Here is a 72,089-nt window from a genome sequence, read left to right as displayed (position 1 = left end):
TTATTCTGAATCGGCACTGGTCGCGTATTACTGACCTGAGAGTCAGAAATGGCATAAGCATTGTGAACGCAGGGCCGATAAAAGATTGGATCTAATAGATATCAGCGTTGAATGACTCTTGGAGCATTAATGTTGGACCGACCCTAAGGTTGATGAAACTTATAAGCGCTTGTCTAGTCTATGACAAGTTACTCAAAGTCAGGGCCTAAGGCCTAGGTGACTGCTTGTCACATGGCTAGGGAGCGGAATCCCATGGTTATGACTCTATGGTCATGCGATAGGTTATATTGGTGACCAGTTCATCGAGCACCTATCTTGATAAGCTAGTGAAATGATCACTTATTTGTAAAGCCCCGGTGACCCTATCGTCACATGGCTGATGGGAACGGAACCCACTTTAGTGACTTTTCAATTGTCACTCATCTATTTTGGACTGAAAGTCCTGAATGATTTTTATGATCATTGTTGATATTATATTCATGCCATATTGTGTTTTCTTGCTGGGCTTTGGCTCATGGGTGCTATGTGGTGCAGGTAAAGGGAAAGAAAAGCTCACCCAGCCTAGAGTGGAAAGCTTAGGTGGTGATGTGTACATATGCGGCCACTTGACCACCACGGCCAAGGAGTTCTAAGAGGAACTAGGGGGTTTACCCTATTTTTGCCGCTTAGGCCGGCGGGTTGTAAATTTGAAACAGTAATGACCATTTTGAGTTGTAAATAACTTGTAAATGATTTTATGGGCCCATGAACAGTTTTATGTATTTAATAAAATATATCATTTCCTTTTTATTGGTTTTCCACCTTAGCCTGTTAATAATACCTAGAAGCACGTTTTAATTAAAGAACTCGGGTAGGGAGTTAAATTTCTGGTTCACCGTAACTGTTCTGGGGTAATCAGGGCATTACAACTTTGTATCAGAGCCAGGTTAGGGTTCCTGTAGACTGGCTGGGCATGTACACACATCACTGAAGTCAAGCTCAACTCATGGTTTGGTACCTATTTATGTAGTTATATGTATAACTGCTTAAATATAGTATAAATGCTTTACCTATATGCATGAGACACCATGTTAAACCTGTGCCCTGAATATTATTGTGAATTATTATGTGATACATGTTGAATGCTAAATGCCATAATCATGTATCCAATTGTATATTTGTATGACTGTGGAATATGATAACAATCCGTTTGTTCTTGGACCGTAAGGCGGCAAGAGGTTTAGTTATTACTACCTAACTGGCTGTATTGACTATTGCTTCAGCAAGGTATCAGTGATAAGAATGAATCCAGGGTAGATAGATTGTTAGCTGGCCAGAGTGATCAAGGACAGAATAATAACAGTCAGGGTCAAGAGAATGACCAAGGACAGATTTCACAGCCAGCTCCTGCAAACTGGCAGCAGTTATTTAATGATCTGCAGGCTACAGTGTTGAGACTGGGAGAAGAGCTTCGTCTCCTGAGACAACAGCAAGCACCTGCAGTGGCTAGTGTATTAGAGGCAACTCCTGTGTTGGTGGTAGCAGCTGCCTGAGGTTGGAAATAAATGGGAACCTGTCTATGAAAGGTTCAGGAAGCAACAACCTCCAGTTTTTTAGGGCAGTGCAGATCCTGCCAAGGCAGAGCAGTGGATGAGTATGATTACCACCATCTTGGGTTTCATGAGGGTGACTGGTAATGAAAGGGTGGCTTGTGCCACTTATATGTTTCGGGAGGATGCTCGAACTTGGTGAGAGGTTATTACCCAGACTAGAAATGTTAACACCCTGAGTTGGGAAGAGTTTCAGACTTTGTTCAACAAGAAATACTACAATGATGCCATCAGGGCGGCAAAGGCCAAGGAATTTATTAGGCTACTTCAGGGAAGTTTGTCAGTCACTGAGTATGCCTTAAAGTTTGATCATTTGGCGAAATTTTCCATGGAACTGGTGCCCACTGATGGGACCAAAAAAGAGAGATTTCTTCAGGGGCTATAGCCCAGATTAGCCCGTGATGTACGTATTACCACTGTGGCTGGGGTTACTACCTATGCACAGGTGGTTGAGAAGGCACTCACAGCTGAGAGTGCAGAGAACAAGATCTGGTGAGACAGTGCAGCCAGAAAGGAGTTCAAGCGGACAGGTCCTCCATTTGTGGATTCTGGTAGGAGTATAGGCCCAGTGAGCAGAAGAGGAAGGTTCCTAACACCTTCCCAGTTCCAAGTCCTAATAGGCGGCCCTGTGGTATTTCAATGGGTCATCCAGGTGGTAATGAAGCCTGGAAGTCTTATCCTGAATGCCCTAGATACAAGAGGCATCATTTGGGAGAATTTAGGGTAAGGGCCTGCTTCTCATGTGGAGCAGTGGGTCATCTTAAAAAGGATTTCCCTAAGGCCAGAAAGGAAGAACCCAAAAAAGCAGACTGCTCGGCCCCATCTCGAGTGTTCGCATTGACACAAGCAGAAGCTGAGGCTTCTCCCTCAGTAGTTACAGGTCAGCTTCTTAGTGCTGGAACCCTTTATAATGTATTGATTGATTCTGGTGCTACACATTCTTTTGTTGTTAGTAGTATTATTGATAGACTGTGTAGACCCTGTGATTTTTATGTTGTGGGGTTTGGAACTTTGTTACCCACTGGAGAGTTAGTGGTATCCAGGAGATGGGTCAGATCTTTGCCAGTGACAGTGGAGGGTAGATAGTTGTCAGTGGATTTGATAGAGTTGGTTATGACCGACTTCGATATGATATTGGGTATGGAATGGTTGGCAAAGTATGGGGCAACCATTGATTGCAGAAGGAAGATGATCACCTTTGAGCCTGAAGGTGAGGATCCTTTTGTGTTTTTTGGTATTGTGCATGGACCTCACATACCTATGATTTCTGTATTTAGGGCTAGGGATCTATTGCAAGGAGGTTGTATTGGATTCTTAGCCAGTGTGGTTGATACCACTCAGGTCATGCCAGTGAGGCCAGAAGAGACCAGACTTGTTTGTGAATTCCTGGATGTGTTTCCAGAAGATTTGCCAAGGTTGCCACCACACAGAGAAATTGAGTTCGTTATAGAACTGGCACCGGGGACGGAGCCAGTGTCCAGAGCACCTTACAGAATGGCCCCAGCTGAGTTGAAAGTACAGTTGCAGGAACTGTTGGATTTGGGTTTTATCAAACCTAGTTTCTCACCTTGGGGTGCTCCAGTTCTGTTTGTAAAGAAGAAGGATGGTTCTCTGAGGATGTGTATTGATTACTGAGAACTGAAGAAGCTGACAATTAAGAACAAGTATCCTTTGCCAAGGATAGATGATTTTTTTGATCAGTTGCAAGGTAAGAAGGTATTCTCAAAGATCGACCTTCGTTCTGGTTATCATCAGTTGAGGGTCAAGGAAGGAGACATACTGAAGAATGCTTCTCGTACCAGGTATGGGCATTATGAGCTCTTAGTCATGTATTTTGGATTGACTAATGCCCCTACTGCTTTTATGGATATGATGAACAGAGTGTTCAAGGATTATCTGGACCAGTTTGTGATCATCTTCATCGATGATATTCTGGTATATTCTCAATCTGAGTCAGAGCATGAACAACATCTGAGGTTGGTTCTACAGAGACTGAGGGAACACAGACTGTTTGCAAAGTTCAAGAAATGTGAGTTCTGGTTATCTCGGGTATCCTTTCTTGGGCACATTGTCAGTAAGGAGGGGATTAAGTTAGATCCAGCGAAGATTGAAGTGGTCAGAGATTGGCCAAGGCCAAAGAATGCTTCTGAGGTTAGAAGTTTCCTTGGATTGGCTGGTTATTATAGGCGTTTCGTGGAAGGGTTCTCAAAGATTGCCACTGCATTGACTGAGCTGACGCGCAAAAGTCAGAAATTTGTGTGGTCAGATAAGTGTGAGAGCAGCTTCTAGGAACTGAAGCAGAAATTGATTACAGCTCCGATTCTGAGCCTTCCAGCGGATTAGGAGAAGTTTGTGATTTATTGTGATGCTTCTCATCAGGGTTTGGGCTATGTTCTGATGCAGTCAGAGAAAGTAATTGCTTATGCCTCTCGTCAGTTGAAGGAGTATGAAAAGAGATATCCCACTCATGATCTAGAGTTGGCAGCTATGGTCTTTACTCTAAAAATATGGAGGCATTATCTCTATGGAGAGAAGTGTGAGATCTATACAGACCACAAGAGCCTGAAATACTTCTTCACTCAGAAAGATTTGAATATGATACAACGGCGTTGGCTAGAGTTAGTAAAAGATTATGACTGTGAGATTTTGTATCATCCAGGAGAAGCCAACGTGGTAGCTGATGCTTTAAGCCAGAAGGGTCTGGGACATATTTATGGTATGAGGCTGATAGCCAGGGAGTTAGCAAATGATATGACCAGAGCTGGTATAGAGTTGTTGGTGGGCCAGTTGGCTAATATTTCGCTACAGTCTACGTTGTTAGAGAGAATTAAGGAGGGTCAGTTGAGTGATCCACAGCTGATCAAGATCAGAGAGGATGTTTTGGCTGGAGCATCCAAAGATTATACAGTGTCTGAGTTAGGCTTGTTGAGATACAAGGAGCGGATGTGTGTTTCGTTGACATTGCTTTGAGGCGAGAGATTTTGGATGAATCTCATACTACACCTTACTCTTTGCATCCAAGCACCATGAAGATGTATCAAGATGTGAGATCGTTGTATTGGTGGCCAGGGATGAAGAGAGATGTAGTAGAGTATGTGGGTAAGTGCTTGACATGTCAGTAGGTCAAGGCTGAGCATCAGAGGCCGGCAGGGTTATTGCAGCCTCTGGATATCCCAGAGTGGAAGTGGGAGGACATCACGATGGATTTCGTGGTGGGCTTTCCCAAGACTTTTGGTCAGCATGATTCTATTTGGGTGATAGTGGATCGCTACACCAAGTCAGCTCACTTCTTGCCAGTGAGGACTACATTTATAGTTGATCAGTATGCAGATCTCTATATAAGAGAGATCGTGCGCCTCCATGGAGCGCCTAGGTCGATCGTGTCAGATCGTGACCCCACTTTTACTTTCAAGTTCTGGGGGAGTTTATAGAAGGCCATGGGAACACAATTGAAGTTCAGTACTGCTTATCATCCTCAGACAGATGGGCAATCTGAGAGGACGATCCAGATATTGGAAGACATGTTGCAGGAATGTGTGCTGGACTTTGGTGGATCTTGGAGTAAGTATCTACCTTTGATAGAGTTTTCCTACAACAACAGTTATCAGTCTACCATTGGAGTTGCACCCTATGAGATGCTGTATGGTAGGAAGTGCATATCTCCCATTCATTGGGATGAGATAGGTGAAATGAGATACTTGGGTCCTAAGGCAGTTTAGAGGACTAGTGAGGCCATTGAGAAGATTAGAGCTCGGATGCTTGCTTCTCAGAGTAGGCAAAAAAGTTATGCAGATCCCAAGCGTAGAAACGTGGAGTTCCAAGTGGGAGACTATGTCTTCCTTAGAGTCTCGTCATGGAAAGGGGTGAGAAGGCTTGGGAAGAAGGGCAAGTTGAGCCCTAGATTTGTAGGTCCATTGAGATCCTGGAGAAGGTTGGTCAAGTGGCTTACAGATTGGCTCTGCCTCTGGCGTTGTCAGCCGTGCATAACGTGTTTCACGTTTCTACTCTTCGGATGTATGTATCTGATGTGAATCATATTTTGAGTTATGAAGATCTGGAGCTTGAGGCATATCTCTCCTTTGAGGAGCAGCCAGTCCAGATTCTTGACAGAAAAGATAAGGTCCTCAGGAATAAGACAATACCTTTGGTTAAGGTATTGTGAAGGAACAGCAAGGTCGAGGAAGCGACCTGGGAGCTGGAGTCAAATATGTAGAGTCAGTATCCCGAGTTGTTCAGGTAAATTTCGAGGACGAAATTTCTGTAAGAAGGGGATAGTTGTAATGCCCCAAAATCCCTAATGCGGTTTAATGGCTAGATTAGTAGGCCGGGAGAGCCGTAATTGTTTAATTATGCCATTACATGATTATATGCATGTTTATGTGAATTATATTATAATATGATGTTAAATGCATGCATGTGGGTCCACATTTCATTTTAGGGGTGTTTTGGTAAATTGGCCCATTGAGGGCGTAATTGTATATTTGTATGCATGTCGATGACCTATGGTTGAGACCACATTATAATGTGGATTTGTTCGAGCTATTCGGCATGAGACGATCTTTGAATATTAATTAGCGGTTTATTCATAACAAGTTTAAGTTCGGGGCTCGGGGTGAGTCTCGGGGTGATTTTAATGATTAGAGTGTTACCGGGAATTAAAGGGTAACGGGATATGAATTATTGGTGTATGAGAATATCGAGAATAGCGGGAATTGGAGAGCGTTAATTATGATTAACGAAATAGGTGGAAATGTCAATTTTGCCCTTGGGAGCCTTTAGAAGTCCTTATTTGACCTAGGGGTATTTTGGTCTTTTCACCCCTAGGATAGTATTAAGCCATTGAAGGCTGTAGAAGGAAGAGAAAACAGAGCATCTTAAGAGCCTTCTCCCATACCTGTTTTTCTTCATTTTCTCTTTGGATTTTTTAGCCTAACTTGAGGATTCAAGCTTAGGAAGTAAGTCTTGAGATTTCTAGGTTGGATGATTGGTTCTGTTGGGACTTTTTTGCTAGGGTTCTTGTGGTTGTGATGCTTAGGGCATGTGGGGATGGGTTTTGGGTTCATTTGGCACCAAAAATGAGGTTTGGAAGCATTGGAATCGAGTTGGAATTGAAGGAGTCGAAGGAAGAGGTTTCAGGGGAGGTTCTGGTTGGGTGTAGCGCTATAGCGCCCACCAGGGGGCTCTATAGCGCTACCCAGTGCTTTGTTGGTCGGTTTGGGGTTCTGAGAATAGCGCTGGGGCGCTAGTGAGCAGTGTTGTAGTGCTACTCTATTCCTTCATAATCCCGTTTTGAGTGTTTTTAAGGGTTTTTGGCTCGGGGTTTCAATCCGTAAGGCCTGGGATCGAATCTACTCACCGTGTGGGTACGTTTCGAGGTCCCGAGAGTGGGGTTAGGTCAAGACCCTTTCATTGTTGATTTTCATTAATGGAGGTTATAATTGTTTATGATTAGGTAACCGCTAAGGAATCAAAAGGTCGATCGTTCTCAGGAGTCGTTCTTGTTCTATTTCTCGCTCGAACCAGAGGTAAGAAAACTGCACCATGTGTATATGACATGCGTGGTTGTTGTTGAGGCATGTTGGTTACTAAATGTGGACATTGATTGCATATTAAATGCTAGCAGAGTTTGTTTACTTGTGTAAGGCACTGATTATTCTGAATCGGCACTGGTCGCGTATTACTGACCTGGAGTCAGAAACGGCATAAGCATTGTGAACGCAGGGCCGATAAAAGATTGGATCTAATCTATATCAGCGTTGAATGACTCTAGGAGCATTAATGCTGGACTAACCCTAAGGTCAATGAAACTTATAAGCGCTTGTCTAGTCTATGACTAGTTACTCAGAGCCAGGGCCTAAGGCCTAGGTGACTTCTTGTCACATGGCTAGGGAGCAGAATCCCACGGTTATGACTGTATGGTCATGCGATAGGTTATTGTGACCAGTTCATCGAGCACCTATCTTGATAAGCTAGTGAAAGGATCACTTATTTTTAAAGCCCCAGTGACCCTATCGTCACATGGCTGATGGGAACGGAACTCACTTTAGTGACTTTTCAATTGTCACTCATCTGTTTTGGACTGAAAGTCCTGAATGATTATTATGATCATTGTTGATATTATATTCATTCCATATTGTGTTTTCTTGTTGGGCTTTGGCTCATGGGAGCTATGTGGTGTAGGAAAAGGGAAAGAAAAGCTCACCCAACCTTGAGTGGAGAGCTTAGGTGGTGTTGTGTACATATGCGGCCACTTGACCACCACGGCCTAAGAGTTCTCAGAGGAACTAGGGGGTTTACCCTATTTTTGCCGCATAGGTCGGCGGGTTGTAAATTTGAAACAGTAATGACCATTTTGAGTTGTAAATAACTTGTAAATGATTTTATGGGCCCATGAATAGTTTTATGTATTTAATAAAATATATCATTTCCTTTTGATTGGTTTTCCACCTTAGCCTGTTAATAATACCTAGAAGCACATTTTAACCAAAGAACTCGGGTAGCGAGTTAAATTTCCGGTTCACCATTCATCGTAACTATTTTGGGGTAACCAGGGTGTTACACTGGGGTTGAGAACAAATGGAAACTACTGTATGAGAGATTCTAGAAACATTACCCTCCACCTTTTGTGGGAGACCTAGATCCATATTGTCCCCGTCTGATCTCGATAACACAGAGGTGTGATTTTGGTATTAAAAATAATAAATTATTAATTTTAATCTCACAAATTAATATTATTTGTAAAATAATATTTAAAATATTATTTATGAAATAATATTTAATGACAAATAAAATTATATTGATAATTTTGTGAAATTAATTTTTTATTGAAAATTAATTTAATCATATTTTATTTTGTGGTATAGTTGTATACTACATAAAATAATATGATAAAAGCCCAACAAATAGCATTTTATAGAGATAAAATACCACAGGGCCCATTGTCCTATAGTTGGCGCCAACCACGTCCATATGGAATGTGGCCCACGCATAGGCCCAATGAGATTAGGACTATGTCTTCATGTGATTGTTATATTAATAGAACATAACATCACGAGAAAAAGACATCAGATGTAATTTCACAATATATTTACCAAGAGAGAGAAATAGAGAACTTTGTTCTCTCTGAATTGTGAGAAGAACGCTCTCTTATGTGTTGAGATTCAAAAGTGTGTTCTTGTGTATCCTACCAAATAGGATAGACATTTACCTGTCTTATTCTCTTTGTGTGAGCCATAGTATGGAAGATGGCGGGTTAGGAGGCTAAGACGTTGTTTGATCTACACATGTTCTACATCTAGAAAATGTATTTGTAATTTTCATTTTATTTAGATTCATGTCGCATGAGAAAGGTCTCATTCTAGTTATGGTTCCTGAAGTGATTCGTTCTTATGATTTAATAATTGTTATTATCGCAAATAAAAGTTATCACATGCTTACATTACACTGTCAATCACATGATCAAAAACCAACATTATTTCTTTTCTAGTTCTATCTCGAGTTAGCGATAGTCATCTAAGTCTTCTTCTTGAAAAATTTCTAGTGCTTCAGTTTCTTCAACACTTGGATCTTCACTTGAAATTTTATCTTGAGTTATTGCCACCTCAGAATGAGTTGTATCTTTGTGTGAAACCTATTGACCTGCATCATCACAAGAAGTACAATCTTCATCTTTTTTTAAAGGAAAATATAATTCATTAAACATGATATATCTACTAGTAATTTTCTTAAGTGCCTCAATAGATAGCCACCTAAATCCTTTAACACTTGTTGGATAGCCTAGAAAAACACATTTAATGGACCTTTCACCAATTTTATCATCAACATGGTGTGCATATGCAGCACACCCAAAAACTCTTAAGTGGAACAGAGAAGGTGAAAGCCACTCGCCCAGAAGAAGTGATCCTTGTAGACCCGAGAGTGATTCTCATTGCCACTCGGGGCCTTATAACTTCTCCCTGGGATCGTTTGCTTCATCAGGGTATTGTACCCATCCTGCTCCCCCTTCTTCGGACAATAACAAAAGTTGTAGACATATAGTAGCTCAGTTGGGGAAGTGGCAGGCCATTTCTGTCTCTTATACAAAACATAAAGCCCAACCAACACCCGATATCCATTCGGGGACAACTTGAAGGGGGATATGCCGAAGAACTTGAGGAATTCGACATAGTACTAGTGCAATGGCAGGGTCGCACCAGCATGGAGATGAAAGGCACTCCAGGGCTCAAGCCCATGGATTCTCTCATGTGCCCTCTCGTCCTCCCGAGACAGGTGCACCAACATCTCACGAGTGTCCACTCTGTAATGGGTGAGAATCTTCTCCAGAGCACCTCGGTGTCAAAGCTTGCTAGGATGGCCTCCACCTCGAATCTTATAGCAGTGTAAGGTTTATCCATTGGCATCAAAACCTCATTGGTTGCTTCCTTTGAGATGCCAACTTGAAGGGGTCTTGTTTCTACTAGGGAGAGATCCTCTCGAACAATGAGGGCTTGATTGATGCTAGCCACTCGCTTCCCTTTCTCGGGGTGTCACTCAGCTTCTCGAGCCATCTGTAGAATTTTGGCGTCGAAGGCGTAGAACCCTTGTGTGTGTAGTTGGTGGAGCTCCTCAAACATCTGAAACAACAAACCAAGCAGTTAGCGCCTTCCCCCAAAGAAAGATGGGTCAAAATGAGGATTTGTAAGACAACTGCTCGTGGAGAAGAGAGAAGAAATTCTAAGAAATCATGGTGTCCTCAGGGCCAAAGAATCGGCATCGGAGAACACCACCAGAAATTATGAACACTGCCAGAATTTGGGAATTTTCCAGATTCATTTCGAATGTCCAGAAAGGTATAAGTTGCCTAAGGTGTGCAGTAAGCTATTTTGACCACTTATAATACCAAAATGTGCCTAAAAAGACCCTATAGAAGGTCAAAACAACCTCTCAAAGACCACAAAAATCTTGTTCCTAAACATGCATCTAAATTCTCAAATTAACTCGACACAAACACAAAACCAGTAAATAATTAGTCGAGATGTAGTGCCGGTAGGTGCTGAAACGAGTTCGAACGCTGAAGAATTACTTGTCGTTCGCCCAAAAATAAGACGATTCTCGCCAACCATCCAGAATTGCAAAGGAAGATTAGGAACGGGCGAAGGACTAGGAAGCTTGGGAGAAGAGAGAATTTTGGAGGTTTTGAATTTCGAATGGTTAAAGTGCATACTAAGAGGCGGTTCTCGAGCTTTTATACTCACAGAACTTAGGGTGGAAGCAATCTCCCCCCGACCGTCAGATGACCTATGACATAGGTACTCAAGAAAAATCCAATGGTCAGAATTTAAAAGGTACGAATCATGATCATTAGCTTCGGAAAAGGACGCCTTGGGCATAGGGGGAGAGGATGCTTGGGGTACAGATTGGACGTTTTGGGCCGTGGAGTTGACCCCTCATTAATTGCATGGATTGATGAGCCCAGCAATAGGGAGTCAACACGTGGCGTGACTTTCCAGAGTGACGTCAAGGGAAGCCCAAACGTCTCCCCCTGAAGACCTTTTTGATTTACTCCTCAACCTAAGTCTCCATTGTCCGAGGGCGAGAGAAGACTTGGGGGGCAAATGTTGTCCGTATTTTCACCACATGACACGTGGAAATTAGGAGTAAGTAACGACAAGTCATGAAGTTCTCAGAGTGTTAACTCTTTGAGGAAATCTAGTTTGGCCAAGGCGAGGATGTCTCAAGGTGAGGCCACGTCCTGAGCTAATCTCAAAGTCGTGGATGTCTCCAAGTGAGGCCATGCCCTGAGGTTTGCCCTCGAGGTGAGGATGTCTCAAGGTGAGGCCACATCCTGAGCCAATCTCCAAGTCATGAATGTCTCCAAGTGAGGCCATGCCCTGAGGCCTGTCCTTGAGGTGAGGATATCTTCAAGTGAGGCCACATCCCAAGAGGCTCTCTTCACTCAACTATCTCTCAAGTCCAGGATTCTGGTCCTCAAACCTGGGGTAGATGCCAGGTGTCAATCACTGCAGGTATGGGCCACCAGAGAATCATCTGACAACTTTTGGTGAGCCTCGATTAGTGGCGTTGAGTTCATACCCTCGACAATCGACATTTCCCACAATGCCACCAGACACGGGCAAACATGTGTCGTACCTTAACAGTCAGAGATATGTTCCCTATAAAGTTGGTACGTGACTTTCTGCAATGGGCCTCGTGCAATTCTCCTATTTAGTGCAACCCTTTTTGTATTAATTCATCAATAATACCCCAAGATGGGGAAATTTTTATTAATGGTAGATAATTAACATTAATGATCCCAACCTCTATAAATAGGGTTGGGGTATCTCCATGTAAAGGGATCAGATTTTTAGAGAAAGAAACTCTGTAACTTAGTGCAATATATACGTTGCCTAAGAACCAAAATTGAAGCTTGCTAAAACAAGCTTCAAGCTCACTAAATACCAGAGACTCGTGGACTAGGGCTCTTTTATAGCCTAAACCACGTAAAACCCTTGTGTTCTTTTATATTATTTTCTTTATACTCTCATATTAAGTTGATAGCGAAAAAGACAGTCAACAACCTTCATCATCAAGTGTTCCCAATGATATTAAATTCCTCTTCAAATCTAGAATATACCTCACTTTGTTAAGGACGTTGACAATACCATCTGAGCCCTTAATGGCTATAGAACCAATTCCAATGACCTTGCATTGTTTGTCATTTCCCATTATTACTTTACCTCCATGAGCTTCTTGAAAATCCATAAACCATTCTTTTACAGAACACATGTGGTATGTACAACCACTATCTTAGATCCATTCAACAATATTTCTATTTGGTGTCACAGCCAAAAGATCTCCATCAAAGTTGTAGTAATTATCCCCAGTAGTTTCCTCATCTTGAGATGTCTTATTTTCATCTTCAATTTTCTTTTTCTATAATTCCCAGCAATGTCTTATTAAATTTCCAACTTTCCCAAAATGATGACATTTTCAAGTCTCTTTTGGTCTTGAATTTGATCTGTGATTGAATCATGAATGGCTCATGTAGCATCCCAAAAACTCCTAATAAGATTTAGACCCACTTTGATTAGTGTGCCGAGAAGGAACATGGGGTAATTATGTGAATTTTATTATTATATAATTAAGTATGCATGATTAGGTGTATTAAATGTGTATATAAACCCACTTTTGTTAAAAATGGGCATTTTCATAATTTTGACCCGTTGTGGGTATAATTGTAATTTTTATGTGCTATATGCTTTGATACCAAATTATTATGTGGATATATATGTGATATTCGGCATGAGTGAGTCCTTTCGAGCCATTTTAGCAGAAAAGTCACAACGAGGAAAAATGCCCGACTCGGGTCGAGCCTAGGGGTATTTTGGCATTATTGGTGAAATAAAATAAATTGGTGGAATTAGTATGTTTGATGAATTGGTTGGTTAATTTGGAGATTAATGTTGTAATTGGATTTTTAGGAAAATGACTAAAATGCCTTTGGGGTTAATTTTGAGGTTAAGTATATGTGTGGGAAAAATGGTCTTTTGGCTAGGAAATTGGACAAAATCTGATAAGTCATGATCCCTTGAGCACCTACACGTTTTTCTTCTCTATCTCTCCTTCTTCTTTAGTTTACCAAAGGCATACTCACTCAATGAGTAAGTTAGAGGCCATAGAGGCCAACTCTTGAGGGATTTGAGGATTTTAGAGGAAATTGGACTTCAAGGGGGAACCTAGTAGTTGCTAAAGCCAACACCACTCTAGGAATTTTGAAAACTCAGAGCAAGGTATGTAACTCTTGTTGTTTTCTACTTTGTTTTTTAGTGTTCTTGATGATTTAGGGAGTTTGATTGTATTTTCAAATTTTTAGGGTAATTAGTTGTTTGGGTGATAGATTGAGTTTAGAAACAAGATTAAGGTTGTTTTAAAGTTGTGAGTTGTTGCTAAATTTGTAAGATTCATAATGATTTTTCAGATTTTTGAGGAGAAAGTTTGAGTTTAAGACTCAAAGATTCAAGTTGTGAATTTTAAGTGTGTTTGATGTTTTGATGGACTCTTGATGTTGTCCATAGTTAGTACTAACTGTATTGAGGTTAATCTTGGTGAAAACTGTTGGAAATATGATTTGAGATCGAGATTTTGGGTCTGAAAGTCATGGGTTTACGATTAGGGAAAGAACACTTTGTTTCCGGGTTCGTTTTGGGTTTCCAGGGACCTAGTGCGACCGCACTAAGGTGTAGCGCGACCTCGCTAGTGTCCCAGAATCAATGAAATTTCAAATTAAATTTGGGGTTTTTCAGCACAACAATGCCAGTGCCCCAAAAACCCCAATACAGTGCATTTTCCCAAAATAACCCTGGTCGTGGCAGCCAGGTAGGCCGAACATGTACCCATCACTCCACGCTCTCCGTACTCATGGTTGGTCGGCCTTTCCCTTGCCCTTACCCTTACCTGCACCATAGAGAACCCGTGAGCCGAAGCCAAGCAAGAAAACTCAACACAAAGCATATAACATATATATAACAATCCATAATATATAACAAATAGCCAACAGGCTAAACATATAGCAGCCAGCGCAGTCCCAGGCGCTTTACCAGGCCATGGGTTCGCGGTCTTCACCGAGAGGGTGGCTCCAGCACCCCAGGAGGGTCTCGCCCTAATGGCATGCACTCAACGTGCTGAACACCGAACCCGGCCCCTTGCCATACTCGGCCCCTACCGTTCTCGGCCTTCGCCATTCCCGGCCTTCCCCGTTCACTCACAAACATGCATCACATAGCATAATATCAACAAATATTTAAACACATACTGAACATAAACATTAAGGCCATGCCCTGCAATACAAACAATAGGGATACGCCCCGAAATACAAACAATAGGGCCACGCCCTGCTCTATGGCTACAACAGTTTCCTTACCTGTGTCCCGAGCTATCTGAGCACCTCAATCTCGAGCATAGTCCTCTAACCCGAGCCTCATTGAAAACCTAGTCACAACATATTCATAATAACCATCCATCAAGTTCTAATCCAATAAGTAACTTTGGAATATTAATCTAGCCTATGGGACCTTGGATTCTACCAAACCGAGTAGTAGGATCCTTCCCGAGCCTTAACATTTGAGTTCTCAAGCTAAAAACCCACAAACAACCATTATTTGCATTTGAACCATGGCCGGCCTTAAGGGCCAAGGCGCGCTCAAGTCAGAAGAAAAATGCCTCTCTGCTGAGGGACACAGGCTGCGGCACGCTACACCATGTGTCGCAGCGCGCCTAGGCAAACAGAGGCTTTCCAGCCTCTTCGAACGCAAGGTCAGCGGCGCTTAAAGAACAGGGTCGCAGCCCGAGCCCCCAAACCCAGAAAACCAACATTCTTCCTGCATTTTTCCTCGAGCCTAAACCCCAGTTTCATACCCCAAACACCAATTAAACTTAGAATCAGGCCTAGACTTCCCTTCCACACAACTTAGACTTCATAACAATCTCATAAACAATCTATATACTCATAAAACACCCAACACGAGTCTTAAAATCCATTATCATGCAAGTCTAAGGTTCTAACTGTTAGAGAATATATTTTATTTCAATGGAAATGGTAAGAAATATTACAACTCTATGCAAAAAATACAATGGACAAGATGATTGATTAAAAAGAGTGTTACAACTCTATAACTAAAAATACAAACAAACAAAGAAAATGAAGAAGAAGAAGGAGAAGAAGAGAATGGTGAAACATACAACTCTAAACAAAAGATTACAAGTAAAAAAAAAGGTGTTTGAAACAAAAGAAAAGAAGATTACAACTCTAAACAAAAGTTACAAGTAAATAGAAAATGAAAATAAGAAGAAAAGAAATAGAGAAAAAATGTAAGAACAAAACAATAGTAAACTCTCACTTACACATCCTAAGTGAAGAGGGTTGGGGATCACCAACTTGAACAAGGTTTAAAACCTTTGTCCAAAAGCTTATTTCCCCCTAACTCAAGCACTAAGGGATCTCTCACAGATTTTTTGGAAATGCTTTCTGGAATAATCAAGCCTCAAGGTGTATTTTCCAGCCAAGTGATTTGTGGATGGAAAATGGTGTCTTACAAGTGAGCATTAGGCTCTTATTTATAGAGTTTGAGATACCCCTTTGAATTTCAAATTCCACCAACCCCCATGTATGTTACCAATGTTTAATTGGATTTTTATGGAATTAAAATGGAGATTTGGGAGTTATTTGGGATGTTAGAACCGTTCAATTTGGAAAAAACTGAAAAACCAAATATGTTGTCAGCCTCACTGGCCGCAGCTAGGATCATCAGTGGCCACGGCCACTGGCTTCTGTCCCCCAGGCCGCGGCCAGGGAAAGACAGTGGCCGCGGCCACAACCTAGTTTCAGCACAAAAATTGTCATTTTCCAAATCGTTCCAAAACGTCCCAATCCTTTCCCACATGATTTTGTAACCTCCAAACACCTATTGGGAGTTAAAAACATGTCTTCAGCAGCCATATTTCATTATGGCTTTATGAAATCTAATCTCAAATGTGTAACATATAATATACACATTATTGGGTAATATTTGGGAGTTACAAATTTGTAACTGATTTTGTAACTCCAAAATATGTCACATTTGGGCACACACATGTGTCCAATTTTATGACTCTCAATAATATGTTACAAGGTGTGACAAATCACATTTGTGTGAAAAATCACATTTTGTCACATTTTTAATCTAATATTATATTAAATGAAATAATATAACATTCCTCCACTAGATTAAATAATCATTTTTTGTAACACTTATTTAATCAATCAAACATTCTATTAAAATATAATATTCCCCCACTTGATTAAATAATCACTCTCTCTAGAAACCTTTGCATTGGTGCATAAAGTAAAATGTTTTTTTACTTGAATTTTACCTTAGTGTAATTATCACAAAGTTTGTTGAAATTTGGGTTGCCGATGCATTGAACCACTATCCCTTGATAACAAAGCGGTGATAACACACACACCTTTGCTATGTTCACTTGAGACCTCAATGTCTCGCTTTTGCACCATTAATAGCCATGTGCACATTCCATTCATAGACTTTTCTTGAGAGTGACTCTCAATTCTCATGAGGGGCGGCACCACCCTTAGGTCTATATAGGTAGAACTCTTACACTATTTTGTTACCCTAAAATACTTGTCTTCTCAAGACTGAGTTCTATTAAAAAAACCTTTTAGTTTTAACCCTCATTTTGGTAACACACAAGTACTCATATCTCAGATGGGACAAAATTTGAGTACTACTACTATTCACTTGTTTGACTTGTTATTACCTATTGAACCTCATACTAGTTTGGTGACTAGTATTAAGATAGGTTACCATCAACCGTAAATCTTTTTAGGGAGTCTAAGTCCCTTCCCTTGGGATGTAGAAATGATTCCATTTGAATCATTTCTTTTCTCATGTATGCATACTTTAAACACTCTCTTTATTTTATTCAAACTTTGTTGCTAGCCATAGTTTGAGTAAAATAGTTACCTCTTTAAAATAATGATTTTGACCATAGTCAACACCCCCACTATTTTATAGTTTAATATCCATGATAAACATTTGAATATTAATTCTAGAAACCTATTTTGTTTCTAAAATTCTCATTTATGTTTTAAATTGATTCCTTCTTGAATCAAAATATTACAAAACAACAACTTTAGACACCAAGCATGTCTAGATTTGTTCATTCTATACACATATAGCCAATGTGATTTAGAATGTGGAATTCCAAATCATCTATTTGATAGGATGACCAAATTAATCAATTGATTAACAACAAAATAAATTGATTAACTTTGGAGCATCACCCCCACATTTCTCACATGGTGATAATAAAATATCACTTTAAAATAGAAATCTCTTCATTTCTATTAAGTCATATATCCTCCAAGATAAATCTATGTTTCTCAAAGTTCATCATGAGTCATCTATGCCACATGATAAACTCTCAAGATAAAACCTCAATGTTTATCTTGATTTATTTACTTGCTAAAGCAAGACACACTTCTTTCAAAGCAATTTTTACTTAGTTTCTTTCTTTTATGTATTTCACAAAATAAAAATGTGAACACAAATGTAATGTGAGAATTTCTCAAACAAATAATCACATTATGAAATAATAGGTCTACACACTTACCTATTATTTTAACAAGTTCATTTTGAAACTTTGTTAATGTCTCACACAAATGTCTCATAGCAAAATAATGAATTATCATAGAATAATACTTTTATTTTATTGATAGCTTTCAAGAGTACAAGCTTTATTACAAAATAACAATTTTCCAACAAGGCACATGAACATGGTAATCATGCTAGGCTCTCTTCTTCCTTTTCTATAGCATTTACCTCATTCTCATGTGGGTCCTTTCGGTACCTACATACTCTAGCATAATGCCTGGGTTTTCCACAAAAAAAAAAACAATGACCTCTCACGTCTTTGAATTGTCCATGATCTTTCTTTGGACCTAAAGGGTTCCTACTGCCCTTTTTTTTTTTGCCCTTGGAATGCTTGTGTGAAACCGCATTGGCCTTGGAAGTCTCATCTTTAGACTCATTCACACCCTTGTCTCTTATTCTCGATTCCTCTTCAATTCTAATGTGTTTTTGGATCTCTTCCAAAGTGTAATCCTCATTCTTATGGAGGATTCTTTTCCTATAGCTCCTCCAAGTTGGTGGTAATTTTACAACTATTGCACCAACTTGAAAGGCCTCAGGAAGCTCAATCTTGAGAACTTTCAACTTGTTTACAGTCACTTGTAACTCATGAATTTGAGGTAAAAGAGTTTTCCCATCAATGAAAGAAAATTCAAAATATTGAGAAATTAAGAACTTTCTTGTACCTTCTTCCTCAGCCTTGTACTTACTCTCCAAGGCATCCCAAATCTCCTTCGCGGATTTGGTATTGGTATAGAGGTCATATAGCCTATCGAATAAGGCATTAAGGATATGACCCTTACAAAGAAGGTTGTCCTCTTCTCTCTTTCTTCTTTTCTTCACCTCCTCGGAAGTGTCTTTGTCAGATGGCTCGGCTAGAGGTGCCAAGGATGTAGGCTATATTGAGTGTTGTCAAAAGGAATTTCACCTTGTCTTGCCACCTAGTGAAATTGGATCCATCAAACCTATCCAACCTCACTAGGTCTTGGTTCATGATCTTGATGGTCTCACCTTCCATTGAAAAAGGAAATTAAGCTTTTGATTGTTAGAGAATATATTTTATTTCAATGGAAATGGTAAGAAATATTACAACTCTATGCAAAAAATACAATGGACAAGATGATTGATTAAAAAGAGTGTTACAACTCTATAACTGAAAATACAAACAAACAAAGAAAAGGAAGAAGAAGAGAATGGTGAAACATACAACTCTAAACAAAAGATTACAAGTAAAGGAAAGGTGTTTGAAACAAAAGAAAAGAAGATTACAACTCTAAACAAAAGTTACAAGTAAATAGAAAATGAAAATAAGAAGAAAAGCAATAGAGAAAAAATGTAAGAACAAAACAATAGTAAACTCTCACTTACACAACCTAAGTGAAGAGGGTTGGGGATCACCAACTTGAACAAGGTTTAAAACCTTTGTCCAAAAGCTTATTTCCCCCTAACTCAAGAACTAAGGGATCTCTCACAGATTTTTTGGAAATACTTTATGGAATAATCAAGCCTCAAGGTGTATTTTCCAGCCAAGTGCTTTGTGGATGGAAAATGGTGTGTCTTACAAGTGATCATTAGGCTCTTATTTATAGAGTTTGAGATACCCCTTTGAATTTCAAATTCCACCAACCCCCGTGGATGTTACCAATGTTTAATTGGATGTTTATGGAATTAAAATAGAGATTTGGGAGTTATTTGGGATGTTAGAACCGTTCAATTTGGAAAAAACTGAAAAACCAAATAGGCTGTCAGCCTCACTTACCGCGGCCAGGATCATCAGTGGCCACGGCCACTGGATTCTGTCCCCCAAGCTGCGGCCAGGGAAAGACAGTGGCTGCGGCCACAACCTAGTTTCAGCACAAAAATTGTCATTTTCCAAATCGTTCCAAAACGTCCCAAATCATTTCCCACATGATTTTGTAACCTCCAAACACCTATTGGGAGTTAAAAGCATGTCTCCAACAGCCATATTTCATTATGGCTTTATGAAATCTAATCTCAAATGTGTAACATGTAATATACACATTATTGGATAATATTTTGGAGTTACAAATTTGTAACTGATTTTGTAACTCCAAAATATTTCACATTTGGGCACACACATGTGTCCAATTTTGTGACTCTCAATAATATGTTACAAGGTGTGACAAATCACATTTTGTCACATTATTTAATCTAATATTATATTATATGAAATAATATAACACTAACATAATTCAACAGCAAGATCAAGTTAAGGAGCTTACCTTTGCACTTAATTCAGTCCCTGAATCACTTCCAGCGCTACAAACTTCCAGTTCCTCTCTTCCTTAGCCTAAAATCCCCAGGGTTTCTTCAAGCCTTCAACACCACAAGAGAGAGAGAGAGAGAGAGAGAGAGAGAATCTTGGAGCTGAGTTCCTTCTGTTTTGTTCCCCCCCCCCCCCCCCCTTTAAGTCTATCTAAATCCCCAAATGCCACCAAGGGCAATTTCGTCATTTACCATATCCCACTAATTCCTCGAGTGTTCCTATAAATCCTCGTTTAATCCCAACATGTCCAAATCATTGATAAATTACTACCTAGTATTTCCCAAACACATATAACATTCCCAAAATACCCCTAGGCTCCTCCCGAGCCGGATATTTGACCCTGTTGTGACTATCTAACTAAACTGCTCCCTAAGACCGTCTCGGATTGTGCATCACAAATATATCACAACTCACTCGTGGTATTAATCACACTTTACGCAAATATTACATTTAGGCCTTCAACAGGCTAAAATTACAAATATGCCCCTAATAGCCAAATGGGGCCCGCATGCATATTTAATTCACCTAAACATGCATTTCTAATCACATAATTATCGAATTCATATATTAACGTAATTAAATCAATTATTTCCCTCCAGGAACGCTAATCAAGGCCCTAAGCCTTATTAGCAAATTTGGGACGCTACAACTATCCCCTTCTTATAGAAATTTTGTCCTCGAAATTACTTGATTAACTCGGGATATTGATCCCGCACATCTGTCTCAAGTTCCCAAGTCGCCTATTCCACTTTGTTGTTTCTCCTCAGCACTTTCATGAAGGCGATGGTCTTTCTCTGAAAGACTTTATCCTTTCTATCGAGAATCTGAACCGGCTTCTCTTCATACGATAAATCCTGATCCAACTCCAAGTTCTCATAAATCAGTACATGCGTAGAATCTGATACATACTTCCAGAGGATGGATACATGAAACACATTGTGAACCCCTGATAGAGTTGGAGGCATCGCCAATCTATAAGCTACCTCTCCAACCTGTTCCAAAATCTCAAAGGGACCAACAAACCTAGGGCTTAGCTTGCCTCGTACACCAAACTGTTTCACCCCTCTCGAAGGAGAAACTCTGAGAAACACATGGTCACCGACTTGAAACTCTACGCTCCTGCATCTCAAGTCTGATTTACTCTTCTGGCGACTCTCGGAGGCAAGCATTCGAGTTCTAATCTTCTCAATCGCCTCATTGGTCCTCTAAACAACCTCAGGACCTAGATATCTCATTTCACTCGTCTCATCCCAATGGATAGGTGATCTGCACTTCCTCCCATATAACATCTCATACGGAGCCACTCCGATAGTCGACTGATAATTGTTATTGTATGAAAACTCAATCAAAGGGAGATACTTGCTCCAAGATCCCCCAAAATCCAGCACACAGGCTCGTAACATATCCTTCAGTATCTGAATCGTCCTCTTAGGTTGTCCATCTGTCTGAGGATGATAAGCGATACTAAACTGCAACTGTGTGCCCATAGCCTTCTACAGGCTCTCCCAAAACTTGGAGGTGAAGGTGGGGTCCCTGTCGGATACTATCGACCTCGGAGCCCTATGTAGTCGTACAATTTCCTTCACATACAATTTAGCATACTGCTCAACAGTATAAGTTGTCCTAACCGGCAAAAAGTGGGCTGACTTGGTGTACCTGTCCACAATCATCCTCACTGAATCATGTTATCCCACGGTCTTCGGTAATCCAACCACGAAGTCCATGGTGATATCTTCCTATTTCCACTTTGGAATCCCTAGAGGCTGCAACAACCCTGCTGGCCTCTGATGTTCAGCCTTTACCTGCTGACAAGTCAAACACTTGGCCACATAATCTACCACATCTCTCTTCATTCTAGGCCACCAATACAAAGTTCTCAAATCTTGGTACATCTTAATCATACTCGGATGTAAAGAATAGGGAGTGGTATGAGACTCGTCTAAAATCTCTCACCGGATACCAGAATCCATCGGAACACAAATCTGACCTTTGTACTTCAGTAATCCCATCTCCAAAATAGAAAAGTCTTTAGCCGCTCTGACTAAGACACCCTCTTTTTACTCTCTCAACTGGGGACCCTCCCCTTGTGCCTCCTTGATCCTCTCAAGGAGCGTAGACTAAAGAGTGATGTTGGCTAACTGACTAACCACCAACTCTATACCCGCTCTAGTCATCTCTTCAGCTAACTTATCTGATATATGCCTTGAACTGAACAACTGTCCTGGGCCCTTCCAACTCAGCGCGTCGGCCACCACATTGGCTTTCCCAGGATGGTATAGAATATCACAATCATAATCATTTACCAATTCCAGCCAACATGTCTGGCGTATATTCAGATCCTTCTGAGTAAGGAAGTACTTCAAACTCTTATGGTCGGTGTACATTTCACACTTCTTGCCATGTAAATAATGTCTCCAAACCTTAAGTGCAAATACCACCGCCACCAATTCCAGATCATGTGTGGGATACCTTTGCTCGTATTCCTTCAACTATCTCGATGCATAGGCTATATTGCCTTTCCGACTTGCATCAGTACACATCCCAAGCCCTATTTGGAAGCATCGCAGTAGACTACAAACTTCTCATTGTCTGACGGCAGACTCAATACTGGAGCGGTGATCAGTCGCTGCTTCAACTCCTTAAAACTATTCTCACATCTGTCTATCCATAAATACTTAGTCTTCTTACGCGGCGGTTTAGTCAATGGTGTAGCTATTCTGGAGAATCCCTCGACGAACCGCCAATAGTACCCTGCCAATCCCAAAAAACTCCTAACCTCAAGTACACTACTCGGCCTATGCCAATCTCTCACTGCCTCAATCTTGCTTGGGTTAACCAGAATCTCCTCCTTACTAACAATATGACCCAGAAATGTTACTTACGGTAGCCAAAACTCACACTTGCTGAACTTAGCATATAACTTATGCTCCCTTAACCGCTGTAATACCAGGCATAGATGTTGCTCGTGCTCTGTCTCTAACTGAGAGTACACCAGTATGTTGTCAGTGAATACAATCACAAACTTGTCTAGATAATCCTTGAAGACCCTATTCATCAAGTCCATAAAGGCTGATAGGGCATTGGTTAATCCAAAGGACATAAACAGGAATTTATAATGTTCGTAGCTCGTGCGGAAAGTGGTCTTTGGTATGTCCTCCTCTTTAATCTTTAATTGGTGATAACCTGACCAAAGGTCAATCTTAGAGTTAACGGTCTTCCCGTGTAACTGGTCAAACAAATCGTCGATCATAGGTAGTGGGTACTTGTCTTAATTGTCAACTTGTTCATCTCTCTGTAGTCGATGCACATCCTTAAGGACCCATCCTTCTTCTTGCCGAACAACACTAGAGCACCCCATGGCAAAAAAACTCGGTCTGATTAATCCTAAGTCCAGTAACTCTTGCAATTGAATTTTCAATTCCTTCAACTCTGCCGGAGCCATTCTATAAGGTGTCCTTGATACTGGCTCCGCCCCTGGTGCCAACTCTATAATGAACTCGATCTCTCGATGTAGCGACAACCCTGGCAAGTCTGTGGGGAACAAATCAGGAAACTCACATACCAGTCTGGTCTCATCAGGTCCAACCGACACAACTCTAGAGGTATCCACAATGTTTGCTACGAATCCTATGCAACCCTCCTTCATTAGGTCTCTATCCTTTAGTGTCGAAATCATAGGTACTCGCAGTCCACTCACTGTCCCTACAAATACAAAGGGTACCTCCCATTCTGGTTCAAAAGTTACCATCCTGCGCTTGCAGTCAATTGTCACCCCATACTTCGATAACCAATCCATCCCTAGAATCATATTGAAGTCATCCATCGCTAACTCAACCAGATCGACATACAACTCTCTACCGTCTATCTCTACTGGCAATGCTCTAATCCATTTCCTAGAGAATAACAGTTCCCCAGTCGACAACAAAGTCCAAAATCCCCTAGCATACAAATTACTAGGTCTACACAGCCGATCTATCACTCTAGCAGAAACAAATGAATGAGTAGCCCTTGGATCAATAAATGCAGTAAAAGAAAAACCAACAATAGAAACCTGACCTGTCACAGCCGAGGGGCTAGCCTCCACCTTAGTCAGGGTCAAGGTAAATACTCTGGCAGGAGTGAGATTGTCGCTCTGTTTTGGCTCTCTCTTCCTGGCTTGTGGGCAGTCCTTCCTCAAATGACTGATGCTCCCATAAGTAAAGTAGGCCCCGATCCTACACTCTCCCTGATGTTGTCGTCTGCACCGAGGACACACTAGGAAACTCCTCCAGTAGTCTCCCCCGCCCTTACGGCCACCGTACCCTTCTATTTGAGCCAGGAGGAACAAAAGAGTCTGGGGCCTTTCTCTTCTGCTCATTGGGGCCACTACCCTGGCTAAACCTAGTAAAATGAGGCATCATCCTCTGAGCATCATGCCTAGCAGCACCCTCTCTCCATATCTGATCCTCGGCCCCTCAATTGTAAGGGCTTTGTCCACTACCTGTGCATAAGTGGCAATCTCCGGATCCAAAGTTATCTTGACGTCACAGGTGATCATGACATTAAATCTCTACACAAACCGATCTCTTCATGCCATGTCAGTCAACACCAAATCCAGCGCGAACTTCGCTAACCGATCAAACTTCAAAGGATACTTAGTAACCGTCATCCGGTTCTGAGTCAGGTTCGTAAACTCATCTACCTTCGTAGCTCAGACTATGACACTGTAATACTTCTCATTGAAAATGTTTATGAACTCTTCCCAGGTCATAACTGTAATATACCATCTCTGAGAGATAACATCCAACCAGATACAGGCATCTTCTCTCAACATGTAGCTGGCGCAAGCTACTCTTTCATTTCCTTCCACCCTCATGAAATCCAGGATGGAAAAGATCATGTTCATCCACTGCTCTACCCGCAGTGGGTCTGGGCCACCCTCAAAGGTGGGAGGATGTTGTTTCCTGAACCTGTCATACAAAGGTTCCCATCTATTCTCCACTACAGGTCAGGCTGGCACTGGTGCCACAGCTTGTGGAACCTGTAACCCACTGCCCTATGGAGGGGCCTGCTACTTCAACTATCGAAGCTTTTCTTCTTTCTGATGAAGTCTAGCTTCCATATCGGCAAATAACTGTTGCCAATTCGGTGGGGCAAATGGAGGGTCCTAACCCTGGTTGTCATCCTCGGCCCTATTTCCGCGAAATCTGATTGATCACCGAGGCATTAGTACAATTTGCCTGCAATCAATGACACTGCACATCAGGCATGATAACAGCATCCAAAACCACCTCCTAATCTCATCAACCAATCACAACCAGCAAATCAACATATCACAGATAGTATACAACAATCAAGGGGGCCATGCCCTAGCATCATGCATATATTAACACATTCATCGTGCTTTATCCATATATTTAGGGAAACAGGGCAACTTAAGCGAGCAATTAAGCATATAATTCATTAAATACCAACCAACCATGAGTCAAGCTTGTCACTGGCAGCGAGCGTACATGTTCGATCAATCTCCAAGAAACATAAACCTTGGCTCACTCGGATACCAAGTTGTAACACCCTACTTCCTTAGAGTCATTACTAAGTGAGTTAAAAACGTGCAATTAGCTCGCTAATCGAGGTTTTAGGTTAAAAGTGTAACTAAACTGAAATAGAAGTTGTTTAAAGACATTAAGTATAAAATGTATTCATTCAGTGAAATCATAAAGAGTTATACATTTGGGATCCCAAAATACTGTTTAGAAAACTCATTACAACTCAAAGTTACAATTAAGGTCGACCTAAGTGACAAAATGAATCAATACAATGCATTTTCTCAAAATAATCCTAGCCGTGGCAGCCAAGTAGGTCGAACATATACCCATCACTCCATGCTCTCCGTACTCATGGTTGGTCGACCTTTCCCTTTCCCTAACCTGCACCACAGAGCACCCGTGAGCCGAAGCCAAGCAAGAAAACTCAACATAAAGCATATAACATATAAATAACAATCCATAATATAAAACAAATAGCCAATGGGCTAAACATATAGCAGCCAACGCTTTCCAAGGCGCTTTACCAGGCCCTGTGTAATGACCCAAATTCGCTAATAGGGCTTAGGGCCTTGATTAGCGTGCCTAGGAGGCAATAAATGGTTTATTATGTTAATATGTGAACTTATGAGAGTGTGTGATAGAGATGCATGTTTAGTTGAGTTAAATGTGCATGTGGGCCCCGTCTGGATATTAGGGGTATGTTTGTGATTTTAGCCCGTTGAGGGCATAAATGTGATAAATATGGTATGCATGTGATATATTTCTGTGTGGCACGATCCGAGACAGCCCTGGGGAGCGGTTAGCCAGAAAGTCACAATGGGGTCGAGAATCCGACTCAAGGTGAGTCGAGGGGTACTTTGGGTATTAGATGTATTACGGGGCTATCGGGTTATGGAAATAAATATTTGGAGATATATTTGATGATATAATGTCTAGGAGGGAATATTGGGGAAATTTACCATTTTGCCATCGGGGACATTTTGGTACCCCGAGCCTTAAGGTAACCTTAAAGCTTAAGTTAGATCAAACAAAGTCTAGGAAGCTTTTGGAGACTTAGAAACTGACACTTATCTTTTCCCTTCTCAGCTGAAGATAGCTTTCCTCTCTTCCATCTTTACTCTCTAAGATAAACTCAAGGAAGTAAGCAAGGGGAAGAAATCAGTCAAGAACTAGAATTGGGCAGAGCTTGGGAGATTTTAACCAGCAAATCAAGGCTTGGAGCTTGAGGAATTGAGGTTGGGAACTAGGGGAATCAACTCTGAATCAAAACTCAGCAAGGGTAAGTTCTAACATTGAGAATTACGGTTGATTTCTATTGTCTTCTTAGGTAATGCATGTGAGTAGGATTCTAGGGTGTTTAGCTGAGCTTTTGGAGCAGGTTTTCGATAGGTTTTGATGTTAAAACTGGGCTAGAACCTTTGTGGTGATAATCTGGAATTGCTAGTTTGGCTTTGGGTGAATTGGTTTGAAGAAAATGCAGGAAAAGGATAGAGATTTCTGGGTTTGGAGGCGAGGGTCGCGACCCTAGGAGGGGCATGCCGCGGCCCGTGTGCGTGCGCGGCCATGGGAGGCCATGGAGTTTGATGCGCGCCGCGGCGCTTGGCCAAGTGCACCGCGGCCCGTGCGTGCTTCAGGGAAGTACTAGCCTCTGTTTCAAGGCTAGCTGCGACGCTTGTGGGTAGGGTCGCGGCTCTTAGTGCCAGTTTGTGTTTTAAAGTGTGTTTAGGCTTGGGAACTCAAAGGTTAAGGCTCGGGATGGATTTTATCACCTGGATTGATGGAATTCAATGTCCCGAAGATTATAATTATGGTTCAAAGTTATTTAATGGATTAGAACTTGATGGATGAGTATTGTTAATGTGTTGTGACTAGGGTTTTGGCGAGGCTCAAGTTAGAGGACTGTGCTCGGGATATCGGTGCTCGGTGAGCTCGGGACGCAAGTAAGAAAACCCATGTTTCCATAGAGCTTGTATGCAGGGCTGGGCCCTAATATGTCTGAATTGCAGGGCGTAGCCCTTTGATTGAATTTATTAGTGTTCAGTATTTGTTTATTATGCTATGAATGCTATTATGTAAATGTTCGACAAGAGCCAGGAATGGCGTAGGCCGAGGTCGACAGGGGCCGGGAACGGCAAAGGGCCAGGAACGGCGTTGGGTGCGTTGAGTGCAAGGCCGAGTACGACAAGGGGTCGGGAGCAGCGTTGAGCATGTGAAGTGCGAGTCGCCAGGGCGAGACCCTAATGGATACCTGGGATATCCTCACGGTGTGGACCGCAAACCCAGGGCCTGGTAAAGCGCCTGGGACCTTGGTCGTATGTGTTTAGCCTATTGATGGCCTGTTTATATGCTATGTGTTGGTTTTGCATATGTTATCTGTTTTTGGGTTTTCTTGCTGGGCTTTGGCTCACGGGTGCTCTGTGGTGCAGGTAAGGGCAAGGAGAAAGCCAACCAACCATGAGTGTAGCAAGCATGAGGTGGCGTGTACATGTTTCGCCTGCCTGGCTGCCACAGCCAGTGGATTTTGGGAGATGATTGTAATAAAACCTAGATTTTGTCGTTTAGCCAACTTGGTTGTATTTGTATGTTGTAAATATTTCTAAACAGTGTTTTGGGATCCCAAGTGTTAAACTTTTACGATTTTCAATAAAATAGAGTTATTTCTAAAATTTATACTCTGTTTATGACTTAATTACACTTTTGCTCTAAAAGCCTCGATTAGCAAGTGATTGCACATTTTTAAACTCACTTGGTAACGGCTCTAAGGTAGTAGGGTGTTACACCCTAGGTTCGCGGTCTTCACCGAGAAGGTGGCTCCAACACCCCAGGAGGGTCTTGCTCTAACGACATGCACTCAGCGTGCTCAACGCCGAACCCAGTCCCTTGCCGTACTCGACTTCCTACCGTTCTCGGCCTTCACTATTCACTCACAAACATGCATCACATAGCATAATATCAACAGATATTTAAACACATACTGAACATAAACATTAGGGCCACGCCCTGCTATACAAACAATAGGGCTACGCCCCGTAATACAAACAATAGGGCCACGCCCTGCTATACAAACAATAGGGCCACGCCCTGCTCTATGGGTACAATAGTTTCCTTACCTGTGTCCCGAGCAATTTGAGCACCGCAATCCTGAGCACTGTCCTCTAACTCAAGCCTCATTGAAAACCTAGTCACAACACATTCATAATAACCATCCATCAAGTTCTAATCCAATAAATAACTTCAAAATATTAATCTAGCCTCCGGGACCTTGGATTCTTCCAAACCGGGTAGTAGGATCCTTCCTGAGCCTTAACATTTGAGTTCCCGAGCTAAAAACCCACAAACATCCATTATTTGCATTTTAGTTATAGCCCATCCCCTTAAGGGCCACAGCACGCTCAAGTCAGAGGCAAAATTGCTCTCTGCTGAGGGACACGGGCCACGACGTGCCTAGGCAAACAAAGGCTTTCCAGCCTCTTCGAACACAAAGGCCGCAGCCCGAGCCTCCAAACCCAGAAAACCAACATTCTTCCTGCGTTTTTCCTCGAGCATAAACCCCAGTTTCATACCCCAAACACCAATCAAACTCAGAATCAGGCCTAGACTTCCCTTCCACACAACTTAGACTTCATAACAATCTCAGAAACAATCTATATACTCATAAAACACCCAACACCAGTCTTAAAATCCATTATCGTGCAAGTCTAAGTTTCTAATAGAATTCAACAGCAAGATCAAGTTAAGGAGCTTACCTCTGCACTTAATTCAGTCCCTGAATCACTTCTGAGCACTACAAACTTCCAATTCCTCTCTTCCTTAGCCTAAAATCCCCAGGGTTTCTTCAAGCCTTCAACACCACAAGAAAGAGAGAGAGAAAGAACTGATGGAGAGAGAGATAGAGTCTTGGAGATGATTTCCTTCTGTTTTTTTTTCCCCTTTGGTTTTCTTCTAAGTATCAACATCAAGATTTCATGTATATCCCTTAGCAAAAGTCCAGAATGCCCCTTAAGTTTATCTAAATCCTCAAGTGCCACCAAGGGAAATTTTGTCATTTACCATATTCTGCTAATTCCACGAGTGTTCCTATAAATCCCCGTTTAATCCCAACATATCCAAATCATTGCTAAATTACTACTCGTTACCCGGTAATTCCCAACACATATAACATTCCCAAAATAGCCCTAGGCTCTTCCCGAGCTGGGTATTTGACCCCATTGTGACTATCTAACTAAATGGATCCCTAGGACTGCCCCGGATTGTGCAACACAAAAATATCACCACTCATTCATGGTATCAATCACAATTTACACAAATATTACATTTAGGCCCTTAAGGGCTAAAATTACAAATATGCCCCTAATAGCCAAATGTGGCCCACATGCATATTTACTTCACCTAAACATGCATTTCTAATCACATAATCATCAAATTCATATATTAACATAATTAAATCAATTATTGCCCTCCAGGCACGCTAATCAAGGCCCTAAGCCTTATTAACAAATTTGGGACGTTACAACTGATGATTGTGACAGTCAGAATCCCATGATCCGTAGGGGGAAAGGCAGGGTAAAGCTGTGCAATCCCACATCGCCTGGGGAAGGTCAAGTGTGATGATTCTAAGACTGTGTAGGTATGGGACTACACAGTTGAAGAAGGCTTAAATGGATTGATATGTACTACCTATGCTGACAAGATGCATCTTCTTTTCGATAGCCCCTCACTTGAGAACTCCAAAGTTAAGTGTAGCATCTTTGAATTTTCCTTAGCTAGATAGTAGTAGTAGTAGCTTGTAGTATTTTAGTTTTCGTGATTATTAGTTCAGGCCGGGATTTAGTTGGAAACTCGTAGAAATAGTTATGGATTTTATAAGTTTAACCTATAGTTTAGAAATATTTATTTTAACATATGGTTTGATTAATATAGCTGGTCCTAGAAATGATATTTATTATAACCTAAGTTTTAGATAGAATAATTAAGAACGTGACACTTGTCACATGCATGTTTATTAAGGATTGAAGGATTTTAGATGAATAAATTAATAAAGGATAAATCAAGAAGGTCTAGAACCTTCCAGCAGCTGTTGGGATCACATTTTATTCAGTCAAAGCTATTTTAACAAACTTCAAGTGTGTTAAAAGTGTGCAAAAACGTGTTTTATATATCAACATATGCCGATATATCGCAGCTATAGGGGTCGACATATCGCCTATGGGTGATACGGAAAACACGTCGACTTCGCACGAACGAAACCACGGAGGCTTGAGATATAGGGGCAGGTGATATATCGCCTATAGGGGGCGATATATCGGCTCCCTCAGCATATTTTGAAAGTCCATGGAATCCAAGCTAGAATCATCCCTCAACAACTTGGACTTGCTCTTGAACGTTTTTGACCGAGTTATGGGCATCTGTTGAATAGAAAATTCAAATTTATTCAATTATTATTCATTTTAAAAGGAGATAGTTTCACTCCTTGAACTCAATAAATAGGAACTCTCACTCAGCCAATTGCATCATCAGTCAAGCATTCTTCAGAGCCTCCAAGCTGCTAAGTTTATTCTAGAGAAAAACACTAGGGTTTTGGGATTAAAAGCTTTTCAATCTAAGCTTTTCTAAGCACTTGGGAAGTTAGATAGAGTGATATTTTGGTAGTGAGGTGTAGATCGAAGTTCTAATCTATCCAAGGTATTCTTTATCCTCAGGTTTAGTCCATTATAGTTCCTCTTATTCTTTCATTTTCTTCAAAATCCTAACTTGTTATTATGGCTTTTGGATAGGTGTTTGAGTTTCTTGAAACTTAAGGTTTTTGGTAAGTTTCTTATCTTGATGGTTTAGATCTTCTCTTCATCTTATTTTCTTTAGGAAAACTTATGATTTTTACTGTTTGGTTTTAGGAGTTTCCAATTTCGCTCTTGTCTCCAATATCCCAGTTTTTGGTAAGGAAAATAGGTTAGATTTTATGTGTTATGAGTATGTTGATATGCTATATGCTATATGTATATGTATGTATGTATGTATGTGTTTTATGTTGTAGTCACTTGGGAAATATAGTTGCTTAGATAGCAAATAAGCAAATCCCAAGATTTTTATCATTATCGTAGACTATAGTTATGATTTAACCTACCTCGAATAGTAGCAAGAGGACCTAGATGGTTTATCATATACTATATTTTGTTTAAACCTACCTTGAATAGTAGCAAAATGAGTTAGATGGTTTCTATCACATACTACGGTAATGAGTTAATGATCATTAATATTGTAGTCCTATGTTTTATTATTTACGTTTTTATGTTTTTACGTCATACGTTTTATGATTTATGTTTTAGTCTTATGTTTTATGATATGTTTTAGTAGATTTTCCTTGCTGGGCATTAGGCTCATTCCTTTTTATTTTAGATGGTGCAGGAAAATGAGAATGGAAGGCGGGACAGATTCATGGCAGCTTTGGCATGTGTATTGGGAGAGGACTAAATGATTGGACTGTTGGAAAAGATCAAGGATGAAGTTTATATTTTGAGTCTTTTTAATTATGTATTCATATTTTTTCCGCATTTAGTTTTTGAACAATTAATTAAAGGTTTATGTTTTCTATATGTAATAAACAATGGGATCCCGTATGTTGGATTTTCATAATAAAGTTCTATTATTTTATTCATGTATTCCAAAATAGCAGATATGTATTAGTAGTTTTAATGGTCTGAGGTCTTAGAATTAGTCGGGGCATTACATAAGCGTGCTTGACCTGGAGTAGTCTCATGATGGGTGACTTCCTAGGAAGTTTTCTTAGGAAGTGTGTGAGTGAGGATAAAGCACTCTGGAAAGACTTGTGTTGGTTTGTAGGGACAGTCGTCATTCAAGGAAGCAACCATAGTGACGTGGGGCGTTACAAATGGTATCATAGCCTTGACCAAGCCGGAAGTGTGGTCGACGGGGACGTCGGACCCATAAGGGGGGAGGGGGATTGTGATAATCAGAATCCCATGATCCGCAGGGGGAAAGACCGGGTAAAGCTGTGCAATCCCACATCGCTTGAGGAAGGTCAAGTGTGATGATTCTAAGACTGTGTAGGTATGGGACTACATAGTTGAAGATGGCTTAAATGAATTGATGGGTACTACCTATGCCAACAAGATGCATCTTCTTTTCGGTAGCCCATCACTTGAGAAATCCAAAGTTAAGCATGCTTGACCTGGAGTAGTCTCATGATGGGTGACCTCCTGGGAAGTTTTCCCAAGAAGTGTGCGAGTGAGGACAAAGCACACTAGAAAGGCTTGTGTTGGTTTGTAGGGACATTCGTCATTCAAGGAAGCAGCCATAGTGACGTGGGGCGTTACGGTGTTGGTGATGCGAACTACTTTGTATAGTTGATATTGAATGCCAATAAAAGGGTAGGTAACCATTTGGTACCCTGTGTTTTTGCAAAGTATCATTTTGCTACCCTCTGTTTTCAATAATGCTCATATGGTACCCTGTATTTTAAAATCGTACATATTTGGTACCCTAAATTCAAATTTAATTAATAAAATTTTACCAATTTAATCAAACTGCTGTCAATTATGTAAATTCCAAATTTAAATTTAATTAGTTAATTACATATAACTGATGATAGTTTGATCATATTGACAAAATTTTATCTATCAAATATGAGTCTAGGGTATCAAATATATATAATTTTAAAATACAGGGTACCATATGAGCATTATTGAAAACAGAGGGCACCAAAATGATACTTTGTAAAAACATAGGGTACTAAATGAGTAAATTCCCTTATTTAATATATGTGGCTTTGACTTGTGTTATGTGAATTGTTATTTATATGAATTGTTATATATTCATGCTGAGATTATTGTGTATGTCTTGTAGAAATTTTCTTGATAGGCCTCGGCTCACAGGTGCTCTATCGTGCAGGTTAGGACAAGCGGAAGGCCAACCAACCATGAGTTGGAGGGTTTTAGAGCAGTGCTTACATGTTCGGCCTACTCAGATGCCACAGTCAAGGGATTTCGAGGGACTGAGGGTATAAGTCCAATTTTGTCTCTTAGGTTGACTATTTTTGTAAACTCTTAATGTAATTATATTTTGATAAACCTTTTTGGGATCCCATGTAAATATTTTAAGTTTCAATGAAAAGTTTATGTTTTTTACCATAATTTTTAATACCTAAACCACTAATTGATTTTAATTACACTTTTGAGTCCAAATATAATGCCCTGGATAGCCAAGACCATTACACTGTGTATTTTAAATAGTGTTGGTCTTGCTAATCAAGTCATTTGGACATAAATGTGTTACTAGGGTTAATCAACGAATTAGGTTTAAAAGATTTTGATCGTAGAAATAGTTGTTTTCATTAAAAAGTTTGAGTCTGTACATGGGATCCCAAAAATAAGTGTTTACAAGGCATAAACAACTTCAAAATAATTACAAGGTAAGCCGGCCTAAGTGGCAAAAATTAAGTTGGCTCTAGTCCCTGTTGATCCCTCGGTCATGGCGGTTGAGCAGCTGCAAATGTACACGCCGCCCCTAAAGCTCTCCAACTCACGGCTGGTCCAGCTTTCCCTTCCCCTTACCTGCACCACATAGCACCCGTGAGCCAAGACTCAACAAGAAAACTTAAATCAACAAGCACAGATGAACAACAATATATAAACAGTAAACTTAAATTGACAAATTCATTAAGCATTAGGACGTAAGCAATGAGCTTTGCAGTAATAACCTGCTCAATCAAACACATAATCTAATCTCAATAAGCAATACAGTTAGTTAAGCGCAAACGACACTTCTATCTATTTAAGTGGTGTTCAAGCCTGACACCCTTAGGCCGAGTCCTCTAGTCTTATGGCTGACCCCGGCACGGTTAGGCCAAGCTGCGTTCCACACGCTTAACATCGGCCCCGGCTCCCTTAGGCCAGACTTTCAAATCAAGCATAATCAAACAATTAGATCGCACAACATGCAATCAGTTGTAGCATAACAAGCATGTCTAACCAAATATTCTCAAACACATGTATAATCACACTTTCACGTATAATCACAGTTATAATCATATTCGTTAACAGCGGTCCAAGCCCCGATCATAACCCGGATGCAGTTTTCTTACCTCGAGTCCTAAGCGGAAACTAGAAGGCACCCTCGAGCATGATCCCTAAACCCAAGCCTTAGCGGTGTAACCTAGTCACAACACAATAATGGATAACCATCAAAACCTAAACCAATTAAAAGCTTCAGAATAATATGCTAGCCTCCTGGACCTTGAATTCCCCTAAATTGGGTAGTAGAATCCTTCCCAAGCCCTTAGGTTTGAGTTCCCGAGCTAAAAATATTGTTTTGGCTATTTTTATCAATTAGAGTCGCGACCCAGGCCCAAGGGCCGCAGCGCGCTACAAGTCAGAGAGATAGGGGCTCTCTCTTGGGAGACATGGGCCGCAGCGTGCCCCAACTAGTGCCGCGACGCTTAGGTGATTTCAGGGAATTGCCAAGGCCATTCCACGTACATGGGCCGCAGCGCTTGAAGAACAACGACACAGCTCGAGCCCGAAACCTAGAAATCCTGTGGCTTTTCTTGCGTTTTTCCTAAGCCAAATTCACCAAAATCTATCCTAAATAACAACTAAACCCATAATTGAGCCCCAAAACATCTTCACTACACTCAGAGAAATACATAAACCCGAAAACCTAACCAAAAATCTCATCATAATTCAAACTTAATTCCTTGAGTTCAAAACTCAAAGCACTCAAGAAACCAGACCAAAAACTTAATCAAAACAAGGTTTAAAGCTTACCCCAACTATGAATTGCGACCCTAAACTGTTCCCTACTCCAATCCTAGCTTCAATCCACATATTCTCAAGCTCCTTCCTTCCCAAAGATCAAAACCCACCAAGGCACCAAGAAGAGAAAAGCGAAACGAGAGAGAGAGAGAGAGAGAGTGCAAGTTCTGACCTGAGTTCCTAAGTGTTCTCCTTTGTTCTGAAAAATCCAAGTGACTAAGTCACTTAAGCTGGGTAAAAGATCAAACTACCCCTTGCTAGACCCTTACTCATCAAATGCCTCTAGGGGCAAATCTGTCTTTTGTCACGTTTCCTGCTAATCCTCAAGTAGTTCTATAAATTCTCGATCAATCCCGACGTACACAAATAATCACCAAATAACTACCCATTACCCGATAAATCCCGAATACATACTAAGTTTCCCAAAATAACCCTAGCCTCACCCCGAGCCGGGTATTTAACCCCGTTGTGACTATTCCGCTAATCTGCTGACTAAGATCGCCTCGAGTAGTATATCACAAATATATCCACATAATAATGTAGTCTCAATCATCTAATACATATAATCACATCTATACCATCAATGAGTCAAAATTACAAATATGCTCTTATTAACAAGAACGGGCCCACATGCATATTTAATACACATAACACATGCACATATATTCATATTACCATATAAATCATGTATGCCACATAGTCACACATGTATTCAATTAATTTCACATACATAAATCCAATTATGCCCTCCCGGCACACTAATCAAGGCACTAAGCCTTATTAGCAAATTTGGGACGTTACACCAAATAACTCGCTTAACAAGTTATGCACTATTTTAAACACACAATGTAATGGTCCTGGATTAGTAGGGCACTACAGCTCCTCTCCTTCGAATGACCTCTAAAGAAATATCTTCTTGGCTATCTACCTCTAACGATGAGACTCTCATCATTTCTTTGATGTTTGGCTGCTTTATCCCAAGTCATTTCTGCACTTTGGATCGAAGGGTGCTCAACACATCTTCAAGAGTTAAGGTGTCTCGACTATACATGATCATTGTCCTCATCTCTTTAAACTGACTAGGCAGACTTTTGAGTAAAATTACAGCTTGATCCTCTTCTTTAATGGTCTCTCCCAAGTTGGCAAGTGCAAGAACAATCTTGTTCATATCATCAAAATTCTGCTCAAGTGATGTAGTTGCATTCATCTTGAATCCATACAATTTTTCTTTTAAGAAGATTTTTGATGTTGTTGACTTAGCCATGAAAAGTTGTTCAAGCTTAGTCCATAACCCAGAAGCTGATTTTCCCCCTATAACTTGTCGTAGGACATTATCATAAAGATTCATTACTATGGAAGATCTTACTTGCTTGGCTGCCAATTCCTTCTCCTCATTCTTATCTGGATCATCTTTCTTTGCATCTTTTGTCTCACTGATCAATGCACCATCAAGTTTCTAATAGATCAAGATGGCCATTATCTAGTTTCTTCCACAAGCTAAAATCACCCGTGCCATCAAATTTCTCAAGATCAAATCTTGCATAGGTTGAACCCGTGTTGTTTTCTTTCCAAGATTCTTGAACTTTTCTTCAAAACTTTGAGTTCATTTTTCGTTCCAAACCTAATCTTTAGTACCACTGTTGTAATTTAACAACACAACTCAAAGCAATTAATCAAGAATCAAAACTTAAAACAAAAAAACAAGTAATGGCAATTTAGCAAACACAAACTAATCAAACAGAAAAATAAACTCCAGTAAAAGGAAGAGCAACACCAGTTTTTATACTGGTTCAACCAACTTTAATGTTAGTCTACATCAAGTTTCACTTGAGGTTCATTATTCTATGACTCAACTCTATTGCAAGCTTGATATGTTCTTCAAGCAATCTACAAAGAGAATTTCTCTATGCACTCTTGTTATTCTCAAACCCCAAAGAATCACTCCCATAAGAGAATACACTTCTCTCTTACAATGTTTCTCAAGATCACTCTTTCTCTCTCTAAACCAAACTCGTAGTTATTCTAATGAAAACAAATCAGTACAGATTGCAACTAAAGAAAAGGCTTAAATACATAGCTTAAAAGAATGACAGTTGTGAACAAAATTTTAACCAACTTTCTAACCAACTAGGATAGTTATAAAAGCTTTTGTTTGGATTACTTTTACCACAAAAAATATATAAATTGGAATTGATCTGGGATTTTAATTACATTGAAATAATTTTAATAATTACAAATTTTAAAAATTAAAAATTGTCTTGTTTCTTTACTCCTTCTCGCCCCCAAACCAAACAAAATCAATGATCATTCAGAGTAAAGTAGCAACTTCAAATACAAAATAAACAGGCATTTTTATATTTTTTTTTCTTTCAAATAAATGGTTTAAATTACAATTTTGCATAAACAATGGAAAGATATGTGCAACCAAACCGAAATTTGCATCAAAACATTACTTTATGTAATTCATAACTACCAATCTTCCTTAAAATACAAAGCTATTGGCGTAACTTACACAATTTTGGAACATAAAAAGCAAGTATGATAATTTCTTCTTTTAAAAGATAATTGAGGACATTAGTTTTTTCGAACTTGATCCTAACGTGTAACCGATATAAAATTTTAAAAAACAATGTTGTTCATTTTATTGCTATGCTCAATCCAAAGCCATTTTCTTTATGTGGACAGAATCTGCTTTCAACTTTACCTTATTTTGATTAAGTTGATGAATTTTTTTGAACGCGAGAACAACTTTTATCATGAGCTCTTACGTGTGAAAACAACATCCAATTACTTATCTACTTTTGTCATTAAAAATAAAAAGAAGCAACTTGTAAGATATTGGATTCCTTTCTGTTTATTCACTTTTTAAAGTCCCCCATTGTGAAAATGAACTGCCAAATCAGACCTTGTTTTGGTGATGTAACTTTTTCTTTTTAAAAAAATAATAATATTATAAAAGAAAAGTAAAAAAATAGCATCGTTAGCTGGGGTAGCGACACGTCATTAAATGACTTGTTCTTACGGTGCGGGCGTCGTAGACGATTGTGACCCGAGTGTTTCTGTTTTTTCTCCTTTTAATTTAACTTCAAATTCATGCTCACGCCGACCATCGTCGCCGCCTCATAGACCAACTTTCCATAGCTTCTCTCCCTCTCTCTCTCTCTCTCCTCGCTTCGCCCATTGCCAAGTTCTCTTCTGCTGTTTTCCAGGTTCAGCTTCTCTCTCTCTTTATATATGTATTTGATGGTGTCTTCCATTTGGGATTGTTGGGTTTCTTGTTGAATTTTCGTCTTTGGGTACGGATCTATTCATATTCTTCATTGGAGACCTTTCTGGATCAGTTTACACCGATTGCTTTACTACTTCTTTGTGGGGTTAGGGTTTTTTATTTGTTTACGCATTTTGATCGTGTTATATATAAATATATATTTGACTGGGATGTCTTATTTGTTTCATATGAATTGAAGTTGTGATGATCGGATTCTTTTTTTTTGTCTTGAGCTTCTAATTGGGTTTTCTTCAAGGTCGTTTAGAGTTTCATTTTTATGATTTTGAAGCCCTTGAGAATACACCTCTGTTAAAAAAATGGAAATTGTCATTCCTCGATTTTACTTCTTTTTGTCTCGTCTTGATTTTAAGTAAAGGCGTCCGTCATTTTAGAGGTAGCACTAGGAGAACAAGCTGTATAATTTTTCTTTGCTTTTGAGGTTTTTGATCTGGGGTTTTTCTGTTATTTTGGCTGAAGAAGCTTTTCGTATGTATCGAACAATAAATTGCTCGGTGAAGGTTTGATTATGGCTTTTGTTCTGTATTGTATTTACAATTCCGACTGATGGGCATGTATGTTAGTTTATAATGTTTGAGCTTGCCTTTAGTTGTTGCTGTTTTTTTTTTTCTTTTTCTCTAATGATGTATATAATGATTATAGTATTACATGAACTTGGACTGCATTTTTTCAAGTGTAAGAAAGATTGTTATGCTTTGTCACAAGGGATAAGATGTTCAATGAAATTAATTTAGGAGATTTTTGTATAAATAAGTAAATGTCTCATGTTTTTGCACATTTACACTTTATTTCTTACAATATTTACATGGAAAATCTTATTGTTTTGTTAAAAATTATAGTTCTTGAATACTGCCTTGTCATTTTTGCATGATATGCTTGTTTGTTCAATATATGTGAGGTGGCCTAGTTTGAAAAATTGTTTCGAAATGGGACATTTGAAAATAGCTGATTTTGTTATCTATATTAATTCCATGTCTTGATGATAAGTTTCATACAAGTACAAATGAATCAGGACTTAGGATAAATTGAGATAGAGACAGTCAATGTCAGTAATAGGACAATGCCTCACAACAATTAAAGAAATTTGAAGGTAATATTGAGTAAAACCCTAAGTTACATTACTATAGGTTTGAACTCTATTGAAATTCAAGCTTTGACTTTGAGAAGGATGCTCACTTCCTAAATAAATCGTGTATTGATAGAAGAAGCTAGACCATCGAGGATCTAGCATTTGTTTTGATTTATATGACTACTTCTCTTTTCTTTGGGTTCCGCTTATTTTTTGCTACCATTTTTAGTCTCAAGGTGTATTAATGAGGTTTCCTCTCAGATTTTCTTGTAATGTTGTAAATAACTATATGATCCCTCTCTCTGAAATGGTTCTATTCAACACATTTGACAACATGAAAAAATAGGATGGGATGGGAGAGGAGTAGAGTAGAGTGACTTCTTGGGCCATTAATTTCATTTTCTTCGTGTAGATGTTGAAGAAGGATTTTGATCTCTTTTGACACACTAAAGCTACATATTATTATAAAATCCTAACAATCTAATACGAGTCCTTGGAATACCATCAAGAGAGAGAATAATACTCTCCTTTGTCTTCTTGTCCTTTCCATCTCTCTTATCATGTATACTCCTATTTTCAACTTTTTTGTTGGAACGTATATGTATTGCTAAGAATTATTACATACAGATTACAAATGTCATTGCAATGCAATGAATGAACTATAAAGCTTCTAAATTTATTTCATTTCAATGTTTTAGGTTACTACTACAATGGCGGGCAGTGTTCTGGCACTTACAAATGATGCAATCCTACCTGTCAGTGCTGTTTCTAATGCAATAATAGAGCTTGGGGATGAAGTGGTTGAAATGCGTGATCCTTTAATTATTACTCAAGTTTCTTTGTTAAGTAATTTTCTTCCCTTTTCTGATTTTATGATACTGGTTTCTGATTCTGTTTTCTTGATTATTAATTTTTTCCCTTTGTTCGTGCATGATCATTCAAATTTAAGATGAAGTTCTTATATTTGTGTATTGGGGCAGCCTTGATGATCTCATTCTTTTGTTTCTATTTTGAAATTTAGAGGATATTTTATTCTCATGCTTTGCATCATTTCTTTTCTCATTCTTTAGGGTTTTATTTTCCGTACACAGAAAAGCTGTTGCCAACAAAGATAAGTCTACAAATTAGACTGTATGTTACTTCTCTGGCTAGTGTTTGACTAGGAAAGGCCATAATTTTTATGAGGGTTTAAATTTAATAACCAGCAATGTTCCCTATGTATCAGACTGGATATTAAGTGATTATATCATTATTTTTTACACATTGTCTTACGAGTTTCTGGTTGCTCAAGTTATCCTAAATCCTTCTTTTTAGTTTATCTCATATTTTATTTATTTATTTTGTGTTCTTCTATATGACCAATAGGTCCACTTGTAAAGGGGACTTTGGGATGGTTTTTCAGTCGAAGCTTGTATATATTAGTTATTGAGTAGAATTATAAATTAATTGTTATATGAACTTTTTTTTTTTGGTCATCCCTGATTGCAGGTCAGTTGCCAGTAAAATCATCTTCCATCGACGTTGTTCTATCTGTTTGTAGATCGCTTGTTACTCCTAGTGACCAATTGTTTAAAGAAATGTTGAGAGTGTTGAAGCCTGGTGGAACAATCCTTCTCTGCCATTCTGAGTCAGCTACTGAGGACACAGATAAAGTAATTAATATATGCATCTTTTGACTTGCTGGTTTCTTATTTTGGTATGCAGACTAACATGCCTTATATTTTTTTTGCCCTCTTATAGGTGACCTCTGCTCTTGAGCGCAAGCTACTATTGGCTGGTTTTCTCGAGGCAAATTCACTTCCACGAAAATCAGTTTTGGCATCTGATGAGCTGTCATTTCTGGTGAGCTTTCAGTGTAATCTGTAAACAGAACACTTTCAATTTCTCAGCTTTCCAACTACATTGATTTTGTCAACCATGAGGGGTAGGTTTGTTCCAGGTCATGAAGCCTGGAGTTGAATTCTCATGGAACCCACCATACATATGCTTGATTTTCTTCTTGCCTCTTAAAGATTATAGAGTTTAGCAAGAGGATCCAAGTTTAAATTGATCCGACAAAATGATTTTGGGTTATTATTGATTGTGGACACATGAAGAAGAAGAAAAAAACAACTTTTTGATAAATTGTGAATTTGGATCAGCATTGAAATTTTTGTGCCCTGGTCATTAATTACCTTGATTGAGAACGTCGTTCTATTTGCATTGTTTGTTTCTGGCCAAACCTTGATTTTTTTTTCTTTGATCATAGGTTAAGGCTAAGAAGCCTTCTTGGAACGTTGGTTCATCCTTTGCCATTAAGAGGGCTCCAAAAAGTTCACCAGTAGTTCAGATTGATGATGATTATTCAGATTTGATTGATGAGGATAGCCTATTAACTGAAGAGGATTTGAAGAAACCCCAACTTCCACTGGGTACATACAATAGTTCAATTTATTATCTTCTGAATTATTCTTATTATTGTACTCTTTTTTTAACTGTTCCATTTGGCTTATGCAGTTGGAGATTGTGAAGTTGGAGCTACAAAGAAAGCTTGTAAAAATTGCACATGTGGGAGAGCAGAAGCTGAGGAGAAAGTGGAAAAGTTAGGATTGACTGATGATCTACTAAACAATCCTCAATCAGCCTGTGGCAGTGTAATGCATATTTTGATGATTTCAATTATTTTTCCTTTTATCGAAAATGATTATTATATGAGTGGCTAAGAGGGCAGCAGAGTTAAGCTATTGTTTCTTTGCAATATCACCCTGGGGACATAACCAAGTTTTACTACATTTTCTAGCAAAAGAGAGTTAACTAGATATAGTAGTAGCGTATTCAGAGTATGCTGTTGAGCATAGTAGAACCTAAGGCTGATATTTTCCCATGCAATGTTGAGTTGTCTATTGAGTGCGGCCTGTTTTTCTATTAACTCTTCCTTGATAGTTATTCTGTATTTATTTATTGTTTTTTATTTTCTCTAAAAGTTGTCCTATTTGCAGTGTGGACTGGGAGATGCTTTTCGGTGCAGTACATGTCCATACAAGGGTCTTCCTCCATTCAAACTGGGCGAGAAGGTACTTGAGAAAAAAAAATCTTTCTTCTTCCCTAAACTCATGTAAAATAATGTGTAATTGGTATTCATCTCTTTGTGTAGGTAGCATTGTCTGGAAACTTTCTTGCAGCAGATATATAGAGATGGAGAATTATGCTTTTTGTCATAGAGACGGAGTTTTCAAATACTCACTCTACAACGGCTATAGCTTATTATGCCTGCATTCTTTTTGCATGATTTTCTACATTTTCATTGTCCACTTGTATTGAAAGATCAAAGTTCTTGATTTTGTACTTGTTCTTGTTCTTAGTCCAAACTGTTAAAACTCCAGTTCAGTAGCTGTTCATGTACAAGTTTCAGTGTGATGCATACAGACGTATGAAATACTAGTTTGAGTAACTTGTTGCTTTTGAGAATTTCTTAGCTTTTGAGAAAAGTTTGGTAAAATGTTGCTTTGTAGGCTGGTCACTTGGAACTTAAATGCTCTCTGTTGTGTAGAAGTTTGAATTAATTTTTTTTAAAAAGTATGCTTATTTAGTAGGATTTTTGTGGGAAGTATATATATGTTAAACTCGTGTTTTTCCCAATTGTTTCCGAGTCTCTAGTTGAATGAAAGTATTTCGAAGGTGATTCAAGTCAGTTTCTTAAAATTGTAAAATTTGTAACAAAATTTATGGTAATTTAATATTAGAGACTACCTGGTTCACATTGTACCAAATGAGATTCGTTCAAAATGGTTTCCTCAAGTGACCCTAATTTGCAAATACAAACATCTCATTTTTAAGATGCAGTATATCAGCATTAAAGCTCTTGATTTGTTTATTTAGGTTTAAGCCATTTTATCCAATCCAACTCTTCTATACATTCTTGAACTATCCCATAAAACTATAAAATATCTCTACACAATCTAATAATCGGAAGAATACTTTTTTTTTTTTGGAACTGTGAAACAGAAAAAGCATAACAAGAACCTAAAACTCACAAACGTTATTATGGGACACACAGGTGACCTACGCCAACATTTCTTACAATGTTCAATTTTCATGTATGTTTCACACTTCATTATGATACTAAGCACCACATGTCTTTTAACAAACACTTATTTCTTTAAGATTCATGCACCAAAAGTTGAATTCTTTTATTTTTGGGGGGGAAAGAAACGATATACATATATGCTTTTCAAATTCACGCAGAAAAGTTTGGCTTTTGGGTTTCGATCCAATCCAACCTCATTATGCAGACCAAACCATACATAACCTTATAAGCTCAGAACTATAAGAAGAGAAGAGGAGCATTTTGTCTCAGAATTTGAAAGATCTAAAATAGCAACATTGGTAGATAGTTTTGTTTTGGTCTACTGCATTTCTTCATCAAGGTCAATTATAGTAGTTGTATCTATCTATCTATCTACAAGCATGATCCTTCTTTCTCTGAAAGAAAAAAAGAAGAAGAAGAAGGAGCATAATACATTATATATAACAATATGGAACAACAAAAGTTTGATTCTCTACAATAAAAATTTGCATATCTCACTCACATGAGGTCAAATTATATACAAAATGACCCGGAAAGACAATTTTCTTTGCTCCCTGCATCTTGTAAAGTATCACTAGCTAACTTGTTGAGACAGAAGGACAAGAAGCCCTTGTGGACCTACTAGAATTTCATTAAGAAAACTAATTAATCCAAACCAGACCACAGGGGTAACATCCACTCCACCAAGGGGTGGAATCAGTTTCCGCGTAACGACGAGAATTGGCTCTGTGGGAGCATAAGCTAGCACATATGGGAACTTTCCCACTGGAAGTTTTGGATACCAGGACATGACTATTCTCACTATAAACAAGAAAGAAACTGCTGATAAAAAGGGTCCTAGAAGGCCAATAGCCAGCTTTGCTGTAGCAGGGTCCAAGTCCCCTAACAATACCATTCTCCCAGCAAGATTTGAGATAGCATCTGATGGTTCTTTGAGATCTTCTGCAACTGAATGTATGTCATGTAACTTCTGCAAAGGATTCATATTGAATTTTGTAAACTCGATGTTAGGAGAGGCTCCAAATTTGATGAAACATAACGTACGCCCTGCAACTTTTCGACCCAGCTTAGTACCTTTAGTAGGGAGCATGTATTTTTCCTGTCAAAACCACAGTGGGAACCTTAACTTGTTTGCGAAAACAAAACGTCAGACTTTATAGTAAACACAAACTTTCACTATAGTTTCCCTGTATAATACGATACTTGGTAAGTTTCTAAACAACAAAGCTAGTAGTAGCCTCATGATTGTCAAGCCAGCAAGGCATGAATTCAGAAGAGCAAGCAGCTATTGAGATTGTGATTTTTTCCACATGTTGCCGTATAAAAATCGAATATCTACAGTCTAGGTACAAATTTCATGAGTAATACATGATTTGGCATTCAATAAATTGTAATTTGAAAGTTTGTCTCATTGGTTGTAGTCAATCCATACATGGTGGTAATCAACAAAATCTTTCTAACTCATCACATGTAACTTTTCAGCTGACTAAATTGAATTCTTTGCCTCACCATTTGGATCCTAGAAACACTCAATTCGAAGTCAAAAGTTTGAAGAAAAGCATGGAAATCCAAAGAGGAAGGTAAGGTATGGCACTTGACAATGTAAAAACTTCATTATGACAAATTAAATAACAAAATCAAAAACCATTACCATTACCAATTCAGGCATCAAAAACCAATTCAAAGAAACAAAGATAAAAATAACAAAATCAAAATATAAATCATAAATAAAACAGATTTGAGCATTACAGAACAACCCAATTCCAAAACGAAATGAGTAAAAATTCTTACAGTGGCATTGGAAGTTCCCGGCTTTGATATCGAAAGTGGCAATCCTAAAAGAAAAAAAGGAAAAAAAAAGAGGCAAAATAAGGAAACAAAAAATTAAAAAGGGAAATGGGTTTGTTGATGATGAATGTGGTTGCACCTTTACTAACCTTTGAGATGAAGGTGGTTGAGAAGATGACAAGATGTTGCTGCCATGGCTATGAGGGCAGCCAAGCCAAGTGAAGACTCACCACAGAGGAACAAACCAGAAGACTACAATGTTTTCGTTAATCGTTATCTTTTTATGTTTTTAATTTATTTTTTATTAGTTGTTGAATTACCCGTATAAATATATTCTGAACTGCAATAATCCCAAGACTAATACTTATTCGACCAAAAACATTTATCTTATTTAAAATCTAATTTTTTTTTTTTTTTAAATCTAAATTTTTTTTTTTAAAAACAAATTGGAGTATTTGACTATTTTTATAAAATAATTTTTAAAAACAAAGTTACAAAATAATAGAAAATTTTGAGAACAACAAAAAGTTATTTTCTATTATTCTCAAATTTTCTTTTCTAACTTTCTCACTTCTTATTTTTTATCATTTTTTCTTACAAATTATTTTATCTCATTATTTATTACAAACTTTTAAAATATTTTTCTCTTTGTAAATATATTTGTTAATTTTTTATTTAAGATTTAAAAAAATTGTTTTTAGAAAACATTAACCAAACACTTCTTGTTTTTTGAAAACTACAAAAATAGTTTTCTGTTCTCATTTCTTAAAACAAAATTTTGAAAACAAAAAACAGAAAACGATGTCAAACAGGCTCAGGTTTCTCAGTTTCCAGTCAAAACAACACTTTAACTATAAAAAACTGTTTTTTTGTTTTTAAAATCTAAAAATTATTTTTTAAAAACAAATTATAGGTGTTTGGCATTGTTTTTATAAAACAATTTTTAAAAATAAAGTTAAAAAAAATAGAAAATTTTGAGAACAACAAAAAGTTGTTTTCTGTTGTTCTCAAATTATTTTTGTCTATCTTTTTTTCTCACATCATTTTTTTAATTATTATTATCTAACATCATTTATTGTCACATCATTTTCCCTATAATTAGTTTATCTCTCTTCACGTTCTCTCACATCACTTTCTCTCTCATCACTTTCTATCTCTCTCCTTATATTTTCTCTCTTCACTTTCTCGCTATTTTCTCTCTTCTCACTTTCTATCTTTTTATTTTCTCTTTCATTATTTTCTATCTCCTTATTTTTTCTTGCATCACTTATTATGTCATCGTTTTCTCTTTCATTACTTACTATATCATCACTTTCTCTCTCATCACTTAATATATCATCATTTTCTCTCTCATCATTTTTTCTCTCTCGACATTTCCTCTCTCATCATTTTTTCTCTACTCACTTCTCTCTCTTCACTTTCTTTCTCATCACATTCTCTCTCATTTTTTCTTGGATCAATTTATCTCTTCTCAATTTCTATTTCTTCAAATTTTCTCTCCTTACTTTCTCACTCCTTATTTTTCATCATTTTTTCTTTCAAACCATTTTATCTCATTATTTATTACAAACTTTTAAAAGATTTTCTCTTTGTAAATATATTTGTTATTTTTTTATTTAAGATTTTAAAAAAATAAAACTAAAAAATGGTTTTTAGAAAACATTAACCAAACACCTCTTGTTTTTTGAAAACTACAATAACTGTTAATGTTCTCATTTCTGAAAACACAACTTTGAAAACAAAAAACAGAAAATAATGTCAAACAGACCCTACCTTTTTGCTATCTACTACTCCTTTCTTTTCTTTTTTTTAAATAAATAAATAAGTTACATCAAGTTTGAAAATATATATATGATATTTTTTATGATAATATTAATTTTATCTTGTGTTGGTCTCTCTTAGGGATGGAAGTTTTCTTCACGGGGCTCCCGTGGGGACCTGTCACTAATAGGGCAAGGATTCCCCGTCTAAATAGGGAAAGGGGCAGAGACGGGGACAAGATCATTTTCAAATTTCGAATGTTAAATGGGACAGGGACGGGGATAGCACTCTTCGCTCCAATAGGGCATTTTTTAATTTTTTATTTATTTTACATATTTCTTTATGTGATTTTGTAGTATATTAGTAATTTTTTAAATATTTTTTATTTTATTTTGGATATATTTAATACTTTGAGTGATTAATATAGTGTAATATATATATATATATTAATTTTAGGTAATTTACATTTGTTTATTTTACTTTTAAATAAATGGGTTTACACGCGGATTCCTCACCCCAACGAGAATTCCCCACCCTACCCCCGACAAGAAATATGCAGGGATGAGGATTAAAATTGTTAACGGGGATGGGGGCGCCCCGTTTCCATCCCTAGTCTCTCTAATAAAAATAATCAAACCCCCGCCAATTACCCCCCGCTTCCATCCCTAGTCTCTAGTCTCTGTAATAAAAATAATCAATCAACAAATTCTCGATCTTTTCGTTGTGCATATATGTTATGCTTATACAAAATAAGTATATCATTTAAGATAATTTAAATAAAAAAAAATAGGTGTTTTGTAGAAGTGTTCAAAAAAAAAAATTGTAACACAATTAACTCACCCAATCTAAATTGGAAAAAATTGACAAAAACACAACCCAAAAAATTCAAGCATATTTCTAAGTTGGAAATCGATGCCAACCCACCCAAATATGTTTTTTTTAATTATTTTTATTTTTAATATAATTTATATTTATAAATGAGTTAGTGATGACTTTAGAGACTATTATTAACTTTCCATTTTGTATTTTATTGTGTTATGTAATATTTAGAAGATTGCTCAGATAAATAAATACATAAATAAATTGAATTTTGTCTTCAATTTTACAATACTCTTGCTTATAATAAATCTAAACTAGTTTATAAAAGAAATATCTTTTTTCTTTTTAAAATTTTCTCCAAACCTCTGAATTACCCTTTAATATAGTCAAAGATACATCTTTCTTTTAGATTTTGAGATTGTATAATGAAATGAGTTTAGAATATTAATTTTGGAAAATGCCTTATTTCTTTTTTTTTTTTAAATAAAAAAGAAAGTTGACCCCGGTAACAGGTTATACAGGTTATCTGAGAAAGAAGGAAAGAAGTGGATAACGTTCTTCTCCCACTTTCTCTGAGACTGCAACAATGGCCATCCGTTCTAGCTTTCTCAAATTCAATCATCTTCAAATCAATGGTACTCAATTACCCTACACAATCATTTTTTTCTTAATATAAATAAAATTGGTCTTCACTTGGATTTTGTTTTTCAATTGCTTTTGTTTGTTATGTAGGATTGCAGCCCAGAATATTCAAACAAAGAAATCTCAATGTCATTGTGAGTATTCTTCTCATCATTATGATCCTTTTCCATTCATTTCTCTTTGCCCTTTTTTATTTTTTGCTCAAAGTTCGACATTGAATGAGACCATGACAACAATGTATATGTAACCATCTTGAACTTAAGCTAAATTTCGTATTGTTCTTCATACAAGGCTCAACAACTCAATAGACAGCTCTAAAAATTTGTTAGAATACACCTTTTTTGTTTTTGGGTAAATTTTGGAATGTGATGTTTGAGGCTGCAACAACAGATGAGTAAAAGGAGTAGTAGAAGTAGTCATGGCATGGCTCCAACTCCAAGCCCTCGGCGTCTGATAACGATATCGACAGGAGATGGGAGATGGCAAGGGAAATGGGATTCTGAATATCTTGTGTCCCTCCAAGATCTAAAGTTGACAGACTTGGTTGAGCTTGAGGATGATCTTCATCATCATCATCATCAAAAAGATGCTCTAGTTTCTGTCAAACTCAAAGTCGAGAAGGTTATTTCACTTTTTCTCACATCATTTTCTTTTCTTGTGATAGTTTCATGACATGATGATTTTCTTTTCTGAACTTCGTTTCTTTTTCTTTTCCTAATGACAAGTACATCATAGTGTTCAACAATGCAGCAAATAAGCAAAAAAAATTGCATGATATAGGCTCAGTAACATGTATATATATATTCATTTGATAACCTTTAACATAACATAAATAATTGTCTTGAAATTCAATCTCTGATTTCTGATCTTTAAAATAATTGAAATTGTCTTGGATTCATTTTTTGAGTAGTTACATTTAAAAATCCTTTCAGCTAAATAAACAACATTATTAACAAATGCATGTTAGTGTAGTTATGTTTCTGTTTCAGCTAATACCTAAGATTGTATCAGTAAGTTCTGCTTCTTACATTCCTCTCTATAATCTATTGCCTGGTTATCTTTTTCCTTTGCCTCTCTTTGTCTTGTTACCATGATAGAATTCCCATCTGAAAATGATTTCATAGTTAGAAAAGAGGGTCTTGGAAGTCATTGGTGTGTCCCACTTAAGAGTTCATTATACTAAATAGATGAACTTGAGGCAAACAGATTCTCTTAAGTGTCATGTTCGGTCTGTTGTGTATAAAGTCGTTTCATCCATTATGCTTACACAATCAAGCCTAAATGTGAGGCATTCTTCCAATTACTCCACTTTAGTATGGATTGGTTTTAAGTTAGAACTCTAATTATATTATTGGGATTATTTGTTTGTCTTAGCTTTCTGGAGTGGAAAACTGGTTCTTGTCCTGTATTGTTTGGTCTGATCCTTTATTCTCCATTTTCTGAGATAGATTCTTCAATTGTAAACTCCCACCCTACTTTTTCAGGCAGTTATAGACAACTTTGGTTGTTCACATGATACTGACATGACATGTCTATTAGCTACATTCTAAAGATGTTCTTCTTAGAGAGAGAGGCTTATCAATAGATATTTTTTTTCATAGTCAAGATAATCATGTTAATGAGAAAGACGGTGCATTAAGTGTATTGTTGTTAGATTGTTGTTATTTGACACTTTAAGATGGTCAACACTACATGAGGTGACACCTCATAATCGGCTAACAGTATCCCATAATATTTATTAAATTCAAATATATGAGACTTAATATTGAATTACACCAATAGCGATACGCCACCTCCTTGTCCTTGTGTGGTGTTGGAATCGTGAACAGAAGATCCTTTATTGTATGGTTTTTTGTTTTGTAATAATAGCATGCCAGCTTTGGATTCTCTGTTGATGGAAGGATCATCACATCGTTCCCCAGAAAATGTAGCAGCTGCAGTTCCCCCTACTGCAGACAGGTATATATTCACTAACTATTCTATCTTATCTTACCACAAAACTTGGAATTTCCATTTTAGGAAAGATAAAAAAAATCTAAACAATTTCATTTTCTCATTCAAACAAAAAATCTGAAGTTTGTTTTTTTTATCAAAAGAAAAAATCATTATAAATATACCCAAAATATATATAAAAAAAATATATATGTTGTAGAATTTTAAGAAATATATTTTTTATTATCTTCTCTCTCAAAAAAAAAATCTCCATGCTAAACTATAAATTTTGGTATATGCATGCTAATGTAGACAAGTTTAAGTATTTTATTGTAAATTCATGATGAATTCTTGTCATTTATATTTATAATATGTTTGATTTGCAGATTGATACAGAATTTAATGTATGGGTTTTATTATCAAAACGAGATAATCGTGAAGTTTCTTTGCCTGAACTTGGAGGAGATGACCCATCTGTAAGTCTTCTATAAAAAGTGAAATTAATGAGAGGAATTTAATAGAGATTTTTACAGTAATTAACATAATAAATGCTGCCTCAACTCAACAGGTCATTTATGTCAAACCTGGTAGCGAAGCAGACCTTGATACGTTCATACAAGACACCATACGGATTACCACCTCTATAAAAGTATGTATATATATAACTAGTATGCACACTAATTTACTATAAGTTCAATAATTATGGTAAAAATAAAAAATATATTCTTCTTTAATATTATTTTTGTAAAGTAATCTTGTTTAGATAACAAGTGTGTTAGAAAGACTATTTTATAAATAACTATAAAATGACATTTCAAAAAAAAAAACCTATAATATGAATATATATATTGTGAAACACCTTCAATTATATTGTAAATTTACATTCAAAAAAAATTATTTCTTCATGTTTTCATAATTTGACCATGTTCCAGTATGTTGTGTGTGTAATAATTAAAAGGTGATACCAATAATTCTACATTTGCAGGATACTTGTTCAGAATTGTGTGAGAAATCTTCATTTACATTGCATAGTAAGTGTTTTTGTTATATTTGACTCTCTTTATTTATTTATTTTGTGCACTATATATTATTAGAACATACAATCAATATTTTTTTTGATCAAGTGCATCTGTAAATGAACTTTTTGTGTTGCAGATAATAGTGGCTCGAGATCGGGTAGTATTGATCAAAGGTGGTCTAGACTCTTGGAGCTAAAGAAGTCACCAAATTCATAACATATAATGTTAATATTAATTTAGAGAACATTAAGAATGTAATTATATATATATTGATATTATAGTATATTGATCATATGGCTTGAACGTGTTGTTGTGTACAAGCTCAAGTATGTATATGGATGACATCTGTGTATAATTTATAAATATATACAAGATCTTAGTTGGTCTAAAATATATAGTGTAAGATAATATATCTTCTTTTTTTTCATTATGGTAATTGAAATATATTGTATAATTTCACTATGATTGACTTCACTAAAAAGAGAATAAATTATATTGAATTTTATATTTTCAAAGGAGCGTATATACTACATATATAAGTAGTAATACTCGTATTAAGTTTGTCCAAAAAAAAAAAACAAAAGTGTACATGCTAATAGTTTATTGTCATTTTTCTTCAAGATTGTTGACTAAATAATCAATAATTTAATAACAAATGAATCATTATAATAGTATTTGTCGATATGAAGAAACAAACATGCTATTCATTATAAAATCTTAAATTACCTAACATTTTTAATAAATATTAGATACAAGCAACCTGTACGTACGTTTGCTTGGTTTTATTTATAGAATTTATTAATTATTTTTATTAAATTTATATTAATGTCATATAAATTTTTGAAATAAATATCTTATTTTAATTAAATAATTTATTTATTTTTGTTTATGTTTATTTTAGTTTTTTATTTTGGAAGTGACAACAAGAGAAAATATAATATGTTTAATATGATATTATTCTAATAAATGAGTTTAAGTTTAATTAAATTTTATTTAAGTTATAAAATATATGATTTTATTATTTTTAAATAATTATCATTGTAAAATATCTCAAAAATATCATATTTTAATTTGTTTAATTATTTCTTATTTTTAAATAATTATCATTGTAAAATATCTCAAAAATATCCTATTTTAATTTTTGTAATTATTTATTTTATTTTATTTAAGTTTAAGAGTTTACAAACTACCGTTAAATATAAGAATATTATGCTAAATATAATAATATTCTGTTAAAGTTGTCATTAAAACAAATAAAAAACTGTTAAAACCAAGAATTTCTGATCTACACACTTATTATATAGAAGAGATATTTTATTATTTAATTAGTTTTTTCGAAATTATATATTGGGTAAATAGTCAAGTTTCATTATTTATTTATGACAACTTTGTCTATAATAAGTATGTATATTATAGAATTATTCCCTGCATATTTTCCTTGATTTTATTTGGTTTAAAAAGAGGAAATTGAATGATGCTTTGTGCCCAAGGAAGGAAATTTCAAAATGAACCTAGTTGGGATTTAAGTCCAGGTTCGTCAATTTTCCTAATGCTACAAAATGATTCTCTGTCTCATCTGGAAAATCCTGCAGTTAATGTAATTGGAAGCTATTTTTAGTAACTTCTTGATTTGGTCTGATTGGGACCATGAACGAGATTGGTTGGCTTAGGATTTCCAAAACTCTATAAATACAGACCTAAGGAGCCACTAATATTATCTCTTCACCATTCTAATGTTTCATTCTTTGAATAGATATTTTTTATGTTAAGAGTAGTCATTGTCCAACTATCTCTTTGTTTGTTTGTTTTGTTTTGTATTGTTTATTCTTAAATAGGTCATAAAGCTTGTGAACGTGACATACAATCTTTGAGAGAAGATTTCCATAAGTCTCACTTTAGGAGGAAGTGATCACTCATCAAGTTCAGAAGGGATTTCGTGTTCTTGGTGTTTATCAAAAGCAGAGTATTAAATTTGAGTACTTCAAGGTTGCGACAAGGATTTAGAGGGAGTCTAAACTTGTATAAGTCAATTGCTTATTGTATTCTTGAGACTTTACTAATTGATTTTATCTCTGGGTGTGGCCCCGTGGACTAGGTTTTACGAACCACGTAAAAAACTTCTTGTGTCACGTTACTTTTAGTTTATTTACTTTCTGTTCGTATATTCTGATTTATCAACAAATGGTCCTTATACATCAAAATATCTGTTTGATCAAACAATTGTTTAACTGTTCCGCATTTATTAAATTGTTTGTTAAATTCAGTTGTAATCTTAAAAAATTGAATTACATTCATCAATGGAATTTATCCTTTTATTATCGAATGTTGTTTGTGTAAACAGAGAGAAAGTAGAGACAGTGTTTAAGAAAATGCTCTGGACCAATTATTAGACCTGATTTATTGAACTCTTATTTATATGCAAGAGATTGGTTACAAGGGAGAGGTTTTGATAACTAAACCAAGGTTACAACAGAGTAAAAATTAACAGAAAAAGTAACAGACTTTAACACAGTAAACTAGAGTGGTTATGTGCTCTAACAGCCCCCTCAAAGTGAGCGGTCTAGGGAGAACAATCAGTTTGCTACACAAAGTAGAAAAGGGAGTGATTAGCATATGCTTTGTCAAGATGTCTGCCACTTGATATGTTGATTAGACATGCTGAACTGTGAGTTGTTTCCGAGTAACCATATCTCGAATGAAGTGGAAGCCAATCTCAATATGCTTGGTCCGAGCATGAAAAATGGGGTTGGAAGCCAGATGCACAAAAGATAGATTGTCACACCATATGATCGACATTGAAGAAATATGTAGCTGCAACTTAGTGAATCAATGCTGAAACCAAACTTGTTCAGTAGCTCATTGGCTAAGGCACAGTACTCTGATTCTGTGTTGTTGCTGGAAACCACTTTTTGTTATGATGAGGACCAAGATATAATGCTATCACCAAGGAATACACAGTAGCCACTAGTACACTGACGATCACCAGGATTGGAGGCCCAATTTGCATCTGTAAATGCAGTGAGATGAATATGAGGAGTTGCAGTAAGTGTAATGCCATGAGTTTTTGTGCCATTGAGATGCCGAAGAATTCTTTTGACAGCTAAAAGGTGAGCATCAATTGGATGTTGCATAAATTGACAGGCCTTATTAACAGCAAAGGCTATGCCAGGGCGTGTCATTGTCACATATTGAAGGGATCCAACAATTCGTATATACTTGGATGGGTCATCAAGAAGCTTGCCTTCATTTTTGGATAATGGTTTGCCAACGGTTCCAGGTGTAAGGGCAGGTTTAGAGACAAGCATCTCAGTCATTACAAGGACATCATGAATATATTTTTGTTGGCATAAGTGGAGCTAACCTTCAGAATGAGAAACCTCTATACCAAGGAAGTAATGTAGTTGACCAAGATCTATGATGGCAAAAGTTTGGTGCTGCAACTGGACTGTGTGATTAACTTGCTTATTTGAGCTTCCTGTGATTATAATATCGTCAACATACACTATTAGAAACACTTGGTAAGCCTGACAATGAAGAATGAAGAGAGATGAATCAGCCTTTGAACAAATGAAACCCCATGAAAGTAGAGCGGTACTTAACTTTGAGAACCATGCTCTAGGTGTTTGTTTAAGACCATAGAGTGCTTTAGATAACTTGCACACATGCATGGGGTGAGCTGAGTTTATGAAGTCGGGGGGTTGGGACATGTAAACATGCTCAGATAGATCTTCATTGAGAAATGCATTGTGAATATCAACCTGCCTTAGAGACCAACCTTTTGATAGAGCTAAAATTAGAAGAACCCGAATTGTGGTAGGTTTGACAACTGGAGAGAAAGTGTCAAAATAATCAACACCTTGTGTTTGAGTGAACCCACGGGCTACCAGCCTTGCTTTGTGCCTATCAACAGATACATCAGGCTTGTATTTAAGTTTGAAGAGCCACTTACAGTCAATCACATTTACACTTGGAGTTTGAGGGACCAAAGTCCAAGTGAAGTTTTGAGTTAATGCTTATATCTCTTGTTCCATAGCAGTATGCCATGGAGGAGATCGAAGAGCTTGTTTGTATGTTTTTGGAGGCAACTCAGGTGGAGGAACTCTATTTGCAATGAAAGCCTTAGGCTTATGAATGCCACTTTTGGCTCTTGTTACCATCGGGTGAGCATTAACACTTGGTGGTACCTGCACAATATTGTCAAGAGTGGTATTAGACTGCTTAATAGGGTGCAATGGAGGTGAGTTAGAAGTGGAGGAAGGTGTTTGTGAGTGGGAAGAAACTGTTGCAGAGGGTAAGTGTGAAGTACGAGATGGTGAAGAAATATGTATTGTGGGAGTACAAGAAGAAGTTACATGAGGAATGTAGTGATGAGGAGGGGGAGTGGAGTTGAGGGAAAAGATAATATTACTGGATTAAGAGAAAGAGTGGCAGAAGATGAGTGAGAAGGACTTACAGAGAGGTGAGAGGAAAATTCATTTTCATCAAATACTACATGTCGAGTAATATAAATCCTATGAGAGGTGGGATCTAGACACAAATACCCTTTGTGGCTTGTGCTATACCCAAGGACGATGCACCCAACATATCGGTATTGTAGTTTGTTAGCATTATAGGGGTGAAGACAAGGGAAACAAATGCAATCAAATGTGTGCATGAGAGAGTAGTTAGGTGTTCTATTGTACAAAGTTTGAAATGGGGATTTGTACTTCAAAATCTTGGTGGGTAAACGATTGATCGTGTAAATGGCAACTTTAGAAGAATATAACCAATATTTTAAGGGAAGAGTGGCATGAGCTAGGAGTGATAAACCTCTCTCAACCACATGACAGTGTTTTCTTTCTATGCAACGCCCCGATTTTCCGAGACGTTACTTAAGGAGTCCGTTTTAATTAATAAACAAATAAATACTTAAAGATGCTAAAAGAAAATATTTGTTTAAAATTTAAGCAGACAATGAGATCTCATTATTTAAAAATAAAAATGTTGGACGCTAGGTTTAATAACAATAACATAAAGAAAATAATTGTTCGAGTCGGAAAATTTAAAACATGACATTTATTTCTAAAAACATAACATAATTGAAGCCCAGCCTCTAACATGTTCCATCCATGCCTTAAGCCTGCACCAATCACTACTTCGCTTTGCCTTTACTTGCACACAGAGTACCCGTGAGTTAACGCCTAGTAAGAAGAGCTATGTAGGACATACTCCCCAAACCAAAAAACATAAACTTTCAACTAAACATAAATAAACATAATAATCATTGTGTGATATATAAACACCACATCACACTAACATAATGTGTGTTATACTCACACACATAAATACTAAAAATTCATGTTGATCGGACATGAAATTTAATATGTCGTACCTGCGCTGTACTCACACTCAACATTCCCACGGTGGCACCTAGTCTAGCCTGCACTGTTCTCACACTTAGTCGTTCCCTCGAGACATCGTTGCCCTGCCTGCGCTATACTCACACTCGGCAATTCCGTGGTGGCATCCTATTATCCTCAGTTATACACACCCAAGATAATTCCTGCAAGTGTTATACCCACACAAGCAGCTAGAATCTAGTAGCACGTCTACCCTATCATCTAAGCATGTCTACTAACTAAAATCCCTAGCATTATCCTTGTGCGAGTCAACTTAATGCAACAATTCAGGTCACAAATATAATTACATAATTAAACAAATGAGAAACAAGGTTGTACGCATAACGTGCACCCTGTGCGCAGATGTCCACTCTTCTTACCTTAACCAGTGTGTTGTCCGCTGACTGTCCTGAACCACTTGTTGTGTCACCTCGATGACCGCTAGCTCCTAGACGTCCAATTACACAGCGAAAATTCATAACAAAGTAAAAATAGGCGTTAGGGTTTTATTTCAAAACCATAATTATCAAAATACTTTAACCATGCAATTTTAACATGCATGACACATAAATTAAAATCATTTTTCACAAAGGTTAGTACTAGGGGCACACAAGAGTCGGATTTTCGGGTTTCGGGTGCATCGGGTTCGGGTTATGCGGATTTCGGGTGGAGTAAAGTCGTACCGAACCCAATCCAAATTTTTTGGGTTTCATTCAAATTCGGGTTTGGTCGTGTCGGGTCCGGTCGGGTTTCGAGCTGGACTGGGCCGAATTTTGGATTTGGACCTAGGTACAAATTTTTCAAAAATACCATTTTTTTGATACTGTTTTAATTTTTATTTTTTTTACTTTTCACATGTTTTTTTTTTTAAGTTTGTTGTTAGTTTGGTTCTATTGATTTTTTTTACAAATTGGGCCTTGGTAAATTTTTTGGAAAAAACATAATCATGAAACATAAGTTTATAGAAAATTAGAAAAGAAAAGTGATTTTAATGCATTTCAAAAAATAACCTACAAAAAGTAATATACTAAAACACTTAAGTTAAGCATAAAGTCCAAAGTCTAATCCCTTACCACTTATTATCTATTATCTAATGTCCAAAGTCCAAAGTCCAAATTACAAACATAAAAATGTCAAAAGTCCCAAAATACAACCATAAACAAACATAAAGTCCATAACTAGTTAACTACAACCATAATAAAATCCATAACTCTACAACCATAAACATAAAGTCCTTGAAAATAAAAAATACAAAGAAAGAGATTAGTAGTAACTATGACCACTCCTTCCTTCCTTCCTTTAGTTCCTTCCTTTCAAAATTCAAATGTTCAAAGGTAGATTAGACAGAGAGAGAGAAGAGAAGGGTTGGGGGTCGGGGGTCGGGGGTACTCTATTTTTTAGGGTTTTGTTTTTAGTTTTAGTCAATGTGATTCAAAATTTTTAAAAAAATAGAATTTTTTTTAATAAGTTTCGGGTCTAAACTTGAACCCATGAGTACCTTAATTCAAGGCCCGAACCTGACCCAAGCCATGTCGATTTCGGACCGGATTTCACCCGAATCCGACAGGTTTTGTCAAAAATCAGGTTTTCGGGTTGTGGTTCGGGCAGGTTGCGAGTTTTTCGGGTCAAATGTTCACCCCTAGTTAGTACCATAATGTCACATGCACAAACAATGATCTTTCTAACATAAAATATGAATTCATATAAATACTTTTTACGTGAAAAATTACCAAAATATCATTAATATCATAATTACATAAATGTATTCCACATCTTTATGCTTTGGAAGTACGTCTCATATACGACTCATGTGTTGAGGTGTGAGGATTTGGAGTTTACAGACAGATTTGTCATATGAGGAGCAATCGGTTCAGGTCCTAGACAGGAAAGACAAGGTTCTACTGAACAAGATGATTCCTCTAGTCAAAGTGTTGTAGAGGAATAGCAGGGTCAAGGAAGCGACCTGGGAGCTTGAGTCAGCTATACGGGATCAGAGGGCATAATTGGTTTATATGTGTGTTTAATTGGTTAAATGCGTGACTATGTGGGATGCATGACTTATATGATTATGTGAATATATTATACACATGTTTATGAGTATAAATATGCATGTTGGCCTTTAATTGTTCATAAGGGCATATCTGTAACTTTGGCCTGTTGATGGCATAAATGTGATTTTATGTGATAAATGGTTGAGACCACATTATTATGTGGATATATTTGTGGTATATGGCTCGAGACGGTCCTAGTGAGCGGATTAGTGAAATAGTCACAGCAGGGTTTAATACCCGGCTCAGGGGAGCCTAGGGGTATTTTGGAAATTTAGAGAATATTCTGGGATTTATTGAGTAATGAATAGGTATTGGGTAATTAATTGGACACGACCGGATTAACTGGTAAATGGTAGGAACACTTGACGAATTAGCGGGAACTGGGGAAAAAATGACTGTTTTACCCTTAGGAATCATTATAGGGTTGAATAAGTTTAAGGGGCAAAATGGTATTTTAGGGTTAATGATATACTCAGATGTTTTAGGAAGTGATTAGAAACATCAGGAATACTCTCAAGCTCACTATTTCCCTCTCATTCACGTACTCTCTCTACCTCTCTTATACCTTTGCAACGCCCTACTTCCTTAGAGTCGTTACTAAGTGAGTTTAAAACGTGTCATTAACTCGCTAATCGAGGTTTTAGATTAAAAGTATGACTAAACTGAGATAAAACCTGTTCCAAGTCATTAAATATGAAACATTTGGTTATTCATTGAAATCTCATAAAGTTTTACAGTTGGGATCCCAAAATTCTGTTTAGAAAATATATATTACAGATCAAAATGTACACGTGGTCGACTTAAGCGACAAAACAACTAATACAGTACATTTTCCCAAAATAACCCTAGCCGTGGCAGCCAGGCAGGTCGAACATGTACCCATCTCTCCACGTTCTCCGTACTCATGGTTGGCCGACCTTTCCTTTTCCTTTACCTGCACCACAGAGCACCCGTGAGCCAAAGCCTAGCAAGAAAACTCAACACAAAACAAATAACATATGCATATCTAACAATAGCACATAACAAAACAGCCAACAGACTAAACACATAGCGGCCATGTCGTCCTAGGCACTTTACCAGGCCCTGGGTTCGCGGTCTTCACTGAGAGGATGTCTCCAGCATCCTAGGAGGGTCTCACCCTAACGGCTCGCACTCCACGTGCTCAACGCCATTCCCGGCCCCTTGTCGTACTCAGCTTTGCACTACGCATGTTAGCGCCGCTCCCGACCCCTTGCCATACTCGGCTTTGCACTCTGCGTGCTCAATGCCATTCCTGGCCCCTTGCCGTACTTGGCTTCCTGTCGTTCTCTGCCTTCGCTGTTCCCGGCCTTCGCCATTCATTCACAAAGATGCAATACATAGCATAATATCAACAAACATTTAAACATATACTAATCATAAGCAATAGGGTTACACCCTGCAATTCAGTCACATAGGGCCATGCCCTGCAACACAAACAATAGGGCCACGCCCTGCTCTACAGGTACAACAATTTTCTTACCTGTGTCCCAAGCTTCTTGAGCACCGCAATCCCGAGCACAGTCCTCTAACACGAGCCTCATTGAAAACCTAGTCACAACATATTCATAATAGCCATCCATCAAGTTCTAATCCAACAAATAACTTCATAATGTAATTCTAGCCTCCAGGACCTTAAATTCTACCAAACCGGGTGGTAAAATCCTTCCCGAGCTAAAAACCTTCAAACAGCCAATATTTAGAATTTGGGCTGCGGCCCAGCCCCTTAAGGGTCGCGGAGCGCCCCAAGTCAAAGGCAAAAGCCTCACTGTTGAGGGACACGGGCCGTGGCGCTCCAATCCTTGGGCCACGGTGTGCCTGGGCAGACAGAGTCTTGCAGCCTCTTTGACACACATGGGCCACGGCACCTGAAGAACAGGGCCGCAGCTCAAGCCTCCAAACCCAGAAAATCACCATTTTTCCTACATTTTCCTCGAGCCTAAACTCCATTTCCATACTTTAAACATCACTTAAACTCATAATTGAACATGGATTCCTTGTCTACACAACCTAGGCATCACATCCACCTAAGAACAACTCCTTATTAATCCTCACTAACACCAAAATTTAAATCAAACATAGTTAACCAGACCAAACCTCATGCAAGCTTGAATTCTTAATAAAACCAGCAGAATTCAATCTTAATGATCAAGTAAAAGTCTTACCTCTGTTCTTAATTAAACCCCTGAACTAATTCCATGAGTTCCAAGCTTCTAGCCTCCCAAGTTCTAGCCTTGAATCCTTGAATCTATGGCCTAGAATTCTTCAAGAATTCCTCAAATACCAAGCACCTTAAAGAGCTGAAGGAGAGAACCGAAGGAGAGAGAGACTTAAGAGCTTCTGACTTGTTCTTTTCTTAGTTCCAGTGTTTTCTCCAACCACTAAGTATATATCCATTTGCCAAAAGTCTAAAGTACCCTTAAGCATATCCTTAACCCTCAAGTGCCACCAAGGGCAATTCCGTCATTTGTCGTGTCCCGCTAATTCCTCGAGTGTTCCTATAAATCCCCATTTAATCTCGACATTCCAAATAATTACTAAGCTTTTACCCGTAACTCAATAAATTCTGAACACATATTATATTCCCAAAATACCCCTAGGCTCCTCTCGAGCCTGGTATTTGACCCCGTTGTGACTTTCTAGCTAATCTGCTCTCTAGGATTGTCTCAGATCGTGCATCACATATATATCACCACTCACTCATGGTATCAATCACAATATACACAAATATTGCATTTATGCCCTCAACGGGCTAAAATTACAAATATGCCCCTAATAGCCAAATGGGGCCCACATGCATATTTAATTCACTTAAACATGCATTTCTAATCACATACTCATCAAATTCACATATTAACATAATAAAATCAATTATTGCCTTCCAGGCATGCTAATCAAGGCCCTAAGCCTTATTGGAAAATTTGGGACGCTACACCCTTGAAGCTGAAGGGAAATTGAAGGAAAAACGCTTGGTTTAAGATGAGATTGGAACTGAGTTTGGGCTGGGTTAAACTAAAGAATTAAGGCTTGAAGTGGGCAGAGAATAGCTGGAGAAATTCAAGCCATAAACTGAGGTAAATTCCAAGTTCAATTGTTGAATTCTATTGGAGATTATGTTAAAGTTAGAGCTTGCATGATTCTGGTTCTTAAGCTAATTCTGGGTACTTAGGGGGAGTAAGAACTGTATTCATGCTAGATATAATGTTTGGACCAAAATGATAGGAATTCTAGGCTTAAATCCAAGTTTGGCTGTTGGTTTGGGGTGTGAATTTTAGGTTAGGCTCGAGGAGAAATCCTGAGAAATTGTGGTTTTTCTGGATTTAGGGGCTCGGGTCGCGACCTTGCTCATCAGGCGCAGTAGCCCGCATGTTTTTGGAGGCTGGGAGCCTCTGGCTCTCCAAGTGCGCCGCGACCTGGAGGGGTGCAAGTCGCGACCCATGCCCTCCAACAGGGAGGGCTTGGCCTCTGTCTTAGGGGCGGACCGCGGCCCAAAATGGGAATTGTAACGACCCAACTTATTCTAGACTTTGGACCATTAATAACTATTATTCATGAATACTAATCTTAAGAAAACTTACATACAAAATAGTCGTAACTTTATTAAAAACTTTAAAACCAAGGTTAAAATACATAAAATTCAGTTAGGATATAGGATCCCATTGTTTGAAAATAAAATAGAACATAACTTAAATAATTTGGTTACAAAACTAAGTGCGGAAATACATAGAAATCATAATTTAAAAGACTTAAACAACTTCATCCTTGAATCGTTCACGCAGTCCACCGAGTCCATTCTTCTTCAATACACATTCCCAAGCTGCCAAGAACTTCCCGCCGCCATAACTATTTTCCTGCACATATAAAACATAAAGGAATGAGCTTAATGTCCAGCAAGGAAAATCTACTACAAGCATGAAACATAATCATACATATAAACTATGAACATATATCATATACTATAACACATATAATTCTAACCCATGTACATGGTGACTATTGGGGTTTGCTAACTAAGCAACTATAAGCCTCAAACTACAATGAGGTTTGCTAGTTAAGCAACTATAAGCCCCAAAAACATATAACTATTGGGGTTTGCTATATAACAACTATAAGCCCCAAAACATAAATGTGATAGGGTTTACTATATAACAACTATAAGCCCCAAACATACACATAAGATAACACATAAAGTCATACTATAGCATAATCATAACACTTTTATATAAACATAGCACATATCACATAAGAACTATCCTATTTTCCTTACCAAAATACCGGGATGATGAGAACAAGGTCAGGATTTTGGAACACTCCTAAAAACCATTAATAAAGAGGTGAGTATTCTAAAAGAAAAGAGATGAAAAGAATGAACTAAACCATCAAGAAGATACTTACCAACAAGAACCTCAAGTTCAAAGAACTTAGATGCCTAACCAAAAATAAAGAATACTGAGTTAGGATTTGAGTAGAGAAAAAATATAAAAACTAATGAAACAATACTAAAAGGAACTAAGAATAGGAATACCTTTGAATACTTCTATGACCGAACTACACCTCGAAACTGAAATACACTATAAACCTTACTTCCCATGTGTTTAATAAGCTTAAAATGATAAAGCTTGTAACCCCAACCCAAGTGTTTATCACTCTATAGTCTCACTAGCACCTGGAAGGCTCTGATCAATGCTTGAAGAATGAATGAAAAGGTCTGGTACTAGGTCCAATTTATAGAGTTCTAGGAATAAAAATCTTCTTTTTGGCTTTGAATAAAAATAATGAATTTAATTGAAAATATTTGAATATTCTTCAGCCAAAGGCTTAGGACTTGGTCAAATTGTTCAAAGAGAGGTTTAAGGAGTCAAAGCTTGATTTTTAAAAACAAAAATAATAAAAACAAATAGAATCCTAACTTCTAACTCCCTAAATCTCGTAACTCTAAACTCACCTACAGTAAAATCAACATAACTGGAGCTGTAGGACTCTAATTTAGATCATCTCTATACCATTAGAAATCTAATTCAATTATCTACAACTTTCTAGAAATACTATTTTTCGAAATTCATAACATAACTAGGTCAAAAATAGGTCGTACAGTACCCTAAAGTTACGAAAAATCTATTTAACTATCTAAATAACAACCTAATCCACAAATAAATAAAATTGTGACAAATGTCATGCTCCTAATAGATTCTGGTGAAGACTTAGTCTCATATTTCCCTTATTTTATCATTAAAATAATAATTACTTAATAATCATGCATATGACAAGTGTCATAATCCTATTGGCTCTATCTAAACCTTAGGAATAACTATGCTCATGACAAGTGTCATATTCTTATTGGCTCTATCTAAACATTATGTTATAATAATGATCATATTAATAACCAGCAATATTAATCAAAACTTATGTTATAATTAATATTCTTAAACTATAGGTTAAACTTATAAAATCCATAACTATTGCTAGGAGTTTCCAACTAAGTCCCGGCTTGAACCAAAATCCACAGTAATAACATACTATAACTACTACTAGCTATTACTATTACTACTACTATCTAACTAGCTAAGTAAAGTTCTTGGACTCTACAATTCTCCCCTACTAAAAAAAGAATTTCGTCCTCGAAATTTACTTATCAAACAATTCCAGATACCGGTTTAACATGTCTTCCTCCAACTCCCACGTTACCTCCCGTTCAGAACTATTACTCCATAGGATCTTGACTATCGAAAAACTCTTAGACCGTAATTCTTTCATCCCTCTATCTAGGATGCTAACCGGTCGTTCCTCGTAACTCAAGTCTTTCTGAAGTGCTATCGTATCGTAGTTGAGGACGTGAGATGGGTCTGACACATATCTATGCAGCATCGAGATGTAAAATATATTATGACTATCTGCTAAAGCTGGCGGTAGGGCTAATCTATATGCAACTGCTCCCACTTTGTCCAATATCTCAAAAGGACCTATAAACCTGGGACTAAGCTTGCCTTTCTTCCCAAACCGCTTCACACCTTTCACAGGAGATATTCTTAAGAAAACTTGATCTCCGACTTTGAATTCCACATCACGCCGCTTGGCATCCGCATAACTTTTCTAACAGCTTTGAGCAACGAGCATACATTTTCTAATCAGCGCTACTACATCCTGAGCTCCTCTAACAGCTTCAGGTCCAAGTAGTTGCCTTTCTCCTACCCCTTCCTAATGCAACGGCGATCGACCCTTCTTCCATAAAGTAGCTTGTAGGGTGCCATCCTCATTGTTGACTGGTAGCTATTGTTGTAGGAGAATTCTATCAGCGGCAAATACTTACTCCAAGATCTCGATGTAAACATTGATCCTCAATCGAATACTATTGTCTTAGAGGTTCAGTCGTACTATTTCTTGGACTTAAACGTCTGCGTATTGATCTGCTGTGTACGAAGTCTTAACAGACAGGAAATGAACTAACTTGCTTAATCTATCTATTACTATCCAAGCCAAATCATGCTGCTTACTTGTTCGTGGCAAACCCGTCACGAAATCTATGGCTATATCATCCCATTTCCATTTTGGAATGCTAAGTGGTTGCAATAAGCCTGCAGGCCACTGATGTTCTGCTTTCACTTGCTGGCATACTAGACACTTAGACACAAATTCTGCTATGTCCTTCTTCATCCCTGGCCACCAATAGATTGCCTTGATGTCGTGAGTCACCTTGGTCGACCCTGGGTGAACTGAGTACGGGGTACTGTGCGCTTCTTCTAGAATCGCCATCTTAATCCCCTGATTATCTGGCACGCATACCCGATCCTTATATCAATAATCCTTGACTTGATATTGAGAAATTTGTGGCCTTGCCTTCTCTGATTGCATCCATATGTGCCGCTAGTGTGTCGTCATGCCCTTGCTCAATCTGGATATCTTCTAGCAGATTTGACTGGATAGACAAATTAGCCAGCTTACCGACAACTATTTCTATTCCGGCTCTAATCAGCTCTTGCTATAGCGGCTTTCCCATTCCGGCTAGTGCTGCTAAACTTCCATAACTCTTCCTACTTAGCGCATTGGCAACTACGTTTTCCTTTCCTGGGTGGTATAAGATTTCGCAGTCGTAATCCTTCACTAGCTCTAACCACCTGCGCTGCCTCATGTTGAGCTCCTTCTGAGTAAAGAAGTACTTTAAAATTTTGTGGTCCGTATAAATCTCGCACCGTTCTCCATAAAGATAATGGCGCCAGATTTTCAACGCAAAGACCACTGCTGCCAACTCCATATCATGCGTTGGATAGCGTTGCTTGTACTCCTTCAGCTGCCGTGAGGCATAGGCTATCACCTTGTCATTCTGCATCAGCACGCAACCCAACCCTTGCTTCGATGCATCGCAGTAGACTACGAACTTATCGTTGGGTGTCGGTACACAGAGTACTGGTGCTGAGCAGAGCTTGTCCTTAAGCAACTGGAAGCTTTCTTCACATCTATCATTCCAGTTGAATCTTTGTTGTTTCTTGGTCAGGTTGGTGAGTGGAATGGCTATCTTAGAAAAACCCTCTACAAACCTTCGATAATAACCGGCTAATCCCAGAAAGCTTCTTACTTCGAATGCATTCTTTGGTCTTGGCCAATCCTTCATGGCCTCTACCTTTGATGGGTCTACTGCAACTCCATCCTTTGATATAATGTGCCTGAGGAACGCCACTTGCGAAAGCCAAAACTCGCATTTCTTAAACTTGGTGTAGAGTTGATGCTCCTTTAATCGTGACAAAATCAACCTCAAATGTTCCTCGTGCTCGACTTCGTCCTTGGAGTATACTAAGATGTCGTCGATGAATATTACGACGAATTTATCTAAGTAGTCCTTAAAGACCCTATTCATCAAGTCCATAAACGCGGCTGGAGCGTTGGTAAGACCAAAAGACATAACCAAGAACTTGTAATGCCCATAACGAGTTCTAAAATCTGTCTTGGGAATATCCTCTTCTCGTACCTTGAGTTGATGATACTCGGACCGTAAATCAATCTTTGAAAACATGGTCGCTCCTCAGAGTTGATCAAACAAGTCGTCAATCCGGGGCAGCGGGTACTTATTCTTAATTGTCACCTTATTAAGCTCGCGGTAATCTATACACATCTGCATGCTTCCATCCTTTTTCTTCACAAATAGTGCCGGTGCTCCCCATAGCGAATGGCTCGTTCTAATGAAACTCAAGTCTAAGAGTTCTTCTAACTACATCTTTAACTCCTTAAGTTCAGTAGGAGCCATCCGGTATGGTGCCTTGGAGGTAAGCTCGGTGTCCAGTACTAATTCGATTGTGAAGTCAATTTCCTGCGTCGGCGGCAATCCTAGCAAGTCGTCAGGAAATACCTCTGGAAATTCCCTTACAATATGTACATCTCCGACCTTTAGTGGTGTTCCCTTTACCACATGTGTAACGTTAGCTAAGAATGCGTGACATCCTTTTTCTATCATCCTCTGAGCTTTGAGAGATGAAATAAGCGGCGTATGTAGTCCTAATACTTTTCCCATATAGCATCGTTTTTTACCGTCAGGAGTCTCGAACATCACTTGCTTATGTCTGCTATCGAAGGTTACGCCATGCCTTGCTAGCCCGTCCATGCCTAATATCATGTCGAAGTCTTTGATTTCCAGATCTATCAGGTGTCCTTCTAGTTCTACGTCCTCGATTTTGATTGGTACGCCTCGTACTATTCGTAATGATAGGACTATTTTACCCAAAGGCAACTATGTCACAAACCTAGTTCTACAAGGTTTGTCTAATTTCTCTATCATTCCTAATGAGATATACGAGTATGTTGTTCTCGAATCAAACAATACTAGAACATATACTATCAAGGGTAGGAATCTGACCTGTAACTGCTTGTTACTAGCATTGGCTCCTCCCTGGGTCAAGGCAAAGACTTTGGTCTAGAACCATCGTTTAATCCCTTTTCTCCTTCTACTTGAGCTGTGGACATTCCTTCTTTCGATGACTTTCCTAACCACAGTTGAAGCATCCCTTGATGTTTGCATGACATTCCCCTAGATGTTTCTTTGGGCCCTTAGAGCATTGCAGGTATTCTACATAACCCGACTTATTGCCTCCATTGTTTGTCCGTGCTCTTTTATCACCATTGGGCTGCTTATCATCTGGATGCCTTCTTTTCTGACCATTGTTGTTGTTGTTGTTTCTGGACTGATTATTGCTGTTGTGGTTGTTGTTCCGGCTTGTCTGAGATTGACCCTGCTGTTTAGGCTCAGGCCTACTAGCCTTCTCCTTACTAACATTCACCAGAAGCCTTTCTACTTCTATTGTCGTTTCTAGAACATTGGCATAGGTAGTATTTCCCGGGTTTGCTAGCGTAACTCCTAGCTCAATCTTTGGTCTAAGTCCTCTAACGAACTTGGTCACCCTCAGAAAGTCAGTTGGAACCAACTCTGGTGCAAACTTGGCTAATCTGTCGAACTGCCGAGCATATTCTACTACCGTTAAGTTGCCCTACTTCAAACTAGCGAACTCCTCAACCCTTGTAGCGATGACTGCTGAGTTGTAATACTTCTTGTGGAACAGCTCCACAAATCTTGTACATATCATGGTGGCGACATCGTTAGTCTGCTAAACTAAGTCCCACCATATTCTATGTAACGCCCCAACTCCAGGGACCATTACAGTGTGCCTTGTAAACAGTGCTAAATTCGCTAATCGAGTCATTTGGCCAAAATCGTGTAACTAAGTATGATTAACAGTTTAGGGATTAATTTTTTTGGTTAAGATGTAACGTTTCATTAGAACATTTATTATATACATTGGGATCCCAATAATATAATTTCAGAGTCTACTACAAGAAAATATTTACAACAAGCCGGTCTAAGCAGCAAAACAGGGTTTAACCCTAGTTCCTCTTCAAACCTCGACCGTGGTGGACGAGCAGCTGCATATGTACACATCATCACCTAAGCTCTCCAACTCAAAGATGGTCCAGCTTTCTTTTGCCTTTACCTGCACCACATAGCACCCGTGAGCCGAAGCCCAGCAAGAAAACTTAATATGCTCATGAACAGTTATAACATGTCATAAGATCATAAGGCACACGCCTAGCAGATATAGCCCTACTCCAGCAGGCAAATGAGTCCACGCAATGTTGATTATAACACATCAACCAATGATCATAATAATCATCAAGGGCTTTTAGCCCAATATAGAAACATAATGTTGAGTATAACACATCAACCAATGATCATAATAATCATCCAGGGCTTTTAGCCCAATCAAATAGGTGACAGTCGCAAAAGTCACTGAGTTGGGTTTAGCCCCTTTTAATCTTGCGACGATAGGGTCACTGGGGCTCAACAAACAAGTGAACTTTTTATTAGTTCAAACAGGATAGGTGCATGGTGATTAGTCACCAACATAACCTTCCTCATGACCATAGAGTCATAACCTTGGAACATCGTTCCCTAGCCATGTGACAAACGGTCACCTGGGCCTTAGGCCCTGGCTCTGAGTAACTAGTCTTAGACTAGCCAAGCGCTTATAAGTTTCATCGACCTTAGGGTCGGTCTAGCATTAATTCCTTAGAGCCATTCAATGCTGATATCGATTAGATCTAATCTTTATTCGGCTTTGCGTTCAGGACGCTTATGCCGGTTCTGACTCTTAGGTCAGTATCCCTGACTAGTCAGTGCCATAAACAAGTAAGCAATGCCACCAAACATATATCACATATATCCAATATTTGAATACAGGGCATTCCGGATGCTTACTCAACAATTACTAGTATAATTAGGACCATGCATAAACACAGAGGCTCAAGCTCTGAACATTCTCATATTCAATTATCATAGCATGCCCTAATCACATATTTCTCGTGCATCACATGCATCGTATTTAATCACTTGACATGCCTCAACAATAATCATGCATGCCACATATATAATCCAACATGCATCAAGAATAACCATGCATGTCATACATACACAGGGTGCAGTTTTCTTACCTCAGATTCGAGCTAGAATGAATAAAAGAACGACCCTTGAGAACGATCAACTTTCAGTCCTTTAGCGGTCACCTAGTCATAAGAAAATACGGGACACCATCAATAAAATGATAATCAAGGGTTCCCAAACCAAGATCTAGCCTCCAGGACATCAATCCCCACTAATCCGGGTAGTAGGAACGATCCCGAGGCCTAAAACCATGCTCCCGGGGCCAAAACGCACAAACGGGCTCAACCCTGCTCAAGGGCTGCGGCCCTAGCACCTTGGGCCGTGGCCCCCAGCCACTCCAGAAGCAAGGGCCGCGACGCCCAGCAAGCACAAAACTGTTCCACCTGCTTCTTCGAGCTAGGGCCGCAGCGCCTAAGAACAGGGCCGCGGCCCCCAACCCAGAGCCATCCCCAAACACGATTTTCAACATCCCAAAGCCTCCAAAATCATGCCTAAACATTACCAAATCATCAAATCAAAGTTCCCAAGCTTCCCAATGGTCCAAAACCATCAAAACCCAAGGCTCAATCGAACCAAAAACTCAACGATTCACAAAAGCCAATTCTAAGCTTTGAACCTCTAAAAACTCAAAACTTAAACTTAGATTACCTTTGATTGGGTTGCTTTCCATCGAATCCTTCGGTAAAGAAGCTTCTAATCTTTCCTAGGATCGCTATGCCTCGATCCTCGCTTGATTCCGACTCCTAGAACTCGAGATTTCTTCAAAAAGGCTTCGAACGGTAAAATGAGCTAACGAAGGAGAGAGGAAATGTTTTCTAACGTACGTTCTATCTTACAAGCTACTTCAAGCTTAAGTAACCTTAAATAAAACCTAGTGCTCGGGTCCCGAAAACACCCCCGAGGACATTATAGTCAAAACTTCCAGAATTTCCTCCTGACCTCAAATACTCCCAATTTATCATCAAATAAACATTCTTATTACCCAATAATCGACCCCGTTATGACAAAACCGCTAACTCATAATATAAGATCGTCTCATGCTGAATAGCTATAATATATCTCCATAATAATGAAATCTCATTCACAAATTACAATATGCACCCAAATATACAAATATGCCCTTAACAGGCCAAATTACCAAAATGCCCTTATAATTATAAATACACCCATATGCATGCATTTATCTTCATATAACAATATAATTCACATTAACATGCATATAATCATTTAATATCATAATAAATCAATTATGGCCCTCCCGGCCTCCTAATCAAGGTCCTAACCCTTATTAGGAAATTCGAGGCATTACATTCTAGCATCCTTCTTAAGCAGAGACGAAATGCAGGATATGCGGTCCGCGTTGCCGAGATTCATATGCGCTAGGATCGACTCTACATTTCTGAGCCATTCTTCTGCTTCAAAGGGGCCTGCTGTCCCTTCAAAGTTTGGAGCGTGTTGCTTACGAAACCGCTCGTAGATTGGCTCCATGTGCTGAGCTGGGTATGGCGCATAGTTCGCCATTGGCCATGCCCCATAAGGACCTACTTGATGGGGTACGTGAGCCATCTGCTGAGGCTGTGGTTGCGGCTGAGGTGGAGGCTGAGTCTGCTGTCCCTGTTGCTGTAGTAATTCCTCCACTTGTTGTCGTAGTCTTGCAATTTTTGCAGTGTTGTTAACTGGCGACGGCGACGCTCTTTCTTTAGTAGCAACATTGGTTGCACGCCTTCCCCTTCTGCGAATTGGAGGGGCTTCATAAGTTTCAGGAGCAACGCTTGAGGCATTGGCGTTGTTGCGAGCAAATCTTTTGAGAAACATCTTCAACAAAGTTCTAACAGTCGAGAACATGTTAGAACTTACCCTAATAGGCTCTAAGGCAAAACTTAATCTAAGCTAACATAACTCGGACCTATTAATTATGATTTCTTATGAAAAAAATTATGTAAGCCTTCTTTATGATTAGGGTTTGTTTCTAAACTTAGAAAAACAATCCATCTTTATAATTTACTAAGTC

General features: G+C 38.1%; 3 protein-coding genes across 4 annotated transcripts; 2 read left to right on the top strand and 1 right to left on the bottom strand.

The window, feature by feature from the left end:
• The first annotated feature begins 38,391 nt into the window (after nt 1-38,391).
• LOC133824120 (anamorsin homolog) lies at nt 38,392-43,260 on the top strand. The gene is made up of 8 exons (XM_062256986.1): nt 38,392-38,540; nt 40,385-40,532; nt 41,175-41,338; nt 41,427-41,528; nt 41,935-42,097; nt 42,183-42,319; nt 42,665-42,739; nt 42,820-43,260. Exons 2-8 carry the CDS (start codon nt 40,397-40,399, stop codon nt 42,856-42,858), a joined length of 816 nt encoding a protein of 271 aa, XP_062112970.1. The 5' UTR covers nt 38,392-38,540; nt 40,385-40,396; the 3' UTR covers nt 42,859-43,260.
• A 905-nt stretch (nt 43,261-44,165) lies between these two features.
• LOC133824122 (protein COFACTOR ASSEMBLY OF COMPLEX C SUBUNIT B CCB3, chloroplastic) lies at nt 44,166-45,842 on the bottom strand. Its single transcript, XM_062256990.1, has 3 exons — nt 45,690-45,842; nt 45,544-45,587; nt 44,166-44,851 (listed from the first exon to the last, which is right to left on the bottom strand). Exons 1-3 carry the CDS (start codon nt 45,733-45,735, stop codon nt 44,327-44,329), a joined length of 615 nt encoding a protein of 204 aa, XP_062112974.1. The 5' UTR covers nt 45,736-45,842; the 3' UTR covers nt 44,166-44,326.
• Nucleotides 45,843-48,627: 2,785 nt separating this feature from the next.
• LOC133824121 (large ribosomal RNA subunit accumulation protein YCED homolog 2, chloroplastic) lies at nt 48,628-52,104 on the top strand. 2 transcript variants are annotated; one of them, XM_062256987.1, is made up of 8 exons: nt 48,628-48,755; nt 48,853-48,896; nt 49,153-49,383; nt 50,632-50,721; nt 51,081-51,170; nt 51,263-51,343; nt 51,680-51,725; nt 51,850-52,104. In XM_062256987.1, exons 1-8 carry the CDS (start codon nt 48,707-48,709, stop codon nt 51,927-51,929), a joined length of 711 nt encoding a protein of 236 aa, XP_062112971.1. In that variant the 5' UTR covers nt 48,628-48,706; the 3' UTR covers nt 51,930-52,104. The 2 variants fall into 2 exon arrangements, with proteins under 2 accessions (XP_062112971.1, XP_062112972.1); XM_062256988.1 differs by lacking the exon at nt 48,628-48,755 and having other exon boundaries at nt 48,854-48,896; nt 49,054-49,383.
• Nucleotides 52,105-72,089: the final 19,985 nt, after the last annotated feature.

The sequence above is a fragment of the Humulus lupulus genome, chromosome 3, assembly GCF_963169125.1.
Source record: "Humulus lupulus chromosome 3, drHumLupu1.1, whole genome shotgun sequence".
NCBI classification, from domain to species: domain Eukaryota; kingdom Viridiplantae; phylum Streptophyta; class Magnoliopsida; order Rosales; family Cannabaceae; genus Humulus; species Humulus lupulus.
Note: the sequence above shows the minus strand (reverse complement) of the source record. Positions and strands in the feature narration are given on the sequence as shown.

Bases quoted from the DNA above. Each gene is read 5' to 3' on its own strand.
- LOC133824121 (XM_062256987.1), top strand. From the start codon at position 48,707: ATGGCCATCCGTTCTAGCTTTCTCAAATTCAATCATCTTCAAATCAAT. The intron at 49,384-50,631 runs GTTATTTCACTT...TTGTAATAATAG, and splicing joins TCAAACTCAAAGTCGAGAAG to CATGCCAGCTTTGGATTCTC. The intron at 51,726-51,849 runs GTAAGTGTTTTT...TTTGTGTTGCAG, and splicing joins ATCTTCATTTACATTGCATA to ATAATAGTGGCTCGAGATCG.
- LOC133824120 (XM_062256986.1), top strand. From the start codon at position 40,397: ATGGCGGGCAGTGTTCTGGCACTTACAAATGATGCAATCCTACCTGTC. The intron at 41,339-41,426 runs GTAATTAATATA...GCCCTCTTATAG, and splicing joins CTACTGAGGACACAGATAAA to GTGACCTCTGCTCTTGAGCG. The intron at 42,320-42,664 runs GTAATGCATATT...TCCTATTTGCAG, and splicing joins CTCAATCAGCCTGTGGCAGT to TGTGGACTGGGAGATGCTTT.
- LOC133824122 (XM_062256990.1), bottom strand. From the start codon at position 45,735: ATGGCAGCAACATCTTGTCATCTTCTCAACCACCTTCATCTCAAAG. The intron at 45,588-45,689 runs GTTAGTAAAGGT...TTTTTCTTTTAG, and splicing joins CAACCACCTTCATCTCAAAG to GATTGCCACTTTCGATATCA. The intron at 44,852-45,543 runs GTAAGAATTTTT...TGGTTTTGACAG, and splicing joins CGGGAACTTCCAATGCCACT to GAAAAATACATGCTCCCTAC.